Source organism: Triticum urartu, chromosome 7A (assembly GCF_056163025.1).
Source record: "Triticum urartu cultivar PI428250 chromosome 7A, HENAU_Tu73, whole genome shotgun sequence".
In the NCBI taxonomy this organism is placed as follows: domain Eukaryota; kingdom Viridiplantae; phylum Streptophyta; class Magnoliopsida; order Poales; family Poaceae; genus Triticum; species Triticum urartu.
In genome coordinates, this window is record NC_141879.1 from 58942136 (window position 1) to 59003637 (window position 61502).

The 61502-nt window shown below is 45.4% G+C and overlaps 1 protein-coding gene and 1 pseudogene across 2 annotated transcripts; both read left to right on the forward strand.

The window, feature by feature from the left end:
• Positions 1 to 28619: 28619 nt before the first annotated feature.
• On the forward strand, positions 28620 to 33197 carry LOC125518327 (wall-associated receptor kinase 1-like; annotated as a pseudogene). The gene is made up of 4 exons (XR_015609716.1): positions 28620 to 30142; positions 30239 to 30397; positions 31109 to 31389; positions 32484 to 33197. The product of XR_015609716.1 is annotated as a wall-associated receptor kinase 1-like (transcript).
• Positions 33198 to 44431: 11234 nt separating this feature from the next.
• Positions 44432 to 46897, forward strand: LOC147957724 (uncharacterized). Its single transcript, XM_087531840.1, has one exon. It carries the CDS (start codon positions 44432 to 44434, stop codon positions 46895 to 46897), a length of 2466 nt encoding a protein of 821 aa, XP_087387966.1.
• Positions 46898 to 61502: the final 14605 nt, after the last annotated feature.

Sequence of the window (61502 nt, forward strand, 5' to 3'; positions counted from 1 at the left end):
TGCTTACTTATGAAACATGTCCACAAATTCCTAAATCAACGGGACATTCCCTGGGTCAAATTGATTTGGGAGGCTTATTATCCAAATAGAATGATTTCTACTGCTCCACAAGGATCATTTTGGTGGAAATCTATTCTCAAGCTAGTACCTGAATTTAGGCGGGCTGCTGTCCTCAAGCTGGGATCTGGGAACACTGTTAGATTTTGGATGGACAATTGGAATCAGGGCACATTGAAAGACAAATTTCCACAGCTGTTCTCTTTCAGCAGGCATGAGGAAATTTCAGTGCAACAAATCAAAGGCTTAGAGGACATATCTGAACATTTCTTTACCCCATTATCCATTCAAGCACACCAGCAATTTGAAGAGCTATCTGCCATCTTGCAAGCCACCCATCTGAATGATTCTCTGGACAAATGGTGTCTCCCATGGAACAAACAAAATGATAGATTCTCTGCTATTCAAATGTATGCTCATTTGCAAGGAAAAGAGGTGGCCTCTCCACTGTTCAAGAGTATTTGGAAAAGTGCTGCTATGTTAAGATACAAGATCTTCCTTTGGCTACTGTTGCATGACAGAGTAAATGTCAGGAATCTCCTCTTTAGAAAGCAGTTTCATTTGCCAAGCTACAATTGTGAACTCTGTAATTGTTCCTGTGAGGAAACCAGCCTTCATTTGCTCTGGGACTGTCCTTTTGCTCTTCAATGATCGGATTCTATTGCCCCTTCAAAAGCCAGAGGCATCAATGTTTTCGATGAAATCAGCTTGTTATTAAGCCAGTTACCCAAGCAGTTTGCAATGAGCATCATCACAATGGGTTGCTGGCACATTTGGATGCAGAGAAACTCCAAAATTTTCAACGCTCAAAACCCATCAGTTCAAGCATGGAGAAAGCTTCTCAGAGATGATCTCAAGTTGTTGCTCTACAGAACCAAAGAAAAAGACAGAGCTGCGTTCAGAGGATGGATTACAGATAATCTAACTTAGTTTATCATGGATTTACCTAGAGCTGTCATTGGTTAGATGGTGGAGCTTGTATTTTATTTTCTGTACATAAATTTGCTTAATTTTAAATGAAATTTACCATAGAACGATTGTTCTACGATTTTTGGTTCAAAAAAAAAATCTGCATGTATGTGTGCAGACTTGAGTAGGGCCTGAGATGGAAAAATTATATTAAATCCAAAGTTGTGATGTAATGTTTTTCACTTAATTTTTTTTGGATTTGCTAGTCACTTCGATTTGACTAGGTAGCCTGATGGATGCTTTGTTCCTTATATTCTTCCGTAGAAATTTTATCTTGTGTATAATATGGATTTGCTAATAACTATTTTATCCTTATAAGATGCTTTGTATGTTAACTTTCCTCATTGTTTTGTACCATATGAGATTTGTGGCAGATATATATTGCCATTGTTTTCTCTACAAGCAAAGAGAAGGGAATCAATCTCAATGTAAGTGCCGGAACAGAAAATGTTTACGCCTTTTGATGGGGGGAGGGGGGACTACTGCTAGGACATTTCCTTGCGGAAAATGATTATGATGGCACTTCTTATCCATTGGTTTATCTGATGGAGTCCAGACACGATATGCTGGATAAAGACAGCGCATATTTTAATATGCATGATTATATTCCTCCTACATCCTTTGCACGGATTTTATTTTTCTTAGTTTTATTTTCTTCTGTTCATAGGTTCTTGTACTATAATGCAATTCTTTCAGTTTTTCATGTCCATGAAATGATCATGTTTCATGCTCTGTTTGCACATCAATAATAGGCATTTCCATAATGAACATGCCTGTCATTTTTTTTCCTTTAGGTGATTCAAACGGGCTCTCCTGTTTTTCTATTCCTTTAATAAAATCAACTCGAAAGATTCAAACAGGGTCTTCTATGGGCGCGGCGTGCCGCCGCACTTCTGCCTGATAGTGATATTAATCTTGCGTCGCGTCTAGCGAAGTGCTAGGGCCCATGAAATCGCAGAAAAGCCCGCTGATGATACGCCGCAGATTAGGAAACTTTTGGCAACTTAGAGAATTTCAATATGCGATATAAAAGCAGGGTGCTGTTGAAAACACGCTGTTTAGGACATTTCGGCCAAAAATTATGCTCCAGGTGATGCATCTTCATCCTAGTTGTACAATTAGAGTAGATGCAAACAATGGCCCCTGTTGCATCACATTTGGTGCGCCTCAGCGGCTACCGCAAATTCCTGACATGCACGTGCGCGGTGCCATCCCCCCGAAGTAATTTCCCCCGCCAACAGCCTATGTCGTCGCCTGTAGCCGCTGCCATCGATTTCGGTCAATCCACGCTGCAATCGAGCCCACCCGCCCACAGCTAGCTCATGATTATATACCTCCTATATCCTTTGCATGGATTTTATTTTTCTTAATTTTATTTGCTTTTTTTCTTAGGTTCCTATACTATAATGCAATTCTTTGAGTTTTTCATGTCCTTGAATTGATCATGTTTCTTGCTCTGCTTGCACATCAATATCAGGAATTTCTATAATGAACAAGCATGTTATTTTATTTCTTTTTCAGGCGATTCAAATGGGCTCTCCTATTTTTCTAGGCCTTTAATAAAATAAACACCAAAGATTCAAACGGGATCTTCTATGGGTGTGGCGTGCCACCACACTTCAGTCTGCTAGTGTTATTAATCTTGTGTTGCGTCAAGCGATGTGCTAGGGCCCATGCAATCGCAGAAAAGCCCACTGATGACACGCCGCGGATTGGGAAACTTTTGGCAACTTAGAGACTTTCAACGCGTGATGTAAAGGCAGGGTGGTGTTGAAAACACGCCGTTTAGGACATTTCGGCTGAAAATGACACTCTAGGTGATGCATCTTTGTCGTATGTTGTAAAATTAGAGTAGATGCAAAAAAAACGGCCCAAGAAGCATCACATTTGGGGCGCTTCAGTGGCTACCGCAAATTCCCCACACGTACGCATGCAGTGTCATTCCCCCCCCCCTCCCCCCGCCGAAATTTGCCCCACCCACAACATGTGTCGTCGCCTGCAGACGCTGACATCGATTTCAGCCATGAATCGAGCCCGCCCGGCCGCCACTAGCTACCCTGCAGCGTCACCGCTCAATTACTCACCGTTGGCCACCAATTTCTGCCTACCCAACCAATCCATGCAGCAGCATGCAACAGTCATGCTCACCATCGATTTCGGCCTCCCCAACACTTGTCGTCAGCCAATCTAGTGCCTGTCGTTGACCATCTCACCCGATATACTCTACCACAGCTTAGATTCAGTCGCCACCATGGGGTTGAAATGCACCAGCTAGGGTCCAGCAGCCAAGATGGCGTTGTGCACGCTAGCGCAATCGGCACATGCGTTGGTGTTTGGCCGATGGAGTCGGGGTACTATGTCGTCGAAATCACATGCCGCATATGTGACTCGACACCTTCAAGGCGCCCGACCTCGCCTCGCACATGTATGGCACGGTGGTATGGTGGCACGGCCGGAGCTAGATCAAACTGAACTTCCCCGACTTTGTAAATGTCGCGGGGGCATAGTTCCTCACTGTCGGTGTCAAAACCGGCGGATCTCGGGTAGGGGGTCCCGAACTGTGCGTCAAGGCCGGATGGTAACAGGAGACAAGGGACACGATGTTTTTACCCAGGTTCGGGCCCTCTCGATGGAGGTCCGCCGGTTTTGACACCGACATTGGTGCTTTCATTGAGAGATCCTCTGTGTCGTCGCCTTTAGGCCCGATGGCTCCTCTGATCATCAACAACGACGAGGTCCAGGGTGAGACTTTTCTCCCCGGACAGATCTTCGTCTTCGGCGGCTTCGCTCTGCGGGCCAATTCGCTTGGTCATCTGGAGCAGATCGAAAGCTACGCCCCTAGCCATCAAGTCAGGTTTGAAAGCTTAAACTACACGGCTGATATCCGCGGAGACTTGATCTTCGATGGGTTCGATCCACAGCCAAGCGCGCCGCACTACCTCGAGGGGCATGATCTAGCTCTGCCTCCGAACAGTGTCCTGGAGGCCGCAAACGCACCGGTTCCGACCCCTAACTCGGAGCCTGTTGCGCCAAGCGGGGATAGACGGTTGGACGTCACCTCGGGGGCTGCGATCTCAAAGGCGATCGAGCCGAACGCCGGCCCCTTACTCCACGTGACCCATAACCCCGAGGGGCCGGACTCCTCCCCGGACTCCGTTTCCCCCGCGCCCCTGCCAGTCGAATCCGATTGGGCGCCGATAATGGAGTTCACCGCCGCGGACATATTTCAGCACTCGCCTTTTGGCGACATCCTGAATTCTCTCAAGTCTCTCTCTTTATCAGGAGAGCCCTGGCCGAATTACGGTCAGCAAGGATGGGATACGGATGATGAAGAAATTCAAAGTCCACCCACCACCCACTTGGTAGCCACCGTCGACGATTTAAACGACGTGCTAAACTTCGACTCCGTAGACATCGACAGCATGGATGACGATGCAGGAGATACCGACGAACCAACGCCCATAGGGCATTGGACAGCCACCTCACCTCATGATGTGTACATGGTGGATACCCCTAAAGGAAGTGACAACGAGGAAAAAGGGGATGGAACGGGAGATCGACACCCCGGTAAGCAATCAAAGCGTCGATGCAAACGCCGACCCAAGCCCCGCCTCGATGAAAACCTAGCCATAGAGCAGGACGAGCCGGAAGATGATGAGCAGGCCTCAAAGCAGCCGTCCGAGCAGGGTAACACGGAAAGAGCAACCGAACATCCCTCCACCGGCGAAAACGGCATTCCGGACGACCTTATGCCGGATAAACCCATAAAGCAGAATAGTCTCAACAAAAGGCTCGCTGCGACCGCCCGCCGCCTGAAAAAGCAGAAGCGGAAGCTAAAAACAGCGGAGGATGCACTCCGGATTAGATGGAGCAAAGTAATGAACACCGCCGATAAGTGCGGCGACGGTTGCCGCACCAAAAGCTATCCGAAAAGAAAACTACTGCCTGAATTCGACGAAGAGGCCCTAGAGCCCCCGAATTCAAAAAACAAGAAAGCCACACGGTCGGATAGATGACCCCACAAAACGGCAAGTGGCGCCGCACTCAAACGGGCATGCGACCCACCTAAGGACTCGCATCATGCCCCAGCTAGGTCCATTTATGGGCCAAGAAAGCAAGCTTTCGTCAGCAATGCAAAAAAGCCATCATCAGAATCTGGCACACCCAGATATCGGGGCGCCGCACATCCCCTATGCTTCACCGATGAGGTTCTGGACTATGAATTTCCGGAGGGATTCAAACCCGTCAACATAGAGGCATATTATGGAACAACAGACCCCGGATTCTGGATCGAGGACTATATCCTCCACATACATATGGCTAGAGGAGATGATCTCCACGCCATTAAATATTTACCTCTCAAGCTCAAAGGGCCAGCCCGTCACTAGCTTAAGAGCCTTCCCGAAAACACAATTGGAAGTTGGGAAGAGCTCGAGGACGCTTTCCGAACAAATTTTCAAGGGACCTATGTCCGCCCTCCGGATGCAGACGATCTCAGCCACATAACCCAACAGCCCGGAGAATCAGCTCGGCAGTTCTGGAATAGATTCCTCACTAAAAAGAATCAGATAGTCGACTGTCCGGACGCCGAAGCCTTAGCAGCTTTCAGGCATAATGTCCGAGACGAATGGCTCGCCAGACACCTCGGCCAGGAAAAGCCAAGAACAATGGCCGCTCTAACAAGCCTCATGACCCGCTTTTGCGTAGGAGAGGACAGCTAGTTGGCAAGGTGCAGCCCCAGCGACCCAAGTACATCCGAAACCAGGGATGGGAACGGGAAACCACGACGCAACAAGGATCGTCGCCGGACTAAAGAAAAAAGTCCGAAGAGCACGGCAGTTAATGCCGGATTCAAAGGCTCACGACAAAATCAGACAAAACCACCCCTCCAGGACAACAGGGATGATCCGTCCTACTTAAATAAGATCCTGGACAGGATATGTCAGATACACAGCGCTCCTGGGAAGCCTGCTAACCATACCCACAGAGATTGTTGGGTTTTCAAACAATCCGGCAGACTCAACGCCGAACACAAGGGGCTCGACACACCAAGCGAAGATGAGGACGAACCCCAGAAGCAGAGCACTAGGAAACAAAAGAACTTCCCACAAAAAGTAAAAACAGTGAACTTAGTTCACATAAAAAAACGTGTAGCGCCCATAAAGGCACGCACCACACGACCTATCAACAAAGGGTCCCGCCACTGGTCGTTAAAACCAATTATCTTTGATCAGCTAGATTATTCTAGAAACGTCAAGGACGCAGGCTGGGCTGCCTTAATACTGAATCCAATAATTGGCGGACTCCAGTTTTCAAATGTCCTTATGGACGGAGGCAGTGGACTAAACCTAATATATCAGGATACAATCCATCACATGGGAATAAACCCAGCACGAATCCGCCGCAGCAAAACCTCCATTCAAGGGGTAACACCGGGACCGGACACCCATTGTATGGGTTTTCTCCGGCTCAAATTTATATTCGGCTCTGACAATAACTTCCGCAGCGAAAAGCTGACCTTCCATATCGTCCCGTTCTCAAGCCGCTATCAAGCACTACTGGGACGCGAAGCTTTCGCTCGCTTCAACGCAATTCCGCACTATGCATCCCTTACACTTAAGATGCCCGGTCCACGAGGCATCATCTCTTTGAAGGGGAAGCAGTAAAGTGTGCCTCCCCCAAGTGGAGGACTGTGCGGCCGCTTAGACAGCCGCACAATAAAATGGCCTCACCAGCCCAGAAACTTTTTGACATAGGTCATTAAAGGCCACGAGCGCGGAATAGACGAGTTCGGTTTAAGTCCATCATTAATGCGGGCTTAGAGGCCATATGCCCCCGTACAAGGGGCTACATGCAGAGACAATAAAGCTCAATTTTATATAATTTACTTTATATTTTGTACATTTTAAACTTTTGATTCGGCACGACCCGTTTTTCAACTCAGATCCTCTCTTTTACAGATGAACCTCGTGCGGCACCCGTCCAGGATACGGCACAACGGAGACACAGGCGCAGACGTGCAGCAGGGACCCGTCATAAAGGATTCTCTTTAGATTAAGACCCTGCGTAAACCTTTTTTACTGTCTCTTGTTGATACACATCCCCTGGTTTTTTCTGATATAACCAAGGAGGAGGCTGGCGTCTTGGCATGTGGCCACGTCAGAATCTCTGCACGTACCTGGACACTAGGGGCTTTCTTTTTTCCTATGAAAAGTGCTGTTTTGCCCGCACTTATAAAGACCGAACACCTTAGGGAGTGTTCGGCGTCGCGAGTTTTGGCATTATATGCATCAGCTCCGAATCATGTCTTTGGTCAAATGTTGGGTTGCCCGGCTCCTGAGTTCGGCTACCTTACGTTCCGCTCTATCGGCTACGGTAGCACCAGGAGAACTGCTGCGATTGTGCCCCGATTCGGCCGGGCGAGCACCTCAGTAGAGAAAGCCGAAAACTGACTGTCATGATGTAGCGCGACACTGGTCAGCCACTCGATGACCTATTGGAATCTATCGGATTCCTCCACTTTAACGAAGGGCCGCTTCCCGGTCAGGCACATAGGCGCCCCGAACTCAGGCAAGCGCAGTCGCCACAAAGAGGCTACCTAAGTAGTCCCACTATCAAGCTCCTATGGCTAAGTGAAAGTGTTAAAGCATTATAGTCCGGTTGCCTGGCCCGTTGCGCTATCACCTCCTTTATGGGACCAAGACGTTGGGTTAAGTGTGAACATGCGTCTTCTGCGAGCACCCCCGCACTATGTGCGTGGGGGCTGAAGCCAACGACTGCCATCTTTCAGATTTTACACATATATATCTATTTTAAAACGGCCGCACAGGAGGTGTTCTTAATACTTGAAGGCACAAGTATAAAAAGGCCGCTATAATTTATCAAAATATTACTTTATAATTACATATGATATCATAACATAGCATCTTTCAAGCATTGCGTCTCTATTATACGAGCGCCTTCAAGGACTTCCTGAAAGTAGTGCTCGGAGGGTACTCGGCTTTTATCCGAGTCTTGGGATGCAACAACGGTGGCTTCCATCTCCGCCCAGTATGTCTTGACACGGGCAAGAGCCATCCTTGCGCCCTCTATGCATGCTGACCTCTTCATTGCATCAATGCGCGGCACCGCGTCAAGGAATTCCTGCACCAGGCCGAAGTAACTCTTCGGCTCCGATCTCCCCGGCCACAGATAACCCATGACGTACTTCATGGCGAGTCCAGACAACCTATTCAGTTCGGCCCATTGAGCCAAACGATCGTCCACGGCAAGTGGACGCTCTGGATTGTGAAACTGCGACCAGAAAAGCCTTTCCACTTCGTGATCTTTTTTATCCCGAAAGTGTTCGGACGCATCGGCAGCACTCGCCGCTAAATCCAGATAGGTATCCTCCACACTCCACATCCGGTCCAGTGGAGCAAGCTTCGGATCACAAAATTTTCTTCGCAGCATAAAGGGCTTTCCGGCCGCAATTTGTTCGGCCTGACGTAGCTCCTCCTTCGCAGCTCTCATCGCAGAGCGCGCGTCCTTGGCATTAGCAACGGCCTTCCTTAGGTCCGTCTGTCTCGCCTGGTCTTCTTTCTCCAGAAGTTCGCAACGGTCTGCAGCGCTCTTTAACTCTTCGGCCACCCTGGCCATCTCCTCTTTGCTTCGGCAATGAGCCACTTTCTCGGCTCTTAGCTCTTCAAGGGCTTTCTTGGCAACCGCATCACTTTTTCGGGCTTGCTCTTTAGCTTGGGCATGGTCTGCCCGAAGAATCTCCACGGCGGCCGCACCATCTGCTTCCAGCATACACATGGTCAGGTACTGGCATAAAGCTATTCTTACATAACGCCGCTCCAGGAATTACATACCTTGAGCCTCATCAAGCCGCCTGTGGACAAGCGCGATGTCGGCATCTGCCACGTCCAATTGTCGCTTCAGTTCGGCAAAATCATTAGTCCGGCTTGATTCCGGACACCCTGCAGCCTACATTCAAAAGCGACATCTTAGACCTGGGACTATGATCCTCCGCGTGCCGTCATTTCCTGACGACGCGCAGAGTCTCAGGGGCTACTATCTACACAGGGCGCATCTTATTTATGCGCAACTGACAAAAGTGGACATTATCTAATGTACCTCAAAACCCGTCAGTAAACTCTTGACGGCCTCATGCAATCCGCTCTCTGCGGATGAGATCCTTTCAATCACCGTGCCCATCAATGCACGGTGCTCCTCCGAAATAGAAGCTCGCCCCAACAGCATCTTTAGCTCCTCCGGCCGAGCACCAGATGGTGCCGGACTCGCCCCATGACCTCCTTCGAAGGCCAAACCCGGAGAACCTCGGGGGCCACGTAGCTATCTTCCGCCCCTGCCGGATTCGGAGAAGCCCTCCGCGATGACACCTCAGGGTCGCCCGCCTCGCTAGGCGGCATGGCAAGGGGAGGCGTCCCGCTCTCCATCATCTCCGGAAGAAGATCCCCTGAAGACGAGCTCTGCTGAGAGGGGCTGAGGTCCGAGCTACAAGGTAAAAAATCGGTTAATACTCTTAGATATAAAATCAAGGATTCCTCTCATCCCTCAAAAGAAAATCTTTTCTCTACGTACGGCTCGCTGGAGGGCTTATCCCTTTGAGGCCGTAGTTCGGCCGAGGAACTCCCCGGCGCTGGACCCTCTGACGAAGATCTCTTCCCCCGCTTCGAGGCCGTGGTCTCTGAGTCGTCAGAGGAGGCCCTTTTCTTCCCCTTTGGAGAGGAATTGTCGGTTCCTCCCTTCGGAGTAGCCTCCTTCGAGGAAGCCATAGTTTCCTTGACCTCCCCTTTGCTTCCCTCCAAAGGCATTATCACCAACATCCTGACCAGCACGGGATCCGGCCTGGTTTCGGGAAGGGGAGCCGGACACCTGATCAGCTTTGCCTTCGCTATCCACTCTTGTTTAAAGCGGACGGCTCTTTCAGCAGCAAGTTTATGACAATTGTACGGATAGCAGGTCCGGGCACAGGGTTACTTACTTCATTATCCGGGCGATTGTAGCTTAGGCCTGCGTCCTCGGTCAAATCCGGACACATCTCTTGTGATCCGAAGAACAGTTTATACATCTCCGCGGGCGTTGTGCCCATAAAATCCCGGAGAGCTCGTGGTCCCTCTGGATTGAATTCCCACAGGCGAAGGGAGCGGCGTTTGCCGGGCAGTATTCGGCGAATCAGCATGACCTGCGTCACCTTGACCAGGCTGAGGTCTCCTCTCAAGAGATCCTTAATGCGGCCCTGCAGCAAAGGCACGTCTTTGGGCAGACCCCAATCTAATCCTCTGTTGACCATGACGCTAGCCGTGGTGGGGGACCCGAGCGAAAGGCAGGAGGCGCCACCCACTTGGTGCCCCGAGGAGCGGTGATATAAAACCACTCTCGTTGCCACAAACCTAGCTCCTCTTGGAAAGAGCCTTCGGGCCATGGAGCATCGGCATTCTTGCTTATGATAGCGCCTCCACACTCCGCGTGTCGACCCTTGATCATCTTCGGCTCCACTTTGAAGGTCTTGAGCCACAAGCCGAAGTGAGGGGTAATACGGAGGAACGCGTCACACACAACGATAAACGAGGAGATATGGAGGATAGACTCCGGGGCTAAATCATGGAATTCCAGTCCGTAATAAAATAACAGTCCCCTCACAAAGGGGTCCATTGGGAAGCCTAACCCCCGAAGGAAGTGAGACATGAACACCACGCTCTCACCAGGCTGGGGACTGGGGATAACCTGTCCTTGAGCACGCAACCTATGCAAAATCTCGCCGGTCAGGAACTTAGCCTCCCTCAACCTTAATACGTCCTCCTCCGTGACGGAGGAAGGCGTCCATCGACCTTGAAGGTCAGAACCGGACATTGTCGAAGGTCCGAAGTGCCTGGAATCTGGAGCCTGGGGTGTTGGAACTCGAGGCGAACTCGTTTGAGATCAAGAAAAGGAGCGGGGCCTTGGTCTCTTTATAAGAGGTTGAATACCAAGAGCCCTCCCCGTAACCGTTTTGGACTCGCCTTTAATCAAGGGAGCGTGCGGAAGGGCACGATTGGGTTACCCACGTCCATATTGATGAGAATCCCGTTAAAAGGGGCACACGATCTCTGCTTTGACAAGACGTGCCAAGGAAACCGCCTCGCAAAACGTGCTGAGGGTGGAAAAGTAAAAACGATTCGTAAAAGGGCTTGGCCGTGGTGTGGTGACGCACTGCGGGATACGTCAGCAGATTTGATTTGTGTTGATATTATTCTCTCTATGGCAGTATGTGGAAACTTATTTTGCAGAGCCGGACACTATTCTTGGTGTCTACAATCTTCTATGGAGGACTTGGAGGAGGAACCCGCCTTGCAATGCCGAAGACAATCTGCGCACCGGACTCGTCGTCATTGAAGCCTGGTTCAGGGGCTACTGAGGGAGTCCTAGATTAGGGGATGTTTGGGTAGCCGGACTATAACTTCGCCGGACTCCTGGACTATGAAGATACAAGATTGAAGACTTCGTCCCGTGTCCGGATGGGACTTTCCTTGGCGTGGAAGGCAAGCTAGGCGATACGGATACTCAAGATCTCCTACCATTGTAACCGACTCTGTGTAACCCTAACCCTATCCGGTGTCTATATAAACCGGAGGGTTCAAGTCCGTAGGACATCCATCTTCATACACAGTGATACCATAGGCTAGCTTCTAGGGTTTAGCCTCCTTGATCTCGTGGTAGATCTACTCTTGTACTACCCATATCATCAATATTAATCAAGCAGGAGTAGGGTATTACCTCCGTCGAGAGGGCCCGAACCTGGGTAAAAACATCGTGTCCCTTGTCTCCTGTTACCATCCGGCCTTGACGCACAGTTCGGGACCCCCTACCCGAGATCCGCCGGTTTTGACACCGACACTCACCCAAGAGATGTGTATTGTTTCCTGGGAGGAGAAGGTGCATCATCGTATGGAGGCACAATACATTTCCGAGGAGAGGGGTAGTGTGTACATGAGGAGTTTGCGAACTACAACCAGCACTTCATGGAGGTAGAGCTTCGATTATTCACCGAGAAAGAGCCGAAGAAGCAAAAGAAGGAGGACGAGGAGATGGATTGCAAAATGTGCAATGACATCGAGGGAATGTTTGAAGGGCTGAAGAAGTAGTTGTACTACATCTCCAATGAGTTGAAGCCACCCACAAGGAGAAGCCCCTCCGGCAGACCACAAAGGGTGATCGACCTCATCGAGTGCCTTACGCGTAATGGTTTCTGATGAACTATTGTAGTAGTATGTCCATATAAGTGCAGGTCTAGCATAGTGATGTGGAATTATGTTGTTTAAATGTTTAATGCTAAGCTAGTGTTTGAAATATCAAAATGTAGAATGAATCATGTTCAAGAGATAATTTATAGGTTACCACATTTACATGAGCTTCTAAAGCAACCGTCATCTTGGTGATGTAAAATTTTCTCTCTCCTACCATATATGGATTCTTGCATCACCAAATATTTCATTACCTGTTGAAGATGCCCTTAGTCAATCATATGGAAGGTTTTTGTCCTACGCTGGGATGTACATGTTTCATATTAATGAAACTGTACATTTAAGGAAGTAAACATATTATCCCCCAACCCCCCCCCCCCCCCCCCCCACATCGCCATGCCAAGTGAAATATGAAATATAACATTAGTTCATATAAGAATACAAATGAATATTTTAATCCAAGAATTCAGAAAATGTATGGTTAACACTGTAAATGTGTTTATTTAGTCCAAAAATGGGTCGAAGAGAGATTAGACATTGACGTGGCGACAAGAGGCATTACACAGTATTCTTAAGAACAGAAAGCAAGTTGGTGTTATATTTAGCTTGATTTCAAGAAAGCGTGTATAATAATGCTAACTGAGAGTACATGTTGGTCGTTGTCATGAATTAAGACTTCTGTCATATGTGGTGTAACTGGGTTAAAAGCAGTTTGTACAGTGGTACAACGTGTTTCAAATTAGAAAATTACGTGCGTTTATTTTCAAAATCATGAAGGGGTGGGGCAGGGCGACCCCTTTCCTCTTTTCTCCTTCAACCAGGTTGCTGTCTGCTTAACAAAGATGGTTAAGAAAACGTAAGAGAAAGGTTTAGTTACTAGGCTAGCTCATGATCTTATTAACAATGCAGTGCCGATTCTGCAATATGTCGATCACACCCGATGATGCGATAATGCCGTTGCGCTCCCGTCGCCGGCGCACACTGAATCGACAATGCTATAATGCCGTTGCGCTCCCAGTCATGCGCCTATTCCTGTCTCTCCCACTACAGATCACTAGCCCTCACAACCATCAGGGCTTTGTAGACGCATGCAATTCCAATCGACTGCGCCACCTCCCGGCATACTGCAATGCCACGCTGAATTCCCACGGCCAGAGACCGCTTTCCGTGGTGGTCCCTCGATTCTTGTCGGTCGGCAGAAAGTTCCCGTGTAGCTTAGGCTACATGGAACCTTTTATCCTCAATGTTCCAGCCTTGCTTTGACATTCGTACTCTCAACTAACTTACAACAAGAAGTTTTCTCTTTTTTTGCTTCTCTCAAATGAAACAACATATGAACGTCAAACTTTGCAGATCGAACAAACATTAGAACATCAATGTGTGAAAAAACTTTCAGATTTTTTGGTCTGATATAAATATACAAAATGAGATTCTGTTTGACTAAAAATATTATTTTAAGTATTTAAAATGCATGAAAAAATCTGAAAGCTTTTTCCCACATTGTAGTTAGAATGTATTGTTGTTCTGCAAAATTTGAAGTTTATACATTATGTCATTTGAGAGAAACAAAAAAGACAAATGCGTCTGCACGGATCGCGATGCTAAAATGGATGGCAAAGATAAGGAGTACCATGTAGCTCTAGCTACAGAAAACCACACTCGTCCTGTCGGGGAGCTCCTCTGAACCCACTCGTCGGCCCATCACTGTTCGTGCACCGAGCGGCTATCCGGCTACTCGTCTGGACATATGATTGTAACCGTGAATTCTCCAAGTAGATTTTGTGCTTGAAGGCTCACTGGCTTCTTTTAGTATATAGGAAAACCCAAAAGATATTTATTAATTTTTTGAATAATCAAGGACAAACTATGTCATGCACACATGATAGCATACCAGGAGCCTGCAACTGTTCGTGAGAAAGTATATTAGCCCGCATTCCTAGAGAAACGAACTTGATGTAGTAACTATTGCAATAAATTTTTTATGCATTTATTTTTAATTTCTTCACAGGGCTCAACAATGCATTTTTTGTTTTGCACAAGCTTTGCAGGAACTGAAGTAGTTGAAGGCTCACTGGCTTCTTTTAGTATATAGGAAAACCCAAAAGATATTTATTAATTTTTTGAATAATCAAGGACAAACTATGTCATGCACACATGATAGCATACCAGGAGCCTGCAACTGTTCGTGAGAAAGTATATTAGCCCGCATTCCTAGAGAAACGAACTTGATGTAGTAACTATTGCAATAAATTTTTTATGCATTTATTTTTAATTTCTTCACAGGGCTCAACAATGCATTTTTTGTTTTGCACAAGCTTTGCAGGAACTGAAGTAGTTGAAGTGCGTATGTGCAAAAAAAAGTGTATAAATGTTATTCTTGAGGCAAAAAATAAAAAAAAAAAGGTTGGCACATAGGCAGGGTTTTAACATGGGCGAGCGTTCGCATGGGAGGCGGAAGAGACCGCAGTTGTTGGCTTGGCTGGATGGGAGCGCGTGAGTACCCGCACAGCGCATATTTTAGCCACTGATGGTCACACGACCGGCCTTCTTATCTCTGGGCGACTCCCGATTTGCGACACAGCTTGTGCGTCATTGCAGGTTTGTCGCGCCAATTGCCACGGACTCCGAGCCCAACCAAACCCCAAGCCTATCAAATGCCAATCCGCCCTCCGAAGCTGGAGTCATAGGCGCGCACCACCACGCCCGGCTGGTGCACAGGTCCAGCGGCACGCATATAAACCCATGTGAACCGTGCTGGGCTAGCGATATGGTACTATTTATTCATTGGTCAACAAAAGAAAAAAGTCTGACAGTCTCCGAACGTGGGTGCCCGCCGGCATGCGAGGATGAGGGCATCTCCAGCCGTTGGCCCCCCCAGAACGCATAAAAATCGCCCCCTAGGGGCGAGTCGGCGATACACTCGGCGCTGGGGCGGTTTTGCGCCCAGTCGTCGCTCCCAACTCGCCCTCAGGCGCCGAAATTGGCCCACTTTGCAGCCCAATTTCGGCGAATAAACGGTCCATATGGGCGAGAATAGGCCCATATTCGGCGTGGTTTCGCCGTGTCTCGGCGTTCAATTATCAACACAATTATTTCTTATCACATATTTCATCACAGAAAAATCAAATACTTCAACGAAATACTACAACAACAAATAGTTCAATACAAATTATATTGTTCAACAAATAAGAACTCGTATTTCATCACGAGGCGTCCCCCTTGAGCCTCCATAGGTGCTCAATCAGATCTTTCTGCAGTTGATGATGCACCTGTGGGTTTCGGATCTCCTGACGCATACTGAGATAGGCAGTCCAAGTTGCCGGTAGCTGGTGATCAACTTCAGCTAGGGGACCCTGCCTGTAGTATGGTTCAGTGTCAAACACTGGGTCTTCTTGCTCGCTCTTGATGATCATGTTGTGCAAGATGACACAGCAAGTCATGATCTCCCACATTTGATCTTTCGACCAGGTCTGAGCGGGGTACCGAACAACAGCGAATCGAGATTGGAGCACACCAAATGCCCGCTCGACATCCTTCCTGCAAGTCTCCTGAAGCTTCGCAAATCAGGCGTTCTTGCCTCCTGCCACAGGGTTTGAGATCGTCTTCACAAATGTCGACCATCTCGGATAGATGCCGTCAGCTAGATAGTACCCCTTGTTGTATTGGTGCCCATTGATCTCGAAGTTCACCGGAGGAGAATGGCCCTCAACGAGCTTGGCAAAAACAGGAGAGCACTGCAGCACGTTGATATCATTGAGAGTTCCTGGCATATACCAAAGAAGGAGTGCCAAATTCAGAGGTCCTGTGTGGCTACCGCCTCAAGCACCACACTGCAACCACCTTTGGCGCCTTTGTACATCCCCTGCCAACCAAATGGGCGGTTCTTCCATTTCCAATGCATGCAGTCAATGCTTCCAAGCATTCCAGGAAATCCTCTTACTGCATTCTGGGCTAGGATCCGAGCAGTGTCTTCCGCATTGGGTGTTCTCAAGTATTGTGGCCCAAACACTGCCACCACTGCCCGACAGAAATTGTAGAAACACTCTATGCTGGTGGACTCGGCCATGCGCCCATAGTCGTCGAGTGAATCACTGGGAGCTCCATATGCAAGCATCCTCATCGCTGTCGTGCATTTCTGGATGGAGGTGAATCCAAGAGCGCCAGTGCAATCCATCTTGCACTTGAAGTAGTTGTCGAACTCCCGGATGGAATTCACAATCCTGAGGAAGAGCTTTCGGCTCATCCGATAACGACGCCGAAATGTTCTCTCGCCATGAAGTGGAGCATCGGCGAAGTAGTCGGAGTAGAGCATGCATTAGCCTTGCAGACGATGCCGGTTCTTTGCTTTCACCCGCCCCGGCACCGAGCCACCTCGCCGCGGCTTTTCACTGCTCGCCAGCAGCTGGGCGAGGGCGGCGAGCACCATCAGATGCTCTTCTTCCTGGACGTCGGCCGCGGCTTCCTCCTCCAGCAGCGCGGCGAGCTCTTCCTCCTCATCCGAGTCCATCGCCGAGACGGGCAAAACGCCGAACACCTTGCGCTCGGTGGCCGTGAACCCGCCGTTAAACCGCGCCTCCGCGGCCGGAAACTGCGACCGGAAACGCCCAGCTGTTGCGGGAGGGGCTGCCGCGGCGAAGCGCTGCTATTTTCCGGCGGGGAATGGCTATCTAGCGGAGTCGGGCGGCGGCCGTCGCCGGGATACAGCTAGTGGTGGCCGAGGGCGCGGAGGGTGCGAGGCGAGTCGGGGAAGAAAACCTTGACTTTTCCCCTGTCGGTGTGGGCCAGGCGTGCTTTTCCCTAGCGCCGGAGCCTTCAACGGCTCCCCAACGCGCCGGGTTCGGCCTGTGACCGCCGGGCGGAAAAAAGGTCCGAACCGGCGATTTTCGGCGTCCTGGGGGCGCGACTGGGCCGTTTTTTCGGTGCCGGCGCCGAAAAAGTGGCCTGGGGGGCCTGTTGGGGACGCGGCTGGAGATGCCCCGAGGAGCTGCACATATATACTCCCTCGGTTTCAAAATAGTACAAAGTTAAGTCATCTACTCCGTATTTTGTAACGGAGGGAGTACTAAAAGAGTAGACATGCATGGGAGTAGAGATGGGAAACACTTCTAATCTGCAGTCTGATTAGAGGCCGTCCGTCAGACCGATGGACTGCCATCAGAATTTATCGCTAGCGCTCCCCAGCGTAGAGATGAGCGAACACCCGAGGCACAGCTTTAGTTTTTTTTTAGGGAACTTGCAGCTTTATTTAAACTTATAAGTAAAGTTCGGGCCCTCATTCGCTACAACTTGAATAATACAATCCGGAGGAAAATAAAAAACGATAGTAGTTTCATTGCAAACCCCCTCTCTAGCTAGACCGTGCGCTGCTCCATTCGCCGAGCGCCGAACCGGCGAACCCTAGTGACTCTGAACTTTTGGTGAGTCCTCAACAGCTCCTTTATCTCCTCCATGACCGGGCCAAAGGTAGATAGATCCCTGCTTTCCTCACTGAGCATTGCCACCACCTCCTGATTATCTAGTTCCACGTGAAGGTGTTGACATCCACGCTGATTGCCAAATGCACGGCACTCCTTGCCGCGAGGATCTCCAAGAGTAAAGGGTTAGTGATGCCCGGGAAGAAGACAGATGTCCCTCCTCTAAAAGCACCGTGGTGATCCCTAAGAAGCGATATGTCATGCTCAAGAAAGAAATTATGACATATAACAACACATCAAGCAACAATAACCCGTGGCTTCCCAAAGAAAAGAAAAGAAAAACAGTAGCCCATGGAGCAGTAACAATTCATATCAATTGGTAAGCAACAAGGGCAGAGTGGATTATCATTATTGAGAGATGCATCGAGCGTGCAGATAATTATTAAGAGCATGGGCTTATTCATGGACCACGAGCATTCGAGCAATCAATGGCGGCAGGCCTAGCCGATGTAGTAGAGTGGGTCGGGCAGCTTGAAGGTACGAGCTCCCTCGGGCGCGCCGAGGAGGTCACTCCACTGGTCGCCGATGTTGCCAACGATGACGTACCCGGCCTCCTGCAGCTTCTTCCTCTCGGCGGACTTGTAGGATATCGTGGAGCCATGGAACCCGGGCTGCTTGAGCGTCAGGTTCATCCACCCGGAGATGCCCTGGCTGCGGAGGTTTCCGACGGTGATGGCCCTCTTGTCTTCGGCCGCACCACCGGTTCCCCCATATCTACACACAGGTGCTTCCAAAACAGCTCTGAATGAGGGCACCCCCAGAAGCGGTGGTACGAGGTCTCCTCTCGTTCACAAGCGCAGCAAAACACTCCCGGCTTGATCCGACGCCTATGCAGCTCCGTTCCGACAGCCAGCCCGTTTTTCACCAGTCGCCATACATGAATCTTCGCCTTCCCCGGAGCATTAGTGCCCCAAAGAGTGAGCCACGATTTGTGCTCCCTGCTCGGCATCGAAGAACCCGGCTATCCGGTCTTGACGCCATTCAAACTCATGCATCGGTGATACGTAGACTTGACTAAAAATTGTCCGTTGTTGGTGAAATTCCATGCAATGTAATCCCTCATGTTCGGCCCGCCCACCACAATCTGCTTTATATCCTCAACATCCCTGGGAGTAAACATCCTCTCCACTTTGCCCATATTCCATGCAACGCCTGATTCATCCAAGAGGTGGCGTACATGAGTAATACCTGCAATATACTGTTGCCCAAGCGGCTTGAGGCTGCCCTGGCGCGGAAGCCAGTTGTCGTGGTGGATCTTATAGATGTGCCATCACCAATCCTCCAGACTACTACTTCCCGCAGAAGTTCTCGGCCATGTATAATGCTTCTGAATGTAAACGATCCTCCATTAGGGCATGTGGCATTCATAATTGATCCCTCAGGGAAATACCTTGCTTTGAGCACCCTAGCACACAATGAATTTGGGTACTGTAAAACGCACCAAGCTTGTTTGGCCAACAAGGCTTGGATGAACGCCTCTGGATCACGAAAGCCCATTCCTCCTTCTCGCTTGGCCTTACACATCTTCTTCCGTGCAAGCCAGTGCACCCTCCTCTCCCCATTTGCTTCTCCCCACCAAAAATTAGACAAAATTGAAGTCAGGTTCTGGCACAATTTCTTGATGAGTTGAAAACAGCTCATGATAAGAGTTGGCGTAGCTTGGAGGCCAGGCTTGACGAGAACCTCTCTTGCCACCTTTGACAACCCTTGTCCCTTCCATCTTGTAACCTTACCAGCTGAACTCTCTTTGACATATTTAAATGTCCTGTAACCTCGCTTGGACGCACAACTTTAGTTGGGACTGAATTTATCAGTCTGGGAGCCTAAGGGCATCTCCAGCCGTTGGCCCCCCAGGGGGCGTCTAAAAGCGCCGCCTGGGGGTGAGCCGGCGAAAAAAAATGGCACTGGGGGCGAGTCGGTCCCCAGCCGTCGGCCCCAGGGCCGCCCCCAGGCGCGTATCTTAAAAAAAACAGAACCGTTCGGCGAAGTTATGATAAAAACTAGTTAAATTTCGGCCAAACATTACAAATTTCGGCGAAATTCGGCCAAACATTACATTAACCTAATCTAAAAAAAAGAAAGGGGCTGAAGTCGTCGCCGCCGTCGCCGCCGCCGCCGTCGTCGGTCTTCTCCTCCTTGACGCGGGTGCCCCTGCTGGACCCCTCCCCGGCGTCGCCATGGCGAACGGGCGGCGGCGCGTAGTCGTCGTCGTCGCTGTCGCACAAGACGACGACCCCGCCTTCCTCGCGGCCGCGTCGGCGCTCCTCGAAGCGGCGTAGGGCGGCGCGCTGGCGCTCCTTCTCCTTCTCGCGGCGCGCCTTCTCCATCGCAATGGAGTCCTGGCGCGCCCATTCGAGGGCCGCGTCGTCGTCGTCGTCGAACTCCGCCTTCACCAGTGCCAGCCCCGGCTCCGTCTTTGGCTTGACGAAGCGCGGAGGAGCCGACAAGGGGGCGCGCCGGCCGCCCTCGTTGATGACGATGCCGGCGCTGCGAGTGCGCCGGCCGAGCGGCGTCTCCGCCGCGGGCTCGGCCTTGACGCCGAGCAGCGCCGGAGAGCCGGAGGAGTGTGAAGAAGAACGGGATGAGGAGGAAGAAGAGGAGGTGCCGAACCTCCTTGGAGCCCATGGCCCGGCGCGTCGGTGCTGTGCCGGGGCGGCCACCCTCGCCGGGGGGTACGCCAACGGCGGGTCATTGCCGCCCTCGAGGTACGTGAGCATGCCCTCGAGTGTGCGGCCGGGGATGCCCCACCAGAGGTGGCGCCCCTCGCTGTTCTGCCGGCCGCCGACCACCGGCGCGCCGTTGGTGGACGCCAAGCGCTGCTGTTGGCGGCGCTCGAAATACGCCGCCCAGGCCGCGTGGTTGTCGGCGGCGTACTGAGGGAGGGAGAGCTCGGCGTCGGGGAGGGACGCGCGCACGATGTCGACCTCCTCGGCGAAGTACCTCGGCTTCTCCACGGCGTCGGGCAACGGGGGAATGGGCACTCCCCCGGCGCTGAGCCTCCACCCCGTCGGCCCGGCGCGCATGTCCGGCGGCGCCGGGATGTTCGCCTGGAACAGGAGCCAGGACTCCTGTTCGTGGAGCGAACGGCGGCCGAAGCCGTTGGCCGCCGCCGTATCTCCGGGGAAGCGTTCTGCCATGGCGAAGGCGGGGCTGGGCGGGCTCGGGAGAGGTAGAGGGAGGGGCTGGGCGGCGGCGCTCGGGAGAGGTAGGGAGAGGAAGGGCTGGACGGCGGCGAGGGGCGGGGCTGGTGTGGGGGCTGGTGAGTGGAGGCCGCCGGCTTTTATAGCCGGGCGGCACCCGTATGTACGCGTGCGAGGGAGGGGAGGCGTCGACGCGCCGTCCCATGACGCGCCGCCCGTGAGGAATCAATGGCAAGACTGACCGGCGGCAGCCTTGCCATTGATTCCCCGCGGGAACCGAGGCCATTGGGGAAAGACGAGGCGCCGAGTCGCTGACGCGGCTGGCCTGCATCTTTTTCGCGCCAAAACAGCTCGCCCCGGCGCCCCCGGGCGCCCCCCAGTGTGCTGGGTTCGGCCTGGATCCGCCGGCGCTGTTTTCGGCCCAAGCCGGCGAAAATCGGGCTCTTGGGAGTGCGACTGGGCCGTTTTTTCAACGCCGGCGCGAAAAAATCGTCTGGAGAGGCCTTCCTAGGAACGCGGCTGGAGATGCCCTAACCCCACAGAACCGTGCGGTCCCGTCGCTCCATACGCGAGGTACAACCACGACCGAGTGCATTTGCATCCTGACATGCCCAGAGCAACCACGCGACTGTAAAAATACCCCCTGGCCTCGCTGATCTAGCTCATCACTTGTTTTCAAAATGAATCGGGTAGATGCTCGCCTCTTCTCAACGTAGACGAGAAGCTCTACTGGGGATCCTTCGCCAAGTTAGGAGCAATATATGGTGAGGCCCCGACCGATTCCGTGAACCGGAGGCTATGAATGCATATTGATCTTGCTAATAAGAGGGTGCATGAGCTAAGTTGAATCTACGTATATAGCTAGGTCTTTCGAGAATGGCTTGGTTCTTCGGTAGGGGTGCCCAAGACTTTATATAGAGGCACGTCTTTGACATCATGTCTTCAATCTTGGTGTTGTTACTGTCTTGTTAACACTAGCAGATTCCCTAATTATCAGCGAAGTCGCTCTCCTCAAATACATGGCCACAGCTATACCTGTCACTAAAGGCTGGCATGGTTTTGTGAATGCAGAGAGTACAAAACGGCAGTCATTTATCTTCGATATGGCATATTTAACCATTTCCAGCAGCCCAACCCTGAGTTTGTTGTACCAACATTACGGTTTTAGGGAAGACCATTGGAGATATACGTGTCACTTTCAGCGGGACCACTTAGCAATCCTTCCACAGTTCCATTAAACCTCTGTCAAATCTTAACTCCAATTCCTAGAAATGAAGAATTCAAGGCATCGTCGGAAAACCGTGTGAAGGCTGTCTCCCATTGAGCACAGCTGCTCCGCATTTACGTTGTTCCGTCCCGTCGTTCATTTATTTTGATCTGATCCTACATCGACAATTTACTTCCACCGGGTGCTGGCGCCAGGCCATACCAGTTACCAGGGGCAATTTCGTATTCCCACTACTAGCGCACGGCACATGCAACAGCGCACACTGCTCACAGCAGTTCACAGCCCTTATAAATCTGAATCCCTGCCCCCCAGTGAACGATGCTGACACCCAGCTATACCTATGCTCGTCACCAAATCGCTGCACTCGTTTGAGGATGCATTCCTGGAGTAGCTATATGTAGCACCGAAATTGCGGGGAGCACAAGGCGACCACCTTCACCGGAATCTGCCCCACTCATTTGCATTGGGATTCCAACCACTATATTAGTCAGGCTGTATTCCATGATTCACACATCATGCATGTCCCTCTAAATATTTTCGTATAAATCTCAACAGCTATAGTGACCTGACTAGTGGCAGAGAAGCAGACCCATCATCTCCAACAGCCACTCCCCAACCACCCGTCAAAACTTAAATGCGACCCGTTGTTCCTATTTGTAAAAGTGGGAAAATATATTATTTCAACCTAAAACTTGCCTTAAAGTAAACGCTGGGTTTCATGATTCTTACTATTTTCAATTAATAAAATTGTATTTTCAAGGTGGTACTAATTCCTCAAAGTTTCATGTTACAAATTTCGTGGTATTATTTATTTCTAGGAAAACCTAGATTTTATGATACTTAGTTAGAAAACAGAGATAATTATAATGATATTATATGTTGCTTTTCATTTCTGATGAAAAACCAAGAACTTCACGATAATAATGCTAGTAAATTTTATTATATTGATCTCCAAATTATCCTCTTCTAAAATAACTAAGAATTGATGATACTAACTTTGGAGACGAAAGACATAAAAGTATAATTAATCGTCATAGTTTTATCAATACAGTAAATGCCTGACATGCACAGGAGACAATTCAACCTGTTTGGCAATCAATGTTTGACATAGGACCACACGGTTATGTCACTGCATGCATGGTCATAATGAGTATGCATTCATAGTACTCCCTTCGTCCAGGTGGATAAGTCATTTTAGATGTTGCACCGTGACCAAGGAGGAGGGGAAAACAAGAGAACTTAATGTTTATTTGCTAATTAATAGCATTGCATGCAACGAGAGAACCACTGCATGTTGTGTTTGGTAGTCTCAAGTCATTAAAAGCATGCACACCCACATCTCTTATTGGTTAATATGTCAAAAAACAAGAAACAAGGTAAAAATTAATGCACCGCGCCTAAGTGTTTTGGGATTATTTGGTTTTCGTAAGATGACTTACACACCTAGACGGAGCGAGTACATATTATGTCGTGTAGTTTTGTACGACTGGAAAAAAATAGTGCTTATTGCTAGAGATATGGTATTTTGGACATATTTAAGGTTTGTATTAGTTAATTTGTATCATCAACCACTCAACCTTGATCATGTAATTTTATATGTACACTTAATCAGATGTTATTTGTACTAAGTCTTTGTAGCTACATCTTTTATTTAACCTTTTAGCATTTTACCTTTCCACTGTAAGTTGCCTGGCAAATTCGCATTCCTTCATTTTCAATCAACTCTCCGTTAAAAACTTGCACCACTTTGTCAGTCATTGCGGCAATTAAATGCACTGTCCAGTAAATTTAATGAGTATGGACAGCTTTTTACTGTTGACATATACACAAAGCGTTGTATTGTGAAATTGATGTCAATTTATTGAAAAGTTGCACTAATCCCCAAACAAAAACGAGTGGCTTCGATTCTGGTGGGTGTCGTCGCCGTGTGTTCTTCGTCTGCATCCTATATAGCACTCTCTATTCACATCAAGAGTTTAAGAGTATTTACAGCCAGGCTTCACAAATCCGGTACTCTGCACGTCCGTGGACGCGCTCGGACATGCCTGCGGACGCATTCAGACGGCCCATCATATCTCGTATATGACATTCACATATCTTAAATCCGTACTCTCAAAACTATGTAAATCCATACATGTCCATCATACAGGGCAATGTCCCATGTAAATAACAAATGTTGGTATAAAAAATACATAGATTTTATATATAATTATTTTCATGTACAACTCAAACATTAGCTTTTTGGTTTTCATTGTGGGTCCACATATGCTCCACAATATTATTGAGTAACTACGCGTGCAACTAATGATCTCAAATATTCTCATGCATCCGCAGAAAGTTCATAAGTTGATTTGCATCTTGATCTTCCACGATTTGAACTTGTACTCTAGGCACCTCAAAATCATTGGTATCGGCAACACCATCATCTTCATCCTCGACAATCACATTGTGCAAAAAAGCAAAACATGTCATCAATTGCCACACAGTTTCTATTTCCCACATCATTGTAGCTCCATGAACAATTCCTCAACGAGCTTAAAGCACTCCGATTTGCCCTCTCATCCTTCCTAGTTGCTTCCTGCATTGATGCAAAGTGGCTTTGGTGCAATTGTGGCGGGGTAGGGCTATCTTATCCGACGAGGCGAACACCCCCATATCCGACCCAGATTTAGGGTGGATATGAATGTGGGTGCCAGTCAACATGGGTGTTTGAAGCCCCTCTGGGTCACTTTTTTGTGACCGACCACTGACCGGGCCATATGAACGGGCATTTGTGGAGGGTGTGGGACGCCCGACTGTCAATGCTTTGAGGCCCGCCTCACATCGTTGCCAATTGAAAATTTCATGACACCAGCCATTTGGTTCTAGGGAAAAGACCATACCCCACGTTTATAGTAAAATAATGTAACACCTCAAAACCATTTAAACCTTAGAATGTTACTGCGTCAAATAGAATTGATTGAAATTGAGTAGGAATTGGCACTTTTAGATAGTACATATGATATTTATATTGAGAGGGAGTAATATCACCTTCCCAAATATTTATTTTGGATTTTATGTGAGTTTTGAGTTCATTTTTTAAACTGGAAATATTAAAAAAAATCCCCAATTTGAATATGAGACAAGATAGTATGACTTCTTCCAAATAAAGTTGGAAATGCTTGTATATTATTTGAGTTTTCAAATGTTTTTGGAATTATTTAAATCCCCCAATCTATTTTAGGGTATGTTTATAAAGCCAAAAATAGTTAAAAAAAATATTCCATGTTTACGAATTTCTATTTTTCCTGGAAATATTTTTCTATAATCAAGTTTTAAATTTTATTTTTAGACTTTTTGTATTCAAGGTTGAAATGGTTTAGTTTGAAAATGAAAATCATTTCAAAAGTAGAAAATATAAAATAGAAGCAATAATAATAAATTAGACCGAGAACCCTGGTATAGTCTGGTAGCGATCGACAAATGAGTAGCCCCATAGCTTCTAACTTATTCTGCGCATGTCGGCTCACGTGTGTGGCCACTTCTGGACATCCTAGACGACTCGTCAGCCTGACTGCCCCGCCCTTGTACCCAAGCTAGGTGGACCAACGCCCTTCGTCCCCTCGCCCCCCTCTCCCCAGCGCGCGCGCAACTATGACAATTACTCTGCCCCGTTGCAATTGAACAATTCTGCCTCCACCGTAATCCCTAAACTCCCGCTGTGATGTCTATGACATTCCCCTCGCTCGAAACTTCCTCCCTCGCCACTTCTTCTGCCTAGAACCACGATTAATCGAGTTCACCAGGAAGCACTCAAATATCCTTGATGATCATTGTCCTCCATCCATGCTTTCCCAACGACAGAAGCTCCCCGACAACGTCCAAGACCACCATTGTCTTCTCCGAACTAAGAGGCATCTTGTTTTGCTATCCGGTCATCTCAATGCCACCATAGCTACCGCCTCGATCAAGCGTGTCGTCATCATCCCCAACTCCGACGAGTTTCTCCGTTGAGAAATTCCCTATTTCGTCCTAACCCTAGCCCAATTATGTATGATTCATATAGCCAAAGAGCTCTTTTGATACCGAGCACATATGCTCCCTTGTGAAAAGCAAAATATTAAAAAAAATCAAAACATTCTGATTCATGCAAAATTTCGTGATGAAATGATATTTGTGGAGGGTGTGGAGAAAATAACAAAATTGATGCTCGAAAATGCCTCCAACAATAGTCTTTTCGAAGCATTTTATTTTTTTTCCAGACCTCCAAGAATGTGATTTCATCACAAAAATTTGGACGCAGTTATAACATTCATCAATATTTATCACAAAAAAGTCAAAAAAATTATCATTTGTTTTCAAATTCTACTATTCGTCGAAGAGCATGGGAGCTTGGTTTCAAAAACTCCATGTTGAACCCTTTTAGATCCTACAACCCATAGCCTCCCAGGTAGTGAGCCTGTACTGGTAAATTATTGAGTGCCATGTGTACTATGATTTTCTCGAAAACAACATAATTAGCAAATGAACACGAAAATATCATATCTCCCAAACCATAGCTCCTTTTTAGGTGAAATTTTTTGCACTTTGATCCACGCGAATCCATCTACCCAATGAAGTAAATCCAACATTTGACACAGAAAACTTAATGAAAAATAGCATCTTGTTTAAACGTCACTTTCAGATGTTCTTTTATAATCCCATTGATTCATAATGGACTTTCACCAAACCTTGCCCATTGGCAATAACCCAAACCCTAGATACTTTTAAAATATTCAAATTGAAATTTAATTTTGAATTTTCAATCTTGGCGACCCTCATATTTAAAAACATCCGGGGTTTACACTTTACAGTTAACTCGTCATGGAACTCTAGAAACACTCAAAGGGACATGGAGTATGTGACCTCGAGTTAACAGAATCTCAAACGAACACTGAAATCCAAAAAAATAGTAACAAACATCTAAAAAATTCAATAAACATTGATGTTTTTTCTACACACGTCAAATTTTAAGGATGGAATCATATTTGTGGAGGTGTGGGGAAAAAATAGATGCCCCAAAACGAGTGTTTTGAAGGATTTTCTGAGTATCAACTTTTTGTCCAGCCCTCCACGAATTGATTCCATTGCAAAATTTTGCATGGTTGCAGACAAAACATCAATGTTTGTTGCTAAAAAAATCAGACTTTTTTAAACCGTTTACTATTATTTTCAAATTTTACTGTTCATCCGAGCTCCTATGAGATCGAGCTCACAAAATCACTTTCACGCTAGAAGGATTTATTAGCTATAATAATGATTATCCCTTCTGAGCATTACCATAATTATTTTTCATCGCGTTCTTCTCTATGATAATGTTTGTTTATTGGATGTTATTTTATTTAGTTTGGAGTGCGAACGGTAGTATAATCAGAACTGTGAGTGTGAAACCCATCATCAACCATCAAGCCTAGTTGCACCCTTTATCCTGCCATTATCCTATATTGTATTATGCATGCAATACTTTTAAAAATTGATTCCATGCATTGGCAATGAAAGAATTTCCCCAAAGATTTGCACAGAATGTATCAAGGTCACATCAAAGAGGCCACCATCATACTAAAACAGTGCCATCACATGCTTATGGATTTGGCATGCTTTCCTTAGAATGTCGGCTTCTCACAAAGGCATGAATTGGCTTCAGTGATCTCCTGTATTCAGGAGACTTTGCAATGGGTAATCGCCAGCGTGCAACTACACTGTCAATTGCCCTCACTACAATATGAGGCAGTACCTTGCCGATGGTATTTATCCTCAGTGGGCGGCATTTGTGAAAACCATATCTTATTTCGAAGGCAACGAACAAAGCCACTTTGCAACAATGCAGAAAAGAAGCTTCAAACACTTGGGAAAGTATTTATGGAGCTGCAATGATGCAGGAATCGTAGATTTTATGGCAGCTGATGACATGTTGTGTCATTTTGCACAATATGATTGTCGAGGATGATCATCATGGGTAGTCCAAACCAATGATTTTGAAATGCCCGGAGAACACGTCCACATCCCGGAATATCAAAATGTAGACCAGCTTATGAATTTTCTGCACATGCGTTAGAATCTTTGAAATCATCAGATGCACATGCAGCTACTGAGTGCTCTTGTGGAGCATATGTGAACACACAATGAAAATCAAAAAGCTAATATTTGAATTCGGCACTTAAAATAAAATTTATGTTCGAATTATGGATATTTGCTACCAACAAATGTTACTTACCTGTGTCATTTACGTGTGCGATGGACGCGCGTAGATTTTCATGAATTTGATGGTTTGGATATGAGGTGTTTGGCTGCTCGGCACGACATACAACAGGTCGTCCGACCCGGTTTACAGGCCTGCCCGGACATATCCGCAGAGGTATGGGAGTCGGATTTGCCGGATGTAAATGCTCTCGGTAGCAACGGGCCACCACACGTCTGACCCTAGTGGCCAGTTGGTGCAGCTCACGTACGCTGCTACATGTGCAACGGGCCATTACTTCCAACAGTGTGCATCATTGATTCAATACTCGACCTTGGCGACCTGCACCGGCTGCACGCACAGTAAATTCACCCACGTCTCCATTATTAAATGGGTACGTACCATGACGTAGTTGCATCCAACGTCAGCAAGGTAAATTGCAGTGAACTTTCCTCGACCTTTCCATCACTCGCATATATTTGCAATACTGTAGCATGCATCCATCTTATGGACTGGCTTCACTGTGTGTATGCACATTCATCCTCACCACCAACACTTCCTCATCACATCCTGTATGAACTATCCTGCCCATACTCCACAAAACACCAGCATCCATACCACCGGTGCAGTCTTCACCATCCCTGCTCCATAGAACTCCACCATCCACACTAGAACCAGTGCAGCCTCTGGGATTTGGCATATCTTTCTCATCCATACTCCATAGAAATCAGTCACCATGGCCGCGCCTCCCTTGCAATCCCGTTCCCGGCTGCTGCTGCTGGCAGCTATCACAAGCATCCTTGCCGCCGCGACTGATCTCTTGGACCTGGCTGCTGCTCAACCGCCCATCGCGCTTCCGCATTGCCGCGACAAGTGTGGCAACACCAGCATCCCCTTCCCGTTCGGCATTGGGCGGGGCTGCTTCCTCAGTGACCCATTCGAGATCAACTGCGACGACTCCACCACTCCACCTCGCGCCTTCCTTAGCAGTGACTCATACCAGACAATGGTCGAGTCCAGCTATTCCAATTCCGGCGCTCCTTTTCAGTTCAACGAGACGGCGATATCGCATTTTCCAGTCGAGCTCATTGACATATCAGTCGCCAAGAATGAGGTACGGGCATACGCCGCGGTTTCATCCTACTGCATCAAATCCCCTACGGAGCAGGTATTCAAGGTTCATCACACTGTTGTGGGGCCTAACAAGTTCATATATCCGCTCGCCCTGTCCAAGCGCAACTCTCTGATCGGTGTCGGCATGAATGTCAAAGCCATGTTGGTGAGTGAGTCGGCACTCACGTCGCCAGACCCGGATTTACAGGTGGTATCACCATCCTGCTCATCCGTTGCCGAAATTGGTGGTTTCTACTCGCCCACAAATGGGTCGTGCGCGGGTTAAGGCTGCTGTCAGGTCCTCTTCGCGGCGAAGGAGGATACCCTCGGCGACTTTCGGGTGTCGCTCAATCCCGCGTACAATGGTACACAACTGGGTTGGGAAGAAGCCCCGTGCTCGTACGGAATGGTGGTGGAGAGTTCATGGTACAACTTCTCTACGCCGGACCTGTTTGGGTATGAGGTGTTATCCAAAAAACTCCAAAGGGGCGTCCCCTTTGTTATCGATTTCAGCGTTTTGGCCGACGGCGCAGCTATACGTCCCGGTTTTGGTTTCGGTACATTTGATTTTTGGAGCGGCTCATGTCCGGCGGAAGGCCAGCGGGCACCTCCGCGCTACGCGTGCTCCAGCAGCAACAGCTATTGTGCCAACACAAGCAATACAGATGGTTACACCTATGTCTGCAAGTGCAGGAAGTATTACGAGGGCAATCCCTATGTCACTAATGGATGCCAAGGTACATACACAAAATGTTGTTTCATATGCTGATCTGTCAACTAGTAGTACGACTTAAGAACGTATTTAAATTTAACCTTAATTTGCTTTTTCTCAGATATAGATGAGTGCAAAAAACCTGTTTTGTATCCCTGCTATGGGGACTGCAAGAACCGACTTGGAGGCTACGACTGTCCATGCAAGCGCGGAATGAAGGGTGATGGCAAAGCAGGAACCTGCAAACAGATATTCCCCCTAATTGCTAGGGTGATTGTGGGTAAGTATGATGTGATTTACTTAAATAAATCCATGTTCTTGGTTACCTACCTTCTTTCATTTATATGGTCTTTCCCACATATGTTGCATTGGGGTTTAGTGAAGTTCATAAGGGCCTTCTTAATAATGTTAATCAACAAAAAAGTATATACAAAAATTGGCATGCTGATTAGCACCAACTTAATTTACTAATAAGCGACATGCATGTAGTGTAAAGAATGGATTAATAGGGGGTTTAGCTGTGTCATTAATGATGTTAACTGAGGAGTAACTTAACTAGTGAAGAGTACACTTTTCGCGTACACCGAATATGTTTAGTCTCTTCCAGTGCATTCATCTTGAATTATATCTTCAAGCAGGATGTTAATTGCTTCTCGATGATGTCCACAATATTACTAGCCCAAACCATCGTATAGAAATATATGTAGATTACAATCGGCCAAACATCTACTTCTATACATATATAAACCTTTCTAATTTTATATTTCGTGTTTGATGTGTCGTTGTGTTTGTCTTTCCCATCCTATTTTTGAGAGTTGTAATTAATCCCTTGGCAATATTATTGATACTTTTGTTGCTATTCCTGTATCTAATCTTAATAATAAAGAATAGATTCTTAAAAGAGTCAGTTCCTTTTTGAACTATCTTTGGCTTTTAATTTTCAATTGTAAATTTTAGAGACATAAACTAACTTCGTTTCTTCTCGATGCAGGTGCAATAGGTTCTATTATTTTATTGGTTATATTATTTCTTGTTATTCTTCAAAAGGAGAAAAGGAAGACCAGAGACTTCTACCAAAAGAATGGTGGGCCTGTTTTGGAGAAGGCAAAAATTATAAAACTTTTCAAAAAGGAAGAGCTGAATCCGATTTTAAAGAGTAGCAATTTTATTGGAAAAGGTGGGTTTGGTGAAGTTTATAAGGGCTTTCTTAATAATGAACTAGTTGCAGTAAAGAAGCCAATCAGCGGTAGTGTACTGGAGATTGCAGGGCCGGTCCATGCATGTTGGGGGCCCTGGGGCGAAAGTAAAACTTAGGGCCCCATTAACACTTCATTTTTTTTTTGCGGGGGATCACTTCATTTATAGTACTGCATAAGTAAAATAACCAATCGGTACGATGCAACACGTTATATGTCGATGATCTTGGCTTCATCTTAATTATTATTTCGTTGTTCAAATGAAACAAAACCAATATCATAAATCCCAAGAGTAACTACAGGTTTTGAAATGTTAATTACTCCCATTGGGAATTCCTTTAAAAAGATACTCTACCAACAAATGTAATCCCATTATTTTCTTTGCTCTAATCACAATTCACTACTGGCAAAATACTAGAAGACATTCTACAACAGAACTACAAAAATTGCAGAAAAAGATTCAATATACATAATCTAGAAAATTGTGTTCAAGATATATATAGTCAAGGAACGAAAGCACCTTAATGTGGATTGTTGGATGGAATATAAGAAATGTACGAGTCCACGAAAACTTCAGCCTGTAATATCTGAACAATGCCCTCCAAATATAAGAGACATATTACCTCCAAAAGATAAGTATGTCTAAAGTTAAAATAGTGCTATGAAAATTCTCACCATGGATTGACATTATTTAACATTGAATCACAGAACTAAGGAACCAAATTACTAGAAACAAGAACCTGTTACAATCTCTCAATCATATGGGGATGGAGCAGAATGAACGGATGAAGAAGAGCTAATTGGGGCCGAAATTGCACCATGTTCCTCCGTTAATGGTTGGTCGCGATCTCAAAATCAGAAAGGCATGGGAGAGGCGGCGCTGTTCTTGGAGACTGAGATAGGAAATTTGGGAAGAGGAGGAGACGCCGCCGTGGAGAGAGATCCCTATCCAACAACCATCGATTTAATTCCAACGTGTGACTTCCACCCATGTCCAACAGCGTGGTGGGCTTTCCTTACTGGCTGCACTTTGGGCCCTCTTCTTTTTTTTACCTCTATATTTTCTAGGTTTAAGACTAAACAGAAAACTACACCTGGGCCGGGGCCCCTGATTCCCGGGGGCCCAGGGCGGGCGCCCCGTTTGCCCGGCCTATGGGCCGGGCCTGGGAGATTGAACAATTCGCAAATGAAGTCATCATCCAGTCTCAAGTCATCCACAAGAATATTGTTAGGCTCATAGGTTGTTGCCTAGAAGTTGATATCCCAATGCTAGTGTACGAGTTCCTCCCTGAAGGTAGTCTAGAAGACATTCTTCATAGTGGCCACAAGATGCCTATCAACTTGGATCTGCGTTTAAGAATTGCTGCAGAATCAGCAGATGGTCTAGCTTATATGCATTCAAAGACCACTACTAAGATCGTACATGGTGATGTTAAACCAGCAAACATACTGTTGGATGATAAATTTGTGCCGAAGATCTCAGACTTTGGCATATCAAGGTTGATTGCAAGAGATAAACAACATACCCTATCAATCATTGGTGACAGAAGCTACATGGATCCTGTATATTTCCAAACAGGCCTACTAACTGAAAAAAGTGATGTTTACAGTTTTGGAGTTGTGATCTTGGAGCTTATCAGCAGGGAGAAGGCCACACATTCTGACAATAATAGCTTGGTAAATAATTTCCTTGAAGCTCACAAGAATGAGAAGAAAGCAACTGAGTTTTTTGACAAGGAAATTGCAGTAACAAGAGATCTAGACCTTCTTGATAGTCTAGCGGAGATGGCCGTGGAATGCCTTAGCCTTGATGTGGATCAGAGACCAACAATGACAGAGGTAGCAGAGCAACTCTTCAAACTGAGTCGATCTCGTGACTTTTAAGTTGTTTGTAAGGTGAATCATATTCTGGTGTGAACAATATGTATGTCCAATAAGAGTGGGCAACTCTCTTTGTAGCAACTTTTATCTTATTTTCTTGTTGTGATTTTTCTCTCTTTGAAATAGAAGCAGGGGAGGTCTGCCTTGGTTCATTTTGTACTATGACTTGTTGAGTAGCATCTATTTAGGATGATAAATTGGTTGTATTAATCGCTCAGATTATGTATTTATGGGTAACAGAACCTCATTATTCCTGAAGAATGATGGTTACTATGTCTGGTTGTTTATCTTATTTTCTTGTTGCGATTTTCCCACTTGAAATAGAAGCACGGAAGGTCTCCCATGGTTCATTTTTCCCTGTGACTTGTTGAGTGAGCATGTAGGGTGACGAATTGGTTGTGTCAGCTACTCGGATTATGTTGTTATGGGTAAGATAATCTCCTTGTTCCTGAAGAATGATGGTTACTATGAATAGAAACTGTCAGTATTAACCTTGACGTATCTGCAGTTTCAGTTGCTGTTTGTTTCCCTCAGTAGTTAAATAAGTTCAGTTGGATGTGTTGTTCTGAATGTCACCTGAATCAGCCAGAAGCGAGCTGCGTTCTCGCTGCGGCCTTGTTTTTTTAGCTCAAGTTAGTTAGCTTTAGACTCGGCATGATTCAGGCTCGTGGGATGGCACGCGCAATTGTAGGATCGTGGCGAGCTTTCAGTTTTTCTGTTAGCGACTGAATAAAAGGAAGAACAGAAAAGACGCACTCTTTACGCGTCGCAAAAACCTCTCTCTGTGTGGCTGCGTTCCTTCTCCGTTCCCTTCCACCTCGTGTGTGTGTTGTGTTCTTCAGAGAAAGAAATTCAGAGAGGGAGAGAGACTCGATCACTGCTAGAAATCCAACAGAAACCGCATCTATCTCTTTAATCCATTCTAGCTGCATATGTGATGTGTGCAAGTTCAACAACACAGTTATTATTTAATATTTGCAGAAAACACCACATTTATTTCTGCAGCTTTCCTTTCGTTCCAATGGTGGTTGTCCACTGTTTTTTTTTTCAGTTCAACACATAAACACAGGAACTAGAAAATAGGATCTCTGGATTTTTTAAATGAATTGCTTAGTCCAGGATCTCTGGCCTCAAATAATTAGCGATTTTATGCAGAGGCCGGGTGTGTGCTCATTGTGTTTGTATTCCTTTGATGCTCCATTCTGAGCAAATAAAATCCACCATTTATCTAAGGAAAAAACTAATTAGCGATTTTAGCAAGTCCACCATGTCCAACAATGTTAAAATTTAACTTATTCTCTGCCTCGATAGACAGTGGCTGCTGCAGCATCAGGACACGCAGAAGAAGCATCGTCCGTATTCAGGTTCAAACATGCAAAAACACCTTTCTACTTTGGTCATAATAGTCTTCGAAAAGAACAGAACCATCCCAGCGATCTAGCATGTGGTTTTCACTTTTCACAGAGAGGCACCAACGAAATCCTTGCTCCATGGCCACGTTTTTTTGCAACCAGCGAAAATAGAGGCGTAGCTAGAATTAAACAGGAGGCAGCGAGAAGAGAATGGTCACTCCTTGTTTCAGAGAGAGAGAGAGAGAGAGAGAGAGATAGACTTCTTTTTTAACATTGAAGTATTATTTTTTTCTGAAATATTTAGTCCGAGTTTATGAAGGAGAGTATCAATTATATTGCACGCCCATATGTCGAAATCACTAAGTAGTGCATGCTTTTTCCTTTTTCCGTAGATTAGTTTATTCAAAACGTTTTATCTCTTAAACCGTGCGTCTAAATCCCTAACCATTTTCACCGTTACATTCGCCGCGTCAAGATCTTTGAAACTAAGATTAGGTTTCGACGAACTTTATTTCACAAAAAATGGACAAAAAAAACGGTGGGACACAACCGTGCCTCTCACGAAACTCTCTCGAAAGAATAAATGTACCTCCATGAGAAACAAATTTGGGCCTCTCATGCAAAAAAATGCAATATTTTTTCACTTTTGAGGGACACAACTGTGCCTCTTGCAGAACAAAATATATACCTCCAGGAGAAAATAAATTTGTGCCTCTCATGAATTTTTTTTCATTATTTTTCCTTTTCCAAGAGGCACACTCTCGCGGAAACAAATTGGTGCCTGCAGATGAAGTAAAACTGTGTATCTCGTGGAAGTAAAGAAAACTATTTATTTTCTTTTTCAAACTATGACTACCACGGAAGCAAATTTGTGCCTCCACGAGAAGTAAATATGTGCCTCTCGCGGAAGCAAAAAAATATGTTTTTTCATTTTTCGAGAGCACAGTTGTGTGCGTCTAGCTGGAGCAAATACGTGCCTCCACGAGAAGTAAATCTGTGTCTCTCACGTAAGAAAAAGAAAAAACACATTTTTTCACTTAAAAATATTTTTTGTCCCGAGCCTAGGTAAAGGAGGAGGGTTGTGGAAGGCTTGGCTAGCCAACATAAAAAGTCAGCCACTCTTATGGAGACGAAACCCAAAAGATTTTCGTTGGGGCGTAACCCTCTCAGCGACGCGCCACATCGGAACCCGGGTGTTGTGTCCAATGGGCTAGGGTCGGGCCGTCACCCACCCGGTGGTGCGCCGTATCTTGATCTGGATACAGTGTCAAGTGAGCGAGGATCGGGTCGTCGCATCCTTAGTGGCACGCTACATCGGCGTCCGGATGTAGTGGAAAATGAGCAAGGGTCTTCCATTTGACTCGATGAGTGTGAAGGGTAAAGAAGCTAGCCGAGCCTAGGAGTATTAATACTTCTTGAATAAGTAGTTTGACCAGATTTAACCAATTTTTTTAAAAAAACTGAAATTTGACCATATCTTTTTTTCCTTTTGGAATTTGAGGATTCTAAAAAATTCCAAACAGGCCGTTGGCCGTCTCCATCGGATGCGGATTTTCGTGCTGAATTTTTTGATATATTATACGTTTTTTCCCGACATCGTATGCAAAAGTTATAGCCGTTTTACATTTTCCCTACACTTTTTGCAAAACATGTCCAAATTTAAGTTTTCAAATTTTCCTAACTAGTAGATGTAGTAATATAACTAGCTCTCTAAGGATTTTTTTTTGAAGTTTTTATCATTTTCTTTTGATTTTTTCAAAACTGAAATGGCGATACACGCGGGGGGGGGGGGGGGGGGGGGGTAGAGTTTGAAAATTGCACCCTTTAGTGTGGGTTCGTGGCACGAACCCACACTAAAGGCTTGTCCCCTTTAGTGTGGGTTCGTGGCACGAACCGGTACTATAGGTTAGACTTTAGTACCGGTTTGTGTCACAAACCGTCACTAAAGGGGCTCGTGGGGCCCTGGCCTGACGCCAGCCTGCCACCACCCCTTTAGTACCGGTTCGTGGCATGAACCGGTACTAAAGGTTCATTATGAACCGGTACTATTGATCGCCGCCACGAACCGGTACTATTGATCATATTAGTGCCGGTTTTTTTTACAAACCGGCACTAATGTTCTTCACGTTTGACCCTTTTTCTACTAGTGTCGGATCTGTGTCCAGCGGGATAAGCATGCCAAAGTCGCTAGAACATAGTGGTGGAAGCTCAAGGGGGAGGTAGCTTAGGCATTCAAGGAGAGGTCAGTAAGGTGGGCCCTTGGGATGAAGGAGGGGATGCGGACAATGTGTGTATGAAGATGGCGACTTGCATTTGTAAGGTGACCTCGAAGGAGTTTGGAGTGTCCGGAGGAAGGAGAAGCGAAGCTAAGGATACCTGGGGGTGGATGATGATGTCCAGAAGGCGATTAAGGAGAAGAAAGATTGTTTCAGACACCTATACGAGTGCAGACAATATGGAGAAGTACAAGATGGTGAAGAAGGGCGCAAAGCGAGCTGTTAGTGAAGGAAGGGGTCGGGTATATGAGGACCTCTACCAACGGCTAGGGACTAAGGAAGGCGAAAGTTACATCTATAAGATGGCCAAGATCCGCGAGAGGAAGACAAGGGATGTTGGCCAAGTCAAATGCATCAAGGATGGAGCAGACCAACTCCTGGTGAAGGACGTGTAGATTAAGCATAGATGGCGGGAGTACTTCGACAAGCTGTTCAATGGGGAGAATGAGAGCCCTACCATTGAACTGCATGACTCCTTTGATGAGACCAGCACACATTTTGTGCAGCGAATCCAGGAGTCTGAGGTCAAGGAGGCTTTAAAAAGGATGAAACGAGGCAACGCGATGGGCCCTGATTGTATCCCCATTGATGTGTTGAAAGCTCTAGGGGGACATAGCGATAGTATGGCTAACCAAGCTTTTCAACCTTATTTTTTCGGCAAACAAGATGCCAGAAGAATGAAGGCGGAGTTTATTAGTACCAATCTTCAAGAACAATGGGGATGTTCAGAGTTGCACCAATTACCGTGGAATTAAGCTAATGAGCCATACAATGAAGTTATGGGAGAGAGTCATTGAGCACCTCTTAGGAAGAATGACAAGCGTGACCAAAAATCAATTTTGTTTCATGCCTGGGAGGTCGACCATGGAAGCCATTTTCTTGGTACGACAACTTATGGAGAGATACATGTAACAAAATAAGGACTTGTATATGGTATTCATTGAATTGGAGAAGGTCTATGATAAGATACCGTGGAATGTCATGTGGTGGGCTTTGGAGAAACAAAAAATCCCAGCAAATTACATTACCAACATCAAGGACATGTACAATAATGTTGTAAGTGTTCAAGCAAGTGATGTCGACACTAATGACTTCCCGATTAAGATAGGACTGCATGAGGGGTCAGCTTTGAGCCCTTATATTTTTGCCTTGGTGATGAATGAGGTGACTAGGGATGTACAAGCAGATATCCCATGGTGTACGCTCTTTGTGAATGTATTGCAAATATGCCCTAGAGGAAATAATAAAGTGGTTATTATTATATTTCCTTGTTCATGATAATCTTTTATTAGCCATGCTATAATTGTATTGACTAGAAACTCAAATACATGTGTGGATACATAGACAACAACATGTCCCTAGTGAGCCTCTATCGGACTAGCGCGTTGATCAAAGATGGCTATGGTTTCCTAGTCATAGACATGAGTTGTCATTTCATAACGGCATCACATCATTAGGAGAATGATGTGATGGAAAAGACCTAAACTATAAACGTAGCATATGATCATATCAAGTTTATTACTATCGTTTTGTGCATGTCAAGTATCTGTTCCTATGACCGTGCAATCATGCAACTCATTGACACCGGAGGAGTACCTTGTGTGTATCAAACATCGCAACGTACTTGGGTGACTATAAAGATGCTCTACAGGTATCTTCGAGGGTGTCCTTGAGTTGGAATGGATCAAGACTGGGATTTGTCACTCCGTGTGACGGAGAGGTATCTCAGGGCCCACTCGGTAATACAGCATCACAATGAGCTTGCAAGCAATGTGACTAAAGAGTTAGCCATGGGATCTTGTATTACGGAATGAGTAAAGACACTTGCCAGTAACGAGATTGAACTAGGTATGGAGTTACCGACGATTGAATCTCGGGCAAGTAACATACCGATGGACAAACGGAAGTGCATATGGGATTAGATGAATCCTTGGCATCGAGGTTCGACCGATAAATTTTTTCATAGAATATGTAGGAACCAATATGGACATCCAGGTCCCGCTATTGGTTATTGACCGTGGAGCTGTGTCGGTCATGTCTACATGATTCTCGAACCCGTAGGGTCGCACGCTTAACATTCGGTAGCCCTAGGGTAGTATTGAGAAATTAATAGTGGAAAGTCCGAAGGTTGTTTGGAGTCCTGGATGGGATCCGGGACATCACGAGGAGCTCTGAATAGTTCAGAGGTAAAGATTCATATATGGAAAGTTGTTATCGGGGTTCTGGAAAAAGTTCAATTTTTTCGATATTGTACCAGGAAGGTTCTATAAGGTTCCGGACTGGGGCCCACCTGCATGGGGGACCCACATGAACTTGGGTAGTGGGGAAATTCCCCACAACACTGGTCTAGGCGCACCAGGACCCTCCCTTAAAAGGAATAGTATCATATCCAAAGGGGATAAGATCAGTGTCCCTCAAAAGGGGATAGCGATCGGTGGGGAAGGAATGGTGGGGTTTCCTTCCTCCCCCTTTGGCCAATGACCCTAGGGCCTTGGAGGGCAAGCCACCAGCCCCCTCCACGCCTATACAAAGGTGGGGGGGCGGGCGTTGGGGGCAGCCACCCTTCGACCCATTCCCGTTACCTCTCCCAACTCCACCCATGTTTCACTGTGATATATGTCCATTTAGCATCATGTTTTCCTACTATTATTTATAATATTTTCATGCATAATAATGCTTTATGGAGTAATTCTAATGCCTTTTCTCCTATAATATGCAAGGTTTACACAAAGAGGGAGAATGCTGGCAGCTGGAATTCTAGACCTGAAAAAGCTACGTCAGAGCTACCTATTATGCACAACTCCAAATGAGGTGAAAATGTACAGAGAGTTATTTTGGAATATATGAAAAATATTGGAGCAAATAACTATCGGAGGGGGGCCATCTGGTGAGAACAAGACACCGCGGCCACCTGTCATACTAAACCGCAAAAAGGGTATCAAGAGACACCTGTAGGTCGAGCAAGTGCCGCTGAGATCCAGCCCAGATTCAAGCAACCACCAAGGAGATCTGCAAGTTTTTCTTCATCGAACGCAGGCACTAAGAAGAGGAGGGGAGGAGGACCAAATACTACATTAGAGAATTCTTGTAAATGATTTACGCAAGCAATTGGATTAAAAAATTACAAGATTTTTTTATTCTTGAGATATGCAACAAATGTACAGCCAAACCAATTATTTCATTTCCATGCATCCATATGATTATATGTTGTTCCTAACTTCTATACTTTTTTGTTTTGAATTAAAATAATAGTAAAACGTATCCCCGCATTGGCACTTATTCAAAATGGCGAATTTATGTATCAGTATCGGCCTGCTGATATTGAGCACGTGAATAGATTCTAGGATGGACAGAAATATTGTTTTTTTATTAATTCAAAGAAACTTTACAAAAGCTGAAATACAACAGATTTATCATTACAACAGGTTTATGAGATTATGCTATGCCTTTTCTTTTCTATCCGTCCCAATAAACCAATACATAATGGGTACATGCCATCTGGCATAAATATGTGTGAGCTAAAATATTTATGTTCACTGAAACTAAAATAGGAGAGAAAAGCAACTGGTTGTCATTTATTAGCAATCCATCAAACGACAACATATCCAAATAAATTTCAATGCACATATATCATTAAGAATCGGTCATTGTGCTTTTAAGTCCTTTGATGGTTGACACTAAGGAAAAGTCATATGTTCAAATTCTATTAACCTAAGGCATTAATTCAAATAGCATGATGAAGCCTTTCCAAAAAAAGGCCTCTACAAAATAATCAGCTAAACTATATGTACTGAACATAATAACTAAACCAGCAACTACAGGGGAACCGAAAAAAAGTAAGGAATAAGACTAACCTATGACATTCCCACTCAACATTCTTTTATGCTGTTAAGAATTCCATAGATTACTTATAAGCAATTACAACGGTGCAAGCATCGAACGAGTGTGCACCAGAATAGACTCGTAATCAAATTGATGTGTTGCCCAACGCATAATTAGATGCAACTGACGGATTGAGCAACACCTGCAGCAAGACGGAAAATTCACACATCAAACAGATGTGAGGTATCCGTCCTGGGTAAAATACAAAAGGAACCGGCAAGGCAAACTAAAAATGGTGATAACCAAATGACATACCCGAAGATGCTGATAACCAAATGCAAATATAAAAATGTGTGAATGGGATACAAATCTATTCTGCGTATGAAGCATAGGAGTCACCATAAATATTAAACATGACGCATTCTTCTATAGAAGCTCATCAAATGCATGCCTCTTAGAATATATAAATGGTATAGGTGCCCTATGAAGGAAAAACTATATCAATACAAATTGCGTGTTTCTTATTTTTATTGTGGTGTCAACGGAGGAAAAAGAACGATGCATGACTACAAAACAACAAATCAATTTTCAGGGAGTAAAAAAAGTCTCACGGCCGGATAAAGGTATTATGCATAACATTTCAAGGCAGAAACATGCTAAATGGCTAAATGCACATTCAGTTCTATTATAAATCCATCTTCCATTGTATGATAAAAACTTATCTTCAAGATAGTAATGGTACTGACCTAAAGAGATGGAGGCATGAAGCGGATTGAAAAGCATGGAAATAAATTAAATTGGATCCATGCTTTCTGTCACACCAATGCCCAGAATCATTAATGTATTGTCACCTATCAATGTTGGTAACTTAGATATAGAGAACAAAGCTACGCACCCCCGTAGAAAGAATAAGATAATTTCTTGATTAGCACAGAGAACTGAAAAGTAATATAATCTCCATACATTTGAGAATTTAAAACCGGATGGAAAGAACACAATACATATTTTTTATCTATTTCTCAACATAATATATGGATTATATCACACATGCATTTATTGAAGCTATCCTTATTTGCATTATTTAGGGTGTTGTTATTCGAACTTGAGCACATCATGTTATGTCGAGCTATAGAGAACACGGATCAAGACACACACAGAGGAAGGAGGAACCTGGGTGTTGAGGCGGCGAAGCGCCTATAGTGCAGCAGGGCGAAGGATGAAACGGAGGTGAGAGCCGGAGAGGAGAGGACAATTAAAGCATGTAAAAATCAAGAGGCCAGGATACAACTACTTCAGTAGTCCGCCCACCTATAACAAATGCACTACAGAAAGGCCATGATTTCTGAACATCTAGCAACCAGTGAACACTACAATGTCAGCCAATCTACAAAAGGCTGCTAAATATAATCTCTTATGAACGATATGTGTGTAAATTTTGGTTAGACGGAAAACATAATTAATATGGCAAAGCGGCTAGTGCCACTTGTGCATTTCAGAAATTCTAGCCCAAAACTATAGCAACAATATGTTTACTACAAAACGTGAACAGAAACATAGATCTTGGCATGCATGGTAATGTTAGCATCAAGTTAATGGTTTCACTTGCAAGTACACTAGAGGCTTATCATAGAAGTATCTGTAGGCAAAAAATTAGTATACCTAGTAAACAACTGCGACCAATAGTCAATTTCCTTTCCGAGGCAATAAGATCAACGACATGGCCAATTCCTATTAATGATTCAACTCATGCTTTTCTCTTATGAGTAGATCTGCTTGCATGTCTTTGTGTATAAAAATAAAATTAGACTTATTAGCTATCGACCATTACTAAGATCTCACATAGAGATCACTATGCACTGTTGGTTAAATCTTATTTTAAATACAACCAAGGTAAACAGAAATAAACTCAACTTACCTTTGGTGGAAACCCTATTCACTAATTGACCATTACATGAGATGGCGATCCACTCGACGTATCGCAAGTGGATCTGCAACCACATAAACTATGCATCGGTATAAAAATAAAATCAGACTGATTAGTTCTTTATCATTACTAATATCTCACATAGAGATCACTAGGTATTGTTGGCTAAATCTTTTAAATATAACCAAGATGAACAGAACTAAACCTTAACTTACTTTTGGTGGAAACCCACTTTGCTAATTGACCATTCCTTGAGATGGTGATGCACTCAACCTATCACATGTCAATATGCAACCACATAAGCCAAGCATCAGCATGAATTTTTGATATTTTCGACAGAGAGCGGTCGATACTACAGACCCTTCTCTAGTCAACCTTAGAATGCATGCATATTCGTATAACACTATCAACACCATTTATGCTTTTCGCAAGCTCGGCCAGATCCAACTACATACATAACACATGTATCTATTTGAACTGTCACTACTGACAACAAACATAAACTCCATCTGCACCAGCAGGAAAATCCTATACATGTTAACAAACAGCCACCACCACCGACCTTACAAGGCAACTCACACTGGGATCGGCACCTGCAGAACAGTAGGCATCAGAGAAGCAACATCGCGTCAATTAGGTGAATATGAAGCTAAGAAAAGAGAGGCAGTAAGGGGACGAGTGCAGTCAGGGAGCCGCCTCCTCCTCCTCCAAAAGGCATAGCGGGGGTCGGAGGAGGAGGCCCGCCATTGGAGCATTGCATCGATGACAGGTAGGCGATATTATCCTCGTGCACAATGCCGTTGACGGCCTCGACGTACCTGAGCCGCGCACCGCCCTGGCCGCCCTCGTCCCCCCTGCCGCGACCGAGATGGGAAGATGAAGACCTGCAGCTTAGGGCTGGCGACGGCCAGCTTGTCGTACTCCTCGACCATGTTGTCGCGGTCCTTGTTGGAATTAAACACGAACACAGCCTTCCAATATTGATACGTGTCCAAGTTGATAATGTATGTACGTATCCGAGTAGTGCTGGAGTTAGCGTCCGAGTAGGATTGGTCTAGTTAGCTGCTAGTGCTATTTATATACGTGCAACCAGCCTTGTAAACTTGTACCGATCAGAAGCAATAAAGAATCAGGAACGTCACTGCAGAGGCATTGGCAGTCAGATTTGGTTTGAATCTAGCCAGAACCATTGGATGTAGCAAGATCGTGATCAACTCGGATAGCATGGAGGTTGTGGAAGCTTTGAGAGCAGGCAACTCCTCTTCGGTGGCAAGTGCAATTATTGATGATTGCTATTTCATGTCGTCAGATTTTAATCATGTAATTTATGATCATTGTAATAGAGAGAGTAATAAAGTAGCTCATGAACTTGCTAGGATAGTTAAGTTTTCTCCTCCTTCTATCTGGATGGATTCGGCACCGGATGTACTGCTTCCATTGCTTGTAAACGATGCCACTATTTTGCTAAGTGAATAAAGGAGGAGAAGTTCTGTCAAAAAAAAAGAATCAAGGAACGTCACGTTCCTGTGGCAATACCTTGGCTTTGTGTGCGTGGTGGCGTTTGGTTTCCGGCCGGCTGGCCGTAGTGTACGCTCACGTGTTTCTGGTGTTGCTTGCCGTAGCTATCGATCAGGAGTTCATCGACTAGCAGAAGGCTACCTTTGCACTTTGGTACATCGTGCATCTCGGCGTAAAGTATTTCGTCGGGCTGAGCCAGCTTGGGGCAGGAACCAAGACATTCAACATCGCTTTGCTTCGTCGTCGTTTATCGTCGGTCATCACCGTCGCCAGAAAGTACTCGGTGTCGGGTCTGGGCCAACAATTAGTATCAGAGCAAGGTTGATCTTCTAATAACGGAGGATCATGGCGGACGACGAGAAGAACAAGCAGCTGGCGGAGTACTCCGGTGCGGCTAAAGTATTTGCTGCTCCGGCGAGCTCATCGTACTCACGATTTGATCGCGAGAACTTCGGGGTCTGGAAGGCCCTCATGGAGTGTGGTCTCCGCGCCAACGAGCTATGGGACGCGGTGGATCCCGGAGGCGACGCGTTCAAGAAGAAGGGAGCCGAGCACCAGAAGAATCGGCAGGCAGCATCGGTGATTTACTCGGTGATGCCGATGGATGTCCTCCAGCACCTAATCGCCAAAGCAACGGCGAAGGAGGTGTGGGATACGCTGAAGCTCATGTTCGACGGACACACCCGTGTCAAGCAATCTAATCTCCAAACTCTCCTAGGAAACTACGAGACTTTGGTCATGGGCGACGATGAGTCCGTGGATGTGTTCGCTTCACGGGTGGCTACTCTCGTCAATCGGATCCGCGCGCTTGGAGAAAACCTCACGGAGACCTCGGTTGTTCGGCGGTTCTTACACGCGGCCCCTGCCCGGTACCTACAAATTGTCACGGCGATCGAGCAGTGCGTCGATCTCGCGACTCTCTCCATCAACGATCTTGTCGGACGGTACAAGGCTCACGATGAGCGGATGCGGTACAATCTTGGGGACGGGAGGAACGACGAGCTTGTGATGCTCACAAAGGCGCAGTGGATCGCCCTTGAAAAGCAAGGCGGGTCCAAGAGCAGCAGCAAGAAGAAGGGAAAGCAGAGTTCGGCGAGAAAGAACTTCGCTGACTCGGACGACGACTTAGATAATGAGGCTGCACCACCACCGAGGAGAAAGTTTGGCATCAGGAAAGTGAGGTGTTATAACTGTGGCCTCCTCGGTCACTTCAAGGCTGACTGCGAGGAAGCACCGAAGCAGAAGGCGCTCATTGCCCAGCAAGGAGATGATGGTGACATGATGTTGATGTGTAAACTGGTGGACGAGGAGGATCCTGAATCTCAAGTGCCGACTAAAGAAACTATCGCGCTCGTGGAAGAAAAAGTTTGCCATCATGATCGCGATTCGGAAACCTGTGTCGAAGCTACAGATGCGGGGAGTGATTCCGAAACTTATGTCAGTGCTATGGACGTAAGTGCCAACTTTGCTGGAGCGGATGAAGCGATAGCTACGTGTGCTCGACCGTGGAGAAGCAGCCCTGTTACAAACCTGATTGGTATTTTCAAAACTTGTGCCGAAGCTACTGGCACGGGACGTAATTCTGAAATTTGTGTCGATGCGACGGACACGAATGTAAACTTGGCGTACGTGGCGCCTCAAGACCACGTATCAAAATATGCTGATGCAAAAGTAGACACGTATGCAGCAAATGTGGCCGTGCCGGAAGCCGGTGCATCGAGTCATGCGGTGACTTGCACAAGTGAAACATGGACGAGGAGTTCTGAAAGCATTAACGACTTGATGGAGTCCGGTGGCACTTGCGCAGCAGCCGTGCCACGCTGGCTAGTAACAGGCAGACGTGTAGTCCAACCAGAGAAGAGGTCTGTTCGACTGGAGGAACGCAGCCCAGCAGGAGCGTTTTGTGGCTCAAGTGGTGTGCTAAGGTCGTCACCTAGTGGCTCACCGAGCGGAAGTTGCAGCACAGCAGATGGGCAAGGCCCACCATTAGTGGCGGCTGGAAGTCCAGTTTGGGAAGTCACGCAAGATGACCATGCTAGCAGCCGAAAGGATGTTTCATGCAAAGCATGTAATGGATTTTTTGCTTTGCCAAAAGAACAGTGCATAGCAGAAAATGAAACATTGTCTCCAAAGACACAGGAGACGAGGACAACTTCATCTACACCCATGCATCTTAAACCGGTGTTACACCCATATTCGGAGAAAACTCTTCGGACGCTTGACCCGGAAAAGGTGAAAAGGAGTGGACGACGGTGTCTAGTAAGCGTCGAGGAACCGGCGGATTTGGAGGACGCAAATACGAAGGAATGTTGGCGTCAGGCAATGGAAGAGGAGTTGAGGTCGATCCACGACAATAATGCATGGAAGTTTGTGGATCTTCTCAAGAATGAAAAAGCCATGGATTTCAAGTGGGAATTTGTGATCAAGAAAGATGCCGAAGGGTCCGTGAAGCACAAAGCGAGGCTAGTAGCGAAAGAGTATGTGCAAGAGGAAGGTGTGGACTTCGAAGAAGTGTTCATTCCCGGTGCAAGGATGGAATCGGTGAGACTACTCATCGCTCTCGCGATTCAGGAATCATGGAAGATACATCATATGGATGTAAAATCCATGTTTTTGAACGACGAGTTAGAAGGAGATGTGTATGTTAATCAACCACCGGGTCTCATCAAAGAGGGAGAAGAGCACAAGGTACTGAAGTTACATAAAATCTTGTATGGGCTATGGCAAGGACCTCGGGAGTGGAACATCAAACTTGATCGGACATTGGTTTCTCTTGGATTTAAGAAAGCCCCACTAGAGCATGCAATGTAGAAGAGAGGTGAAGGAAGGGATCGTCTACTAGTTGGCATCTACGTCGACGACCTATTAATTACCGGAGCAGATGAAGAGTTGATTGCAAAGTTCAAGCTACAGATGAAAGAGCTTTTCAAGATGGATGATCTCGGTCTTTTGAGCTACTACCCCGGGATAGAGGTACATCAAAAGATGGAGGGGATCACATTATGCCAGGAGGTATACACAAACAAGGTACTTGAAAGCCGTGCCATGAAAGATTGCAATCCAGTTGACGCCCCAATGAAACCTCATCTTGAGCTAAGCAAGAAGAGTAAAGTAACTGTAGTTGATGCAATAGAGTATATTGCAGCGGCCGCTGCGGCGTGTCAAGGTGTGTGGCTAGGGAGGCTACACGGTGATCTCTTGGATCGAGATCCGAAACAGGTGATGCTCAATGTTGATAGCAAGTCTTAAAGTTTTCTACGCGGGAGACCCAGTGCGGCATGATAGGAACAAGCACATTGATACGGTGTATCACTACATAAAAGACTGCATAGAAGAAGGTAAGATGAAGGTCAACTACAGTTGCACCGATGATCAGATGGCGGACATGCTAAGCAAGGCTTTGGATCGAGAGAAGTTTTTGAAGATGCGAAGAAGGATCGGCGTCGGAGCTGTGACATGACGACGTCGTGTTTAGGGGGTGATTGTTGGAATTAAACACGAAAACAGCCTTTCAATATTGATACGTGTCCAAGTTGATAATGTATGTACGTATCCGAGTAGTGCTGGAGTTAGCCTCCGAGTAGGATTGGTCTAGTTAGCTGCTAGTGCTATTTATATACGTGCAACCAGCCTTGTAAACTTGTACCGATCAGAAGCAATAAAGAATCAGGAACGTCACGTTCCTATGGCAATACCTTGGCTTTGTGTGCGTGGTGGCGTTTGGTTTCCGGCCGGCTGGCCGTAGTGTACGCTCACGTGTTTCTGGTGTTGCTTGCCGTAGCTATCGATCAGGAGTTCATCGACTAGCAGAAGGCTACCTTTGCACTTTGGTACATCGTGCATCTCGGCGTAAAGTATTTCGTCGGGCTGAGCCAGCTTGGGGCAGGAACCAAGACAGTCAGCATCGCTTTGCTTCGTCGTCGTTTATCGTCGGTCATCACCGTCACCGGAAAGTATTCGGCGTCGGGTCTGGGCCAACAGTCCTCAGTCGAGGAGACCGAGATGAGCGCATTGAGGCCCTTGTCGCATAGCTGGTACATGACCTTGAAGTGCCGGCCTGTGGCGCCGCCGTAGGCGTCGGCGAGGCGCACGAGCAGGTCCTGCAGCGCCGCCCCGCCCAGCACGGACATGATGTCGCAACCAAGAAGCAAGCTCACCGGTGGCCACCTCGCCGCCAGCCAGCACGGAACCGGAGGGAGGCACAACGAAGTCACTAGAGACATGCACCTCGTTCGCCCACCGTCATGCGGGGAGGGATGACCGTGCTAATCGTCGCTGGACTCGGGGAGGACGATGACGACGAGGCAAGCTCGTGCTGAATGGGGACGGCATGGGAGGCGGCCGGATTTGACCTCAGGTGTATCAGAGGCGGATGACCTCAGGTCGTCTTCCCACCCTCTCATGCGCCGCGTCTAGGGAGGAAGAGGAGTGCAGCAGCTTGGCGACCTGTAATGGAGAGAAGAGACATGGCTGGGAGGGCGGGGCAAGGGAAGTGAGGAGGCAGGAGTGGCGCCATGGCGGCGCAAGGGGGGGAGAGGACGAATGCGCGAGGGGGAGGAGGACGATTGGGAGCACGAAGACGCAGCAGTCGCCCTCCCTCGTCTCATCCAACCACGTGAAAAGACGAAAATGCTCTCGGCGGGGCACCGAATTCACACGCAGTGGCATGCCATATTTTGCCGCCGGAGGTAACTACTCATTGCTATAGGGTCTCCAGATCGATCCGGCAGCCCAGATTGTCTGGGGCTTGATCCGATGGCCAGAATCGCATCAAGAAAACGAGATGGATGGCCATATCTTCCAAATCGCTGAGGAGGCAAGGGTTCTCTCACGGATCTTGTTTTTGGATAACTCAGACGTGCCGGACAGTGGAAATGTAGAAGGCAAGATGCCACGAGTAATTGAAATGGTTGTACCTAAACCAAGAAACGATGTAATCCCCTCACCCTGGACACCTCCTCCGGTGAGTCAGGTGGTGCTCTCTATGGATGGTGCGTTTTCAGAAGTCGATGTTACAGCCGCCGCTAGTATGATCTTGTGACACCATGATGCGACGGTTATGTTTGTTTCTTACAGACTCTTATTCCACTGCAATGACGTGTTGGAAGTTGAGACAAATGCAATGATACAAGATATATGGCTTTGGCAGCGCAACACACCGAGCTTCCGGTCATCTTGCAGTCGGACTCGTCTATAGCCCAATCTATCTTCAGAGACAAGTCACTTGTTTGTTTTCCATATGGTCATGTTGCTTTGGATATCGAAGCCCCGAGAGAAGCTCGGGAGTTTATTACTGAAAAGCTCAGAGTAGCTGATTGTCCGGCGAGAAACATCCGCATTGAATGTGCCACCGCTGTCTTGCTATATAGAGGCCCCATGTGTACTGATGTATTCTTTCCGCTTAACTGTAACTTTATTATCATAGAATAAAACTCCTTTTACACCTGTAAAAAAGAGCAATGATATCAACTAAAAGTAGCATAGTTACAATTGTGTTGTATGGACTAAGAGACTTTCGGGGGTTATCCGTCCACATACAAGATACATAATATGGATTTTTTATTCCTTCTACAAAGGTGAACACCAAAGTTACAGTTCATCGTCATATGAATGAGGTTGAAATCAACAGTATACTTACTCAACCTCTTGAATCTTCCCAGGAAGATCTGTGACCTCTGCCTATCCCAGACCCGCCAAAATTTAAAGTTCATCTGTGAAAAAGCTTACAATGGTCAGCTGGTGTATCCATCGGGTGATGGGATTGGCACGGCCTATTCTGCACCTTGAGTGGCGAATTGCCGCTAAATCGTACTGTGGGCCAGGCCGAAAAATCTTCATTTTCGAGAGGGCTGCCAGACTCACTTAGTAATGCTACATCCACAAAAGGTTACTTAAACTTTTTACAAACAAGCTGATGTGCGGGATTATGATTGATAATAGGGGGATGAAGGGGCTCATCCCAGTTAAATTGAGTGGGGGAGAGAATTATAATTTGGGAAGTTATTAATTCTTTGCTGGTCTAGCAGTATTGCGGATCGCCGATTCCTCTTACCTCACTTGGTTTTCTTCACTTGCTCGTCTAGAAAACAGCAATAGCTACAGACTCAGGAAAAAAATTGCTACACTATGTTGATAGATTTGAAACAAGTTTGTAAAATAAAAAATGGCTAGCTAATTTTTAAAAAATGTTCATAAATTTTAAAAATACTCGTAATTTTATTAAAATCTTCACCAACTAATTTTTCCCGAATTTAAAAAATGTTCATTTTTTAAAGTACCTACTGACGGCTATATCCAATTAGCAAAGTAGATGAATTAGAAAGTTGAATGGACTTAAAAAATGTACAAAAATTTATAAAATGTTCGTGGATTTGAAAAAAAATCATGAATTTTAAAATTCTTCATGAACATTGTGATCACTACTTGAAAAATATTCACGAGTTAATGTTCATTAAATATCTATTCCAAATGATACATGAAGTTGTTACGTAGGTTCAGTTCAATACACATCAACTCGCAAAATGTAACGAACTAGTCAAGCCCTCAGGGCCATATCACTTAAGCCTTTGGAATGTCCGGTCAGTGTTAATGCTCATCACTCACGCATGGTCCTGGGCCAGTCAGTAATGAGGGGTCATTGGTAAAACGAACGTTTTCTAGTGGAGCAGGATCCATCCGTCGCCAGCACTCGTCTTTAACGATTTACATGTTGCCTGTGGTTTGAATCCCAATGCAAGATAAGAACACAAATTGTTTTCGCCAGCAAGTGGAAACAGAAGAATATGATCACTCAGCTCCATTTATCAGACAAGACTATGACTGAGGAGCAAAGTGTCAAGGGTAACTTGACGACTGAGTTCTACAAGGGTCTTTAGAGCTTAGAGGGTGTAAGCGGGTTGCAAGATGTTATTGATACTGCACTTGTAAAGGTCACATCGGCAATGAGAGAACAACTTCTAGCCCCACTGATTTTGAAGTGAAGAACGCTAGTATTTTTGGATGTTCCCCATGAAAGGCACCGAGTCCAGACAGGTTTCAGGCGCATTTCTTTTAGCGACGTTGGGACATCAGTGGGAGCAAGGTTACTGCAGTTATCGTCCGTATGTTGCAGGGTGTGGAGAGTGTTGAATCCTTATGTTACCGTGGTTAGAGGAATAAAAATGTGGTTTCGAGAGGTTAGACCGAACCCAGCAAATCCCTTAATGTCTTTAGCCCCTCAAATTTTTTACTCCTCGTGCCCAGGGCCAGTCCAGTCCTTCCGGTGGCCCATGGGAAAATTCAGAAATTGGGCCCATTTAATTTTGTGGAGTTAAAAAAATTGCTTGATTCGAACCATTTGATTAAAACATGGAATTGCTCATGGAACTTTGATACAAAAACTTCCATGTGCAACTTAAGGACTAATAATATCATGAAATGTCATAACACAGAGTGGTTTTTCTATACCAAGGATTGGTGCATCCACGCTACACCGCCTTATCTAGCCAGTCCACCATGTTGTTCTGCCTTCTTCAAGATTCGTTCCAAGAGCGCGTCAGAGATTAAATTTTGTTTAACAGATGTAACAGTGCATTGTTTGTCCTAATGTTCTGTCAGGACTCTAACCAACTGCTGCAGTAGAACTAAGAGACAAAAAGGTGGGGTAGCACACATAAAACTAATTAAAGAGAACTAGCAAAAGGTCCCCTGCGTTGCAACGGGTAGAAAATGTCCATGCAGTGTCCTAATAACAAAACAACATAGCGTGCAAGGCACGATAATCAAGCTTTTCTTATTTTTAGGTGAGAAGCTCATATCATACATTGTAAAGGCTAATGTATATTTCAAGGCAGATGCACCATGTTATAGCATATGATTTCTATAACCATAAATGCAATTAAATTGCAGATCAAAAATCTATTTCTTTATGAAATTTGTGAATCTCTGTGAATACTTGTAAACTGATAGTAGTACATAAAATTTCCAGAAATTTAGAAATAAAATATCATATTTAGAGTTTGAACCTACTTGAATTAAAATTCAGTTTTTATTTTAACATGTAAATAAGTATTAACTACGTGTAATATGTAAATATTTTCTTCGCATCTTTTTTAGAGAAATTTTATTCGATCTTTAATGGTCCATATAAGAAAATCATATATCTTCTAACAAACTAAAAGTTAGCTCTGCTGGTTGCATCCTTTGGTACGTAATAAAGTAGAGGCCGTGTGCTCAATCCCGAGCAGGAGCAATATTTATTTCTTATTCTAGGAGGCCAAATCACATGGCTTACGGCCTCGTCGGGTGATCGTTCGAGCCAACACCGACAATTATTTTTGCCTGGATGGGATAAGGCCCAGTCGGGTGATGCCAACTGAAAAATTGGGTGGGTACAGGCCCAAGTGAGCTACATGCGATTGTTACGTCTCACATGTGCGACTTGCAAGTGATACATACCTATAAGAATAGGACAGACAAATAATGTGTTGGGGCCGCGAGCAAAAAAGTGGACGGACCAAAAAATCAGAGGAACGCACGGTCATTTATTATTAAGAAGAAATAGCAAAAGAGCCCTGCATTGTAACGGGGAAAATACACGTCTCCCCCCCCCCCCCCCCCCCATCCCTCCTTTGGGTGTTGATGCTCTTATCTTCTTGACCGAGTGTAGTGTTAGAACTTGATGCTTCTCGTAGAGGGCAGCACTCGTATTGTTGTACATCAATCAATGTAAATAATTAAGGAGCAACAACATAAAAATTGAACCGAAATGTTACAAAATAATTTAAAAACACTATGATTTGCATTTTTCTTTCTGTCTCAAGAATCCAGTGATTTGTTGTATAAGGCACGGAGTACAAATGTGCCCGCAAAATGATAAGTAAACTTGCAATCCAGATTTCTCTAGATTAAATTTAAGTTCTACCTCTCTTAATTATCCAACCAAGTGAAAATGAAGCTCCCCAAAGTTGTTTATACCAATAATTTATGGAAACATGTGCCCATTTTGCTCACAAATAAACTCCGCAATATCAATTATACTAACACCGTCTGTATGGCCCTTGTATGCTGTACATTGTGTTACTGTAAATTCTCTCAGAGAAAATGCAATTAATCCAACTTTCAGATGGTTCGTTTAGCTCTATTAGCAGATGGCCCAATATGGTTCAATTATTTTATTAGCACTTAGAAGTACATTAAATCATGAAAATCAACAATGATTACTATAGCAGATGGCTCAATATGGTTGAATTATTTTATTAGCACTTAAGGAGTACATTAAATCATGAAAGTCAACATTGTTCATAATCGAAGAACAATGAAAGAGCTAAGTAGTAAATTACTAACTTTCAGACCTCCAAAGAAGCAGGGAGTTGGCCAACAGGAGGCACGCCACGGCCATGAGGTGCAGCACATACACCACCTCACACCAAGCATCTTTTATCTCAGCCTTGTCTCCGAAAATAGGTGTAACCCGTCCTACTTTGGCATTGTGTCTTCCAGGTTAGCACAAACAGACTGCACTTTGTTTGTCAGATGACGGCATGCAACATCACACATGATGAATCAATCAGAAATCACCATCTGAAAACAAAACAAAACATTGTAGGACTGGATAATAACTTTCTTCCATCAGTCCTAGCTGGCACGTACTCTTCTAAAGCCTGGAGAAGATTAGCAATGCTAAGAGTCAAAGAGAATGGGATTAGCAGAGGAGATTGAGCAGAGCGTGCAACTACACGCAAGGAGAGGGCGGCAGTTCCAGGTTGACAGTTGGGGCTCGGCACCTTCCCGTAAGATCAAGTCAACAATACATACATGCAAGCAGCCAGCGACGTCTCACTTGAGGATCCGTTGGCTGCGGCGGAAGCACCAGGCAAGTAGGAGGCTGAGGCGTTCACTCCAGCAATACCAACACCGACAATATGATCCAATGGGCGCCGGCAATGTGATCCAACAGCTAGAGGTATGAATTGGCCGCGACTGGACAGGAAACATGGTCTGATCTCTTTCCTTTGACCTGTGCGTCGCATCTACTGACCGGTGTATTTGTAGCTCCACAGCTGCGCTGGCAACACGAATGCTAGCACATCCGGTGGCGGCGCGGAACAAGCCATGATCTGCACGGTGGCCTTAGTTTCTCTGGGATTGGTTACCTACGCGCTAGGCCCAGCAGCGAACCTCGGATCGACCTCGAGTATGGATTCCCTGCCGGAACCATGGTACGTGAGGCCCAGCGACAGCAGCCACTCCACGTGGCCCTCGTCAAGATCAGCAGTATAGATTACCCGCTAGTGCCATATCATTGGTGAGGCCGAATGACAGCAGTCGCTTCGCGTGGCCCTCGATGAGATCGCATGCGCCCACCCTCCGCATGACCCTCGATGAGATCACAGGCGCCGACCCTCAGGTTGGCTCCCTTGCACCCGCGGATTTTATGGTTAGGACGACGCTAACGCCCACATGTGTGGTGGGAGCTAAACCCGCCCACACGCTGTATAACACACAGATTGTGCCACCTCACCGCATGCATTCATGTGGGGATCTTTTGAATTTTCAGCTTTAAAAATGTTTTATCTCTTAAATGAAAAAACCGATTGAAGATCCGTTTTCACCATTAAATCCCTCGCGACAAGATCTTCGAAACTAGATCTCATATCAATATATTTTTATGATTTTTTTTGGGTTAAAAGTAAATTTTGACATTTATAAAATAGGGAATTAAGAAACTAGACTTGCCATGAACCATAAACTAAAATTGCCATGATATATGCTCTTAAAATTCCCATGGTTCATATAAAAAATAATTTTCATGGTCAAAGTACTGGAGTTGCCATCATCAAAATACTAAAATTGCCATGCTCTACAAATTAAAGTTGTCAGTTTAAGCACTATGGCAACTACAGTGTAAACATCATGGCAACTTTTGGGCAAAAAAAAAATTCGTCGAAACATATCAACATGGGGTCTAGTTTTGAAGATCTCGTTGAGACGGATTTAATGGTGAAAATGGATTTTAAATTCAATTTTTTAATTAGGAGATAAACGTATTTAAGCCGAAAACCAAAACGATTCCTGCTGATGTCATCTATTCTCATGTGGCAAAATGAATGGTAAAAAAGGTATGTGGGCGATGTGCAAGATGCCACACGTGTGGGTGTTAGTTTTTTCGTAAGTTTATTGATTTGTTCCGATTCAATTCCCACGATGCGATCTGAGGAGGAAATCGAGAAGATTAATCTATCTTTATGGCGACTGGATTGGTTTTGGAGTAGCATACAACTCTGTTTTCCAAGGAAGTCTACAGGAACAACCTATGAAGAAACGGACAGGCGATGGGCTGACTATGTCGGACCAAATATATCAAACGGGCTCCGAGGAGAAAGGCCGAGTGAGCAACGGGATTTGTTTGGCTTCCAAGTTTTTCTTTTTTTTCAGAAAACTTAACGACAGACATCACGTACAAACAAAAAATTTGATAACCACACACACGGATAAAATTTGGTGAGGGCATATGGGAAACAAAGTGGATCAGGATATCATCTCCCTTAATAATTTATAAAAATAAGATAGAGGTATACATAGAAGGGATAAGAGAGAGAAAACGTTCCTCCTTTTATATTTCAACCATCAATCTTTATGATTAACATAAAACCAACGGATATAAAAAGGTGACAGATGAAGAACTATGAAAGTCTCCGTCCTTTATCATTAGGTGGTAAAGATAAAGAAACGGTGGACATTTTATGAAGAGATAACTTGCCAGTTAGATATTTCAGAGAGAACACCTTCCTTTGAGAAATTCAAGAGGAGTCCGTCAGATATTTGAGAGTCTTATTTAAAGGAGAGAGAGAGAGTCCATCAGAGACATGTGTGTGAGAGAGAGAGTCCATGTGAAATATGTATACGTTTTCTATGTTTCTGGACAAGTGAGAGAGATGTGAGAGTGCTTTTAAAAAAAGTGTGAGAGACAACTTGTGTGTCAGGTAGAGCTTTTTATTTTATAGGTCAAAGAATGTATGTGTGTGAGAGAGAGAGCGCGTGAAAAAGACTCCAGTAATGGGTGGCAAAATGGATATGCACGTCCGGGTATAGTTAAAGGCGCCCAACGCATCAACTGACCCCGCCGCTGCCAAGCTCGCCCGCGCCTGCCCGCCCTCGCGCCCGCTCACCCTCGCCTGCTAGCCGTTGCCGCCCCGCCGCGACCTACCGAGCTCGCCCACTCCGCCCCGCACCTACCCGTGCCTCCACCACGCCCCGCACCTGCCCGCACTTGCTGCTCCGCGCCCTGCCCCGCACCTGCATGTGCCCCGCTGCGGCCTGCCGGTCGGCGCGCGCCGCGCCCACGCCACGCTCGCTCACGCCTCTTATGCGGCACGCTCACGCCCCACCTGCGCCGCGCTCGCGCCCCTCCCCGCACCTGTTGACGCCCTGCCCTGCCCCACACCCGCTGCTCTGTGCCGCGCCCGCCCTCCCGCGCGCCCTGCCCGCCCGCCGTGCGCGCCGCCGGGCCGCGCCCCGACCACGTCCCGCGCCCGCGCTTGCTCCGTGCTGCTGCAGGAGCCGCGCCTCGCCCCGACCGCGTCCCGCGTCCCGCGCCCACCCCGCCACAGTCGCCACACTCGCTGCTCTGGACCGCCCGCCGCGCCACCGTGTCTTGCCCGCGCCCCGGTGCTGCAGCTGGCGCTCGCCTTCGAGCTCTCGTGCGTGGAGGTGGCCGCCGGCTGCAAAAGGGGAGAGAGAGAGAGGGAGAAAGAAAAAGGGAGAGAGAGAGAGGGACGGGTGGGTGGGCAGCCGGGCCCATCTGGTTTCAATGATAGTTGGGTCAGGGGTCACATGCAAAGGACACAGCCAGACAAGGACCACGCTGAGAATCGTCCGCTCGTGTCCGTTCCTGACGCAAATCCGGCCCAACGTTGCTCCCAGGGTGGGGCGAGACGGACTAGAAACGGACACTTTTTACGGATAGGGTTACGCGTTGGATCGTCTCATTTTTCCGTTTAACCCCAAACAGATAGACCCGGACGTTTTGGGGTCGCCCGGTGGAGATGGCCTAAGACAGAGGCATGTATGTGATAAAACCGGGTCACTTCTATCATCACCAGGCCAGCGCACCCATCGTCAGGTTTTCGAATGGCTGGATAAGTGCATGTAGCGGGGCTGCAGCGATCCTGGGTATAGCCACTACTTTCCCTTTGGATGCCCTATTCGTGATAGATTTGTTTTATGTACTAGCAAAAGGGCCCGTGCGTTGTAACGGGAGAAAAGAATACCACACGCTCTTAATTTACAAAAAATGGTCTATATCTGAGTATTTGTAGCTATGGTCCAAACAAAGATGGTCTTTGCCTGCAAAAGCGCACGTTCAAGATTCCACATGTCTTCTATTTAAACACGGCTTGAATGTAGATTTAATACGTACAAAGAAACGGGCAAGTGATCTTCAATTTCGTCTCCAATACTGATTTTGCTGAGATGTTCATCCACGATCCAGATCAGTACCGATATGAAAGAAAGACAGATAATACACTGTTGATTAAGATTGCACCCTAGATAGTACTTTTTTAAATGGTTAAAAGGTAAAATAACATCATATTCAGATTCTATATATTTTTCTAATCAAATTCCATATATAACATGTTAAATTTGGAGTTACGGTTTAGAAGATATGAGTATTTTAAAAAACATTTGATATGTACTGCGGGTTTAATGTAAAAAACATCAGGGGGTTTTCTATAAAATAGTGATGACGGACTAAGAATACCTATTTCTTTTATTAGTAGGTATAGATATAGATATAGATATAGATATAGATTGTTTTATGAATATCTTTGCAATCTTGTGCGGGCCTACTATGCAGGACACCTTTTCTGCAATGCAAATTCGTATATGCCACAACTTTTTTTTGTAACGGCCAATAACTACAAAGAATTATTTTAGTAAGTAATAGATTTCGACCAGAATTTTATGGTAGTAATGACATTCTGAATCTTTCCCCAAAGCTATCCACGTACATTGGATCCAGATTTATACTATATATAGAGACTGAATTGTGTTTACATAACTGTGGAAACGCAAGGATATATCCTACTAGCAAAGCTCTTTTTGGCAACAAGTAATTAAGAATTAATACGTGCTAGCTGTACTTTGCTGGTGACAACATTAGCTGTAGAAAGGAACACGGTTTGGCCGACCCTCCCCGCGTTTATATTCCTGCTCAGAACACAATTTACAAACCTGTGTTTTCTCTTCGTCTAGACACTCCCACCTTGCTCTCATATCAGTAGGAAAAACAAATCATCCCAGGGCTTCCTGCCAAGCATCTCCCCGTTCTATCCTCCGGAAACAAGGTTTGTTTTCATCTACCTTCCTTGAATATATTCTCCTCATCCCATTTCTGCTTCGTCATTTTATTAACTTGTTGGTAACTAGGGCAAGATGGATCTACGTGTTGAAAAAGCAGAAGATTCAAGTGATTCCAGTGAAAGAACTATCAGCAATAGTCCTATGGGGATCGCATACTGTGGCAGCCAAGCCCAGGATGACGACCTGGAAGCAGATTCTGCTATGGTATTACCTGCTGTCGGATGGAAGGAAGCAAGATCTGACGGGCATGGTAATGGCCTTGAGATTGATTCTGCCTCCCCTGCTGGGAGGGCTGTTGTGAGCTCTGAATCTTTACCAGTGGCACAACCTGGAGACTACATAGATATACCTCTCCCTCAGTGGCTGAAGGATATAGATTCAGGAGCAGGGATGTGGACAGCTGTTAAACAATTTCGAAAAGATGGGAAGCAGTATGACAAGGTTTGTGTACTCATGTTCTTCTGCGGTATTTCCACTAATAATTTTGTTGTGTGCTAATCCCTAATCATCACAAAGATGTGTTTTAATTGAGTTATCTTATAAATCTTTGATCTTCTGCGTCCAAATAATATTCTCCATATGTTTCTGCACTAGTTTGTACTGTATTTGGTTTTGCACAACCATGCATGTATGTGAAACAAGACATAGGGCACATTGATATCATGTTATTATAGAATTCTCTTGTGTACTGAAAGGTTAAAATAATTAAAACCCACTCAACCAATCATGTGACGTTTGACTATCTGATGCCATAATTTCAAAAACATAATATCAAAATAATGCATTAACAACATGTAATTCTTTGGTGTTCAACTAAACAATTGAATTTGTCATAGTATTTAACCCAAAATTCAACCAGTGTGACTCTGATCTGTCCAGACACTTTTGGATGCTCACTTGTCATAGCACTTAACCATAACTTATGAAAATGCAACACAAAAATATAATAAAGAATTGTCAGTATAGAATGCTCGGTTGTCTGCTCTCACCGTAACATTTTTCCTTATTTTTATATTAACAACACATTTTTTACTACAATAGTAAATTTCTCCTTTTGTATTCTCTATGCAATTTTACACGTTAAATCATGCATATGTCAAATTAATTATATATTTTTTGCTCATTTCAGTACTACTTTCACAAGGAATATAGTCACAGATTCCGCTCCAAACCCAACGTTATAGAGTTCCGAACAACAGGAAATGTAAATGGAGAGCCAGTTAAAAAGGTGCCTAAGTACTTGACATCAAAGTATTTACTAATTGTGCAAACATATATACGATTACGTATTTTTCATATATATTTACAAGTGTAAATTTAATATGGTATTCTATGTTTTGACAGAGATCTGCTGATACTTCTACGGACAATCATGGTATGTGTAATTTCACCGATGCATTTGAATATATTTTTCTATTATTACTGTGTGGAATTCTCAAACTTAGAGTGCAAATGTAATCCATATCATGGATAAGAAATAGACTTCTACATGAACTCAATATAAAATACTCAGTAGTGCAGTTACTCAACTTAAGTTAATTTGGAATTGACAATATTTTAGGTTATTTTGTTAGATGATAAAGAAAATAGTTTATATAAATGTTACATGGGAACCTCCGCATGATTGTAGTTACATAGTTTTACAATGATATTACTTGTTTAATTTCATACAATGTCCGTGTATCATTCCGTCTGGACGAACAATCATGCGGGGGACAAGTTCAAGAAATGCTTCTGGTGAACAAGCAATAATTTTGTATAACTTGTGGAGGATGTAACTTGTTGGTGGTTTTAAATACTTTGACACCCTTGAAATCTTTTGTTCTAGCATTATTTTTGCAATTATTTCACTTACAAATGCATTCATCAACATATCTATCATATTAGTGTGAAAACATCTTCCAGAGTCTACTTGCACATATGCATTATTCTTTGATATTTTTTGTATCACAGTTACCTTTTATTATAGCAAGATAAAAAGTTTATCTAGCTATAATTTTTGCAGACTATAGATGGGCCACCAAAAGACAAAGGATGACGGCGCCAACTATAAGTAATTCTTCTTGCATACCACATAGATTTCTAATTTTGAGAGGGTATCACTTGTAATGTTGTTCAATATTTAAACTAGCTTCACAGTCATGTATGCTAGCAGTTATTTTTAGAACAATTTCATGACAAAATGCAAAAAGTTAACAAAAACTTATAGTTTCTGATGATTCCTAGTTGCATGATCACTAAGCATTACACACCTTCTCTGGTAGAAGTTGTTATTTCCATATGTATCTATTACATATTATTAGTTGTGATTGTTGGGTGAAGAATATTTGCTGCTCATGCTTAGACTTTATGCTTTTATTAATAAAACAACATAGAGAAAAAACCATTACATATTAAAGTAAATCATCAATTTAGTATAAAATATTTCTGACTAGTTTGAATGGATCTGTTCTGCAATTATAATACTTCTATGTTCCTAATATTTTATCCATAAAATGTGCAGGTTCTAGTTTGTCTACAAGAGGACGAACAACCCCAACTTCTACAAAACTTCCACATGGTTTTGTGTAATTTCATGTAGATCGCATTGAGACATTGAAGATTATTTGTAGTGCCAAAGATTTGTTGGGTGCAACATATTTTAAAATTGATATGTACTTTCATATATATGTGATACTTGGTGGTGGTTGTTGAGGAATATATTTCACTAGACTGTTATATTTTGCATAATTATTTGACTAATGAGTGCTTATTTGATAAATGAGTACATATACCTTTAATCCTAAAAAGATTAACAGCTAGACATCCATTCGAGGAAGCTGTGTTCTTATGAATTATTGTTCTTATGAATTGTCCCCAATAGGGAAATTTTGACAATGGAGACACTCGTAGAACCTCCTCATGATTGCAGTTACTCAACTTATGATTTCCAAGTCCCTAATCGAACCTATTTGAGCCACTATGAGTAATAACAGACACTTTCCTAATGCATGGGCAGGCTAATACTAGTGCACCAACTTCAGTCGCACAATGTAGGAAACCCATTCCTTATCTCCCTTAGAAGACTAAAGAA

Coding starts and splice junctions, on each gene's coding strand:
- LOC147957724 (XM_087531840.1), top strand. CDS start 44,432: ATGGCGGACGACGAGAAGAACAAGCAGCTGGCGGAGTACTCCGGTGCG.